The sequence below is a fragment of the Hemitrygon akajei genome, chromosome 4 (genome assembly GCF_048418815.1).
Source record: "Hemitrygon akajei chromosome 4, sHemAka1.3, whole genome shotgun sequence".
Classification (NCBI taxonomy): domain Eukaryota; kingdom Metazoa; phylum Chordata; class Chondrichthyes; order Myliobatiformes; family Dasyatidae; genus Hemitrygon; species Hemitrygon akajei.
The window spans coordinates 64,563,056-64,635,144 of record NC_133127.1 but is presented as its reverse complement, the minus strand read 5'-3'; the positions used below and the strand labels follow the sequence as shown (position 1 = coordinate 64,635,144).

General features: G+C 40.8%; 2 protein-coding genes across 2 annotated transcripts; both read left to right on the top strand.

The window, feature by feature from the left end:
* Positions 1–19,174: 19,174 nt before the first annotated feature.
* ndufc1 (NADH:ubiquinone oxidoreductase subunit C1) lies at positions 19,175–30,798 on the top strand. Its single transcript, XM_073042709.1, has 4 exons — positions 19,175–19,443; positions 23,606–23,709; positions 27,294–27,378; positions 30,558–30,798. The coding sequence occupies exons 1-3, from the start codon at positions 19,398–19,400 to the stop codon at positions 27,351–27,353; spliced, it is 210 nt and encodes a 69-aa protein (XP_072898810.1). The 5' UTR covers positions 19,175–19,397; the 3' UTR covers positions 27,354–27,378; positions 30,558–30,798.
* A 3,592-nt stretch (positions 30,799–34,390) lies between these two features.
* mgarpa (mitochondria localized glutamic acid rich protein a) lies at positions 34,391–70,375 on the top strand. The gene is made up of 7 exons (XM_073042710.1): positions 34,391–34,670; positions 45,848–45,948; positions 46,743–46,863; positions 53,218–53,232; positions 58,325–58,495; positions 66,766–66,966; positions 69,695–70,375. Exons 1-6 carry the CDS (start codon positions 34,580–34,582, stop codon positions 66,942–66,944), a joined length of 678 nt encoding a protein of 225 aa, XP_072898811.1. The 5' UTR covers positions 34,391–34,579; the 3' UTR covers positions 66,945–66,966; positions 69,695–70,375.
* Positions 70,376–72,089: the final 1,714 nt, after the last annotated feature.

The following is a 72,089-nucleotide window of genomic DNA, read 5'->3' as shown; positions in this document are numbered from 1 at the left end:
GGAAGTAGGAAACACAATCACCAAATCCTCAGCATGTTGTTTGTACCTGTGGAAAGATGGCTTGGCATATCTATGTCTTACCTTTTCAGAGATGCACATATCTATGATGGTAAAATATCAAATGAAAACAGACTTTGGCAATATGTTGACAGTCATTTTGGCTCATAAGAGGAGAATACTTTCTCAAGCTCAAACGTAATGACTGTGAGTGAAATTGAAACCCAGCAAAATGAAAATATCCTGAAGGGTAGAAACTAGCTTGAAACTAGACTACTACTTTTTTTGCCATCAATTGAGGAATAGATAGGAATTATTTTATTTCAAGGATCAGTATTGGGATTGATGTCTTACATTACAATAAGGTCCTTTTTCAAATACCCAGAATTTCATGAACAGGTTCCACCTTGTTCATGCTTTGCGATTGTCAATCAATTACTATTCCCTTCCCTTTCTTGATTTCTCTATCTCTAACTCATAGGTTATGTTAAAGACAAATAATCATTATAAGCTCTTAGACTCCCTCAACTACATTCGCTCCCCCCCCCCCAGCTTCCAGTAAGGAATCCAATCCATTCGTCAGTTTCTTCTGCTTCGTCATATCTGCTCTGAGATTTTCTGTACCAGTGCTTCTGAGAAGTCTTTCCTAACTGTATTTTAGTTTCCTATATCTATTTTAGTTGATAGGATTTTCAACCATATCTACTTCATTTGCTGTAATTTTGCTTTCACCCTCTCTCCATCTACCCACAGCAATGACAGGGTTTCCCTTCCACACCACCAGTCCTTACATTAAATGGATCATAACTTCTGTTACCTTCAGTGCAATTCCACTACTAGATGCATCTTCCTCTTTTCAATATTCCAATAGGTGTTTTTCCTTTACATCTCTCTGGTTCATATTAACATCTCCACACATACCTATTTTCCTTCTCTTTTCATTTCCCATGAAACCAAAGGAGAATACAAAACCTAAACTTAACTTTGTTTTTCCTTCCACAGATGTTACAAGAGCTCTTGGTGCTTTCAGCACCTACTGAGTTTATGCAAGGACATATAGGTGTTTCATTCACAGGATGCCTGGCCTGTAAATGTTTCAAACTATCTTTTTTTGAAATGTCATTACATTCCAGCAAAGGAGAAATTTGTCTGATGTTTTCAGGAAATGCAGGAAACTTGCATTGCTCAGCTAAAACAATGCATATAGATAGATGACAACTTCAATAGCTGTTTCAGCCAAGTGTAATAGCACCTCTCCACAATCTAGGTCATTCCATTGACAGATCATAAGAGGGTTTTCACTAAATGAATAAACAAACTCTCCATTCCAATGCTGCTTGTCTCTTTATTATCATTTTAAAATTATTTTTCCTCTTCATATGCTACTCTTGTAACTAAAACCTTTCACAAATAAAAACAATCTCATTGCCATGTGGTGTTATATTTTTTTCTCAGGAGGTTGTGAGTTTGACAGAACCCTGACAATCTGCAATGTACTTGGCTCAGGGATACTGATCTGCAGAATCTGCTTGTGGTATTAAATTGCTTCCATACCCAATACCTTCTTGGCCCATTCTAGAAGATGCTTTCTGTGCTGCCAGTTGAAGTTACTACATTGATGCAACTCAGCCAAGGTAGATTAGTGAATAATATATTATCAATTGAACCAAAGCTCTGAGTTTTGGTAGTTTTAAGGCTGTCCAGTAGCAATCAATAAAGCAATACTGTTGCTAATTAAGTAGAATCATCTCCTGATGGTTGATTTTGCAGAAATCTCTTGGATTGCCAAATTGAGCTGGGTGTTCTGCACATTTTGACACCATCTGTATTGTACAGATGCAAGTTCTACACAAGTTGCAGATTTTGGAGTCCAGTTTAACGATCTTCTCCAAAAAGGGAAGGGATGCATTAATTTTCTCCATAAGTCATCTATGCTCCCAAATCAAACTCCTTTTGACAGGAGAACTATTTGGTTTCCAAGCCTAATTACTTCTATCTGCCTTTGGAAGAATGTCATTTGACTACTTAGGGAAAAGAATCCGTGATGTTTTAAATCTGGGACCCTTCATGAAAAATAGGAGAGAAAATGGCTTATTTCATTCCTTGTTGTGCTAAGGGATTCCAGACTTAAAACATGAATGATTTTGCTTTCCACAGTTGTTGCCTGACTGCTGAGTATTCCAAGCATTTTCTGTCTTTATTTCAGATATCCAGCATCAGCAGTTATTTCAATTTTCATTTGATTATTATGCCTTTCTGGTCATCCTCCCTACTGATTCTGTATCTCCATCCAGTGATATATTCAATTTTGTTTTCATCTCATTCTCAAGATGTGTTGCCCGGGCTGAAGCATGGTTGGATAAGATGTGATGTCAGGAGTGGGTGCTGCAGATGCTTCACAGTTTTCAGCATCTCTTATGGATACAAAGATCATTCAGACTAGAAGTATGCACTTACATGTGATAAAGCAGTATTGGTTAAGTATTGTTAGGAAGAATTGTATTTAATGTCAATGCTTCAGGGCTATAACCACACAAAATGATGTAAGGGAAACATGTAATCTGACAGATCTCCTTTAACCTTTCCAATTCCTTCCTCCTCCATAATGTCTGCTAAGTGATGAATTTCAGCCTAATGCCTTAAAAGGCCTGTTATTACACCTTCCTCCACTCATGACTCTTTGTCACTGCATAGACATAGAAAACAAGCACAAAGAGAAGCCAACTAGTACTTAGGAAGATTTCACCCACGTCCACAAATACAGCTTTCAGCTGCAAAAGTATGCTGTCATCTCTGTATTTTTGACCAAATTTACCACTCTTTATCCCACAATCTGGCATAAAACTATAAACCCACAACTCAGAGTGGGCCATCACTGGGTGCATTATTGTATCTATCACAAACTGTAGTTACTTGCATTGGCCTATCTCTCACTCCTCCAGGGACTTTGCAACAGACTGCCAAGCATGACTCATTGCTGAACGTAGACTCAGCAGGTACCTAATAAAGTGGCACTGAGTGTATGTTCGTGGTCCTCTGCTTCTGTAACCCATCCACTTTGAGCTGTTGTGCGCTCAGACATGCTGTACTGCGTGTGTTGTAACATATGGTTATTTGGGTTACTGTCACCTTCCTGTCAGCTTGAACCAATCTGGCCATTCTTTTCTCGCCTCTCTCATTAACAAGGTGATTTCACCCACAGAACTGCAATGCACTGTGGATTTTTTTGTTTTTGTTTTTCACACCATTTTCTGTAAACTCTCCCAGGAGATCAGCAGTTTCTGAGATACTCAAACCACCCCCTCTGGACCATCAATTACTTTCACAGTCAAAGACACTTCTTCCCCATTCTGATGTTTGGTCTGAACAACAACTGAATCTCTTGAGCGTGTCTGTATGTTTTTATCAATTGTGGCCGCCACGTGATTGGTTGATTAGATATTAGATGTATCTAATAAATTGGCCACTGAGTGTAGATGGCAATGATAGGAGCAGCACCACATATTCCTTAAAATGTTGTGTCATGACATGACCCATGTATTTTAAATATAGTTGAATGTGAAACTGTATTAAATTGAATGTGTTTATCATTTACTGTGTACCTTAACAGCCTTCAGCAATTTCAGCTCTCAGCAAAGATATATATTCCTTTAGCTTTAGATGATTTATCAGACTGGATGCAGAGAATATTTTCCTTTGTCCACGAAGAACTGTTGCATTTACTATATATAGTCGATGATGTGGACATAAAGCATCTAAGTTACTTGGTTTTATAAATAGCACAACAGATGCAAGAACGAAGATCATGTTGAAGTTTATAAATGTCTCATTCTACCATTTGTCTGGAATTGTTAGGACTCTTTTCCTTGGAAGAGCAAAGTTGAGAGGTGTTCTATTTAACAGATGATTTGAAGATGATGAAGGGTTTTGATAGTGTAGGAAGACTGTATAAGGTTGTATAAGGCAATGGTGAGGCCGAATTTGGAGTATTGTGTGCAGTTTTGGTCACCGAATTACAGGATGGATATTAATAAGGTTGAAAGAGTGCAGAGAAAGTTTACAAGGATGTTGCCGGGACTTGAGAAACTGAGTTACAGAGAAAGGTTGAATAGGTTAGGACTTTATTCCCTGGAGCGTAGAAGAATGAGGAGAGACTTGATAGAGGTATATAAAATTATGATGGGTATGGATAGAGTGAATGCAAGCAAGCTTTTTCCACTGTGGCTAGAAAAAAACCAGAGGACATGGGTTAAGGGTGAAGGGGGAAAAGTTTAAAGGGAACATTGGGGGGGCAGGTTCTTCACACAGAGAGTGGTGGAAGTGTGGAATGAGCTGCCAGATGAAGTGGTAAATGGAGGCTCACTTTTAACATTTAAGAAAAAACTGGACAGGTACATGGATGAGAGATGTATGGAGGGATATGGGCCAGGTGCAGTTCAGTGGGACTAGGCAGAAAGATGGTTCGGCACAGCCAAGAAGGGCCAAAAGGCCTGTTTCTGTGCTGTAATGTTCTATGGTTCTATGGAAGAGAGAAAAAGAAACATTCTGTGTAACATCATCTAGCTTTTAGTCAGTACCTAGAAATCATGAATCCTTGGCAAGAGCAAATAAGAGAAAATCTGGAGATGCTGGAAATCCAAGCAACACACACAAAATGCTGAAGGAACAATGGCAGCATCCATGGAAAAGAGTATAGTTGATGTTTTGGACCAAGTCCCTTTGTTGAAAAGACTATATTCTTTTCCATAGATGCTGTTTGGCCTGCTGAGTTCCTTCAGCATTTTGTATGTGTTCCTTGGCAAGAGGTATATGAAGGAACTGTGGCGACCCACTTTCCAGCGCACTCGAACCAGCTCACAAAATGGCACGCGCCGGCAGAGAGGCCGGCCCCAAAAAGGGCGCCAGGCCTTCTTCACCAGCAAGGGGAAAAGCCCGCACATGGGAAGGGACTGTGAATATGCGCCCTCTACAGCATTCCCGCCCGGGGAGGGTGGAAACGGGAAGGCTTAAAAGCGAGGCCGCGAAGTTTGAATAAATCTTTTACGCAACTGCAACTCACCGACTACGTGTCGTTATTCCAGCGCTGTGAGTAGCACACCGCTACAATTGGTGACCCCGACGGCCCAAACGATATTTGGACTGAAAATGAATGACGCCGCATCTGTACATGCAGTTTCGTTAAAACTGCCAAGCTTCTGGATGTTGCAACCTCACCTATGGTTCGAACAAGCAGAAGCCCAATTCCACATTCGGCAGATAACCTCAGATTCCACACGTTACTACTATGTGGTGAGCTCCCTCGACCAGGAGACAGCCGCACAGGTTGAGGAGTTCATACAGTCGCCCCCGGAGGATGGCAAATACACAGAATTCAAAGCCGTGCTCATAAGGACTTTCGGACTCTCACGGCGCGAGCGAGCTGCCCGCTTACTGCACCTGGATGGTTTGGGAGACAGGCCACCGTCGGCTTTGATGAACGAGATGCTGTCCCTGGCCGAAGGACACAAGCCCTGTCTCATGTTTGAGCAGGCGTTCCTAGAGCAGCTGCCTGAGGACATACGCCTGCTGCTGTCAGACATGGATTTCAGCGACCCCCGGAAGGTGGCGGCCTAGGCAGATGTGCTGTGGAAAGCCAAGAAGGAGAGTGGGGCGTCCATCGCACAGATCACCAAGCCACATGCCCAACAGCAAACCAGACCCGGCCCGGCAGCAGAGCCCACAAAACCCAGAGGCAGGAGTATGGAGGCCAACAAACAATGGTGCTTCCACTACCAGCGGTGGGGCACAGAAGCCCGCCGCTGTCGCCCGCCCTGCAACTTCCCGGGAAACGCCAGGGCCAGCCACCGCTAATGGCTATGGCAGCTGGCCATCTGGATAGCCTCCTGTATGTCTGGGACAAGCAGCCGGGACACCGCTTTTTGGTCGACACCAGAGCCGAGATCAGCGTCTTACCTCCAACAAGTTACGACACCTGCAACAGAGAACCGGGACCCACCCTGAGGGCTGCAAATGGCAGCACAATACGGACCTACGGCACCCGTATGGTGCGGCTACAGTTCGGCTCCAGCTGGTTCACGTGGGACTTCACACTGGCTGCCGTGGCCCAACCACTCCTGGGGGCGGATTTTTTGCGAGCTCACAGCCTGCTGGTCGACCTGCAAGGGAAGAGACTCGTCCATGTCAAGTCTTTTCAAACCTTCTCCCTGGGTGAAGCCAAGTTGCCAGCCCCACACCTGGACTTCATCATGCTGTCCAACAATGAATTCACCAGAGTCCTGGCAGACTTCCCATCAGTTCTGGCACCACAGTTCATGGCAGCCATGCCCAGACACGGAGTACAGCACCACATCCCGACCCAGGGACCACCCCTCCACGCCCGTGCTCGAAGGCTTTCCCTGGACAAGCTCCGACTGGCGAAGGAGGAGTTCAAGAAGATGGAGGAATTGGGGATCATATGGCGGTCAGACAGCCCATGGGCCTCCCCCCTGCACATGGTGCCCAAAGCAACAGGGGGCTGGAGACCATGCGATGACTACCGCAGACTGAATGAGGCTACAACACCGGACCGCACATTCAGGACTTTGCAGCAAACCTGCACAGTGCAAGGATCTTTTCCAAGGTAGACCTCGTCCAGGGATACCATCAAATCCCGATGCATCCGGACGACATCCCCAAAACAGCACTCATCACTCCGTTCGGTCTTTTCGAATTCCTCCGAATGCCGTTCGGCCTAATGAATGCCGCAAAGATGTTCCAGCGGCTCATGGACACGGTGGGATGTGACCTGAACTTTGCATTCATCTATTCGGACGACATCCTCATAGCCAGCAGTAGTCGTCAGGAGCATCTGTCCCACCTCTGTTAACTCTATGCCCGACTGAGTGAATACGGCCTAACAATCAACCCGGCCAAATGCCAGTTCGGACTCGACACCATCGACTTCCTGGGCCACAGTATTACTAAAGACGGGGCAAGTCCTCTGCCCGCCAAGGTAGACGCGGTCCGCCACTTCCCCCGACCCAACACACTCAAAGGCCTGCACGAATTTATGGGTATGGTGAATTTCTACCACCACTTCCTCCCTTCAGCAGCCCGAATCATGCGCCCCCTGTTCACCCTGATGTCGGGTAAGGGCAAGGACATTACCTGGGACGAAGAGGCCGCAGATGCCTTTGTTAAAACCAAAGAAGCCTTGGCAAACACCGCGATGCTAGTGCACCCCAGAACAGACGTCCCTACCGCCCTCACAGTGGACGCATCCAACACAGCAGTCGGTAGAGTGCTGGAACAACTCATCGAGGGTTGCTGGCAACCCCTGGCGTTCTTCAGCAAACACCTACAACCACCCGAACTCAAATACAGTGCTTTTAACCGGGAGCTGTTAGCACTATACCTGGCAATCCGGCATTTCAGGTACTTCTTAGAAGGTAGGCCCTTCACTGCATTCACGGACCACAATCTGCTTACCTTTGCGTTCATGAAGGCGTCCGATCCCTGGTCGTCCCGCCAGCAGCGACATCTGTCCTACATCTCTGAATACATAACGGACATCCGGCATGTCTTGGGAAAGGACACAACGTCGTGGTGGACGCACTATCCAGACCTACCATCCAGACCCTGTCCCTGGGGGTGGACTATGTAGCACTGGCGGAGGTGCAGCAGGCAGACGATGAGATCTCTAGTTACAGAACTGCAGTCTCCTGTTTGCAGCTCCAAGACTTCCCCGTAGGCCCAGGTGAGAGGACCCTACTGTGTGACGTAGCTACTGGCCAACCTCGCCCCATCGTCCCAGCAGCCCGGTGGTGGCGAATTTTCGACTCCATTCACAACTTAGCGCACCCCTCCATCAGGACAACCATCCAGACGGTCTCCAACAGGTTCATTTGGCACGGACTCTGCAAGCAGGTCACTGAATGGGCTAAAACGTGCATGCACTGCCAAACAGCCAAGGTGCAGCGGCACACCAAAGCCCTGCCACAGCAGTTCCACCCCACCCGCTGGCGTTTCGACCACATTTATGTGGATATCGTGGGCCCCCTGCCAGTGTTGCGAGGAGCGTGGCACCTCCTGACTATCGTGGACCGGTTCACAAGATGGCCAGAGGCGGTCCCGCTCACCGACACCACCTCCGAATCCTGCGCCCGAGCACCGACTGCAACCTGGGTATCTCGCTTTGGTGTACCGGCCCACATTACCTCCAACAGAGGTCCCCAGTTCACCTCCAGCCTGTGGTCAGCTATGGCCAGCCTTTTGGGGACACAGCTGCACCACACAACTGCCTATCACCCACAATCGAACGGACTAGTGGAGCATTTCCACCGTCACCTGAAGTCGACTCTCATGGCCCACCTGAGAGGGCCTAACTGGGTGGACAAACTTCCCTGGGTCCTGCTCGGAATCTGCACGGTGCCCAAAGAGGATCTGCACACCTCGTCAGCCGAGTTGGTGTACAGCGCACCCCTGGTCGTCCCAGTAGAGTTCATACCAGCCCCAAGGGGGCAAGAGGAAGAATCTACAGCAGTCCTGGACAGACTATGTGAGAGGCTTGGTAACCTGGCCCCCATACCCACTTCACAGCATGGGCAGAGCCTGACCTGCGTACCCAAAGACCTGCAGCACTGTAAGTTTGTTTTTGTACGACGGGGCGGACATCGGGCACCGCTACAGCAACCCTACAAGGGGCTGTTTACAGTGATCAGGAACAATGGGTCAACGTTCATGCTGGACATTGGGGGGAAGAGGAGGTTTTCACAGTGGACTGACTCAAACCGGCCCATGTGGATTTGGCGCAGCCGTTCGGAGCTCAGGCACCGCGGCACAGAGGCGGACCTCCCAAACAGAGGCCGACCCAGACTGTGGACATTCGGGGGTGTAACGCCGGTTCTGGGGGGGTGGGTTATGTGGTGACCCACTTTCCAGCGCACTCGAACCAGCTCACAAAATGGCACGCGCCGGCAGAGAGGCCGGCCCCAAAAAGGGCGCCAGGCCTTCTTCACCAGCAAGGGGAAGGGACTGTGAATATGCGCCCCTTACAGCATTCCTGCCCGGGGAGGCCGGAAACGGGAAGGCTTAAAAGCAAGGCCACGAAGTTTGAATATACCTTTTACGCAACTGCAACTCACTGTCTGTGTGTCGTCATTCCAGCGCTGTGTGTAGCACACCGCTACAGAACTTTATTTACTTTATATTTGATATTGCTCATAGTCTGGAATCTTTGACCTGCAAAGGTAGTGTAAACCAATTTTGATAAGTAATTCCAGAAGAATTTTTACAACCACTTAAAAAAGAAACTATGTCTACAGTATATATATACTTCGAGGTTATTAACAAAACAGAATATCTTTTCCTGTACTATAAATTTCTGTGGATCTGACACACATATGCACACTACTTTTCTACAAGGAGGTCCCATAGCTCTCATATCAATTCAAAATTGTGTACTCCAGCCATATCCAGTGACGCACAATAAACAATTAATCGGCTCCTTGAACATCGCCATACTGAATGATAGTAGATCCTACCACTAGTGCGAATGTGAAATCATGAACATCTGCTGTTTAGCCTGTGCACTGCAAGTACAACTTTGGAATATTCCAAGTTTTTTTAATTTAGTCAATTTAGTGATGCTGCTGAGAAACATTAAGATCAAAAAATAGTTCTATTTTTTATTCTTATGAGTCTAATTAAGGGTCTCGGCCCAAAACGCTGACTGTTTGTTCATTTCTATGGATGCCGCCTGATCTGCTGAGTTCCTCCAACATTTTGTGTGATTCGATTTCTTATTGGTACTTCAAACAAGAAAAGTCTAGTCTGGGAACCTGAGAATATTAAATTTATTCCAGATTCACTTACATCCAAATATTGATGAACTGCTAATTGGTCAAGCTTAAATTTAAAATGCAGATGAAATCAGATAAACTGTGCTCTTTCCAGACTGCCCCCATTGAAATCACAATGGATGGCCCAAAACTAGTTAGAATTTTGGTCTGCGGTATTTAAGATTTTGATCCCATGTAATTTAAATCCTTCTCCTTTTGATTATTTCCAGCAAATTAGTTTTAGATTTTAGTTTTAATTGCTTGGGCTGTTCACCCTGGTAGATAATTTGCTTCAGTACCAGCATGTTTTGAATGTCTGTCTTTCAATCCTTGACAATCAAAATTCCAGATTATAAACTGTGAATTGTATAGACACTGGTCAATCAAAATCTGAGATTTAAAGAATACTCAGCATGGAATAATACACCAATGGCTGACTCAACAGGAGTGCAGAGTAAGCAAAGAAGAAGGGCAGATTTCCTGCCCAGATCTGTTCAGATCTGCTGGGAGATAAGTTGGGCTATTCACTTTCAGAGAGTCTGATGGCTCAGTGCCAACCTCTACAGATGTCCCAACATTCTGGCTTGCAATTTTGCCTGCTGAGCCCATGCCAGATCCCATTAACATGAATGGGAAAAATCAGTTGTCAGAAGAAAGGTAGGCAGAGCATTTCATATTATTTAATTAAATTAGCTTAAATGATTTTGATGATTTTAAGTGCATCTTGTTGAGTCTTCCATTTTAAAATAAGTTGTTTTAATTATTTTAACAGCATTTGATTTCAACATTGGTCCTGGTTGACACTGAATATTATTGAATCAGAGGCATTCAAAAACAATCATTTACAGCGACAGCTTTGGCAATCAGTCAGGTTCAGGGTGGAGCTTCCTCAGCTGTCAAAGCAATTCTGTCAGTGCAGCCTTTCACTAATACTAATATTGCTTCTTTTCATGTTACTATATATGTCAATGATTTGCATGACTGAATTGAAGGTCTTGTGGCCAAGTTTGCAGATGATACAAAGATAGGTGGAAGGCAGACAATGCTGAGGAAGCAGAGTCTGCAGAAGGACTTGGACAGATTGGGAGAATGGGCAAAGAAATGGTAGATGGAATATAATGTAGGGAAATGTATGGTCATGCACTTTGGTAGAAGGAATAAAGACATAGACTATTTTCTAAACAGGGAGAAAATTCAAAAGTCAGAGATATAAAGGGACTTGGGCGTCCTCGCGCAGGATTCCTTAAAGCTTAACTTGCAGATTAAGTCAGTGGTAATGAAGGCAAATGTAATGTTAGCAATCATTTCAAGAGGACTGGAATATAAGAGCAAGGATGTGATGCTGAGGCTTTATAAGACATTGGTCAGACTGCACTTGGAGTTTTGGGCCCCTTATCTAAGAAAAAATGCGCTGGTATTGGAGAGGGTCCAGAGAAGGTTCACATGAATGATTCCAGGAATGAAAGGTTAACATACAAGGAGTGTTTGATGGCTCTATGTCTGTACTCATTGGAGTTTAGAAGAATGAAGGGGGGGGAAGTCTCATTGAAACCTTTTGAATATTGAAAGACCGAGACAGAGTGAATGCAGAGAGTATGTTTCCTGTAGAGTCTAGGACCAGACAGCACAGCCTCAAAATAGAGATATGACATTTAGAACAGAGATGAGAAGGAATTTCTATAGCCAGAAGTTGGTGAACCTGTGGAATTCATTGCCATGGATGGCTCTGGAGGCCAAGTCACTGAGTATATTTAAAGCAGAGGTTGAAAGCTTCTTGGTTAGTCAGGGCATCAAAAGTGACCAGGAGAAGACAGGAGAGTGAAGTTGGGAGGGATAATAAATTAGCCATGATGTAAAAGTGGAACAGACTCAATGGGCCAAGTGGCCTAATTATGTTCCTAAGTCTTATGGTCTTATAGTTTCGAGAGGCCCTATACTGGATATAATTCATACCATCAAAAGACAGCACCCAGAACAATGCTGTCCACCAGCAATCTCAAGGTAGTTGAAAGTAAGTCTCTGTGGATCATGTAACTCACCAAAAACAAGGGTTTATGAGCAAAGGTAGAGAAATAAGATTACTGTAGTGCAGAAAAACATTGCAATCATAGAAATCAAATCAAAACTATATGTTTGTAATTTATTGAATTACAAACATTTTTTTTCAATTACTTGCATCTTTTAACATAAGAGAATTAAATAACAGTAAGTTACATAATAGTTATTAGGAGCTCTGTCTCTAAGACAATTTAATCTCCTCAGTGACCATGTTCTCATTTCCCACAATTACGTTAACTAGATGCTTATATATGACATACACCAGCACACAGTCATCACCTCAGCCATATCCTGCAACCAGGACCTCACTCCTCACACTATCTTCTAACCCACTCCAGCCATCAACAAAGTTCCATGCTACCCCAGCGTTATTTCATCCTCATCAACAGAGATTACTGTTCTGAATAACTACCTTGCACGGTTCCACCTCCTGTATTTTATGCCCTAGCAAATTACTCATGATCTTTAATTTTTTTCTCTGCTTGTCCTCTGTATTGCCTGACAGTCACCAACCTTCAAATCAGACTGATCTAGCAGGTGGGAAAGGAATTAAATTATTACTTACAGTTGAGATGTTCAAAGTTCAAAATTAATGTAATATCAAAGTACATGTATGTCACCATATACAACTCTGAGATTCACTTTCTTGAGGGCATACTCAACAAATCCAATAACCATGATGGAATGAATGAAAGACCACACCAACGGGTCAGACAATCAGTGTCCAAAAGACAACAAACTGTGTGAATACAAAAAGAAAGAAAAAAAGACATATTCATCATAAAAAAATAAATAAGCAATAAATATCATGAACATGAGATGAAGAGTCCATGTAGGAACAGTTCAGTGATGGGGCAAGTGAAGTTGAGTGAAGTTATCCCCTCCGGTTCAGGACCCTGATGGTTGAGGGGTAATAACTGTTCCTGAGGCTCCTGAACCTTCTTCCTGATGGCAGCAGCGAGAAGAGAGCATGACCTGGATGGTGGGTGTCCCTGATGATGGGTGCTGCTTTCCTGCGACAACGCTTCGTAGAGATGCGCTCAATGTTAACTAGGGCTTTAGCCGTGATGGACAGGGCCGTATCCACTACTTTTTGTAGGCTTTTCTGTTCAAGAGCATTGGTATTTCCATACCAGGCTGAGATATAATCTATCAAAATTTTCTCCACCACACATCTATAGAAGTTTGTCAAAGCTTTAGCTGCCATGCCAATTCTTTGCAAACTCCCAATGAAGTAGAGGCACCGCTGCGCCTCTGTAATCACACTTTCATGCTGGGTCCAGGACAGGTCCTCTGAAAATGATAACACCAAGAAATTTATAGCTGCTGACCCTCTCCACCTCTGATCTCCTGACGAGGACTGGCTTATGGACCTCTGGTTTCCTCCTCCTGAAGTTAATAATCAGCTCCTTGGTCTCGCTGACAATGAATAAGAGGTTGTTGTTCTGGCACTGTTCAGCCAGATTTTCAATCTCCCTCTTCTATATTGATTCATCGCCACTTTTGCTTCGGCCTATGACAGTGATGTCATCAGTAAACTTAAGTATGGCATTGGAGCCACACAGTCATAAGTGTAAAGTGAGTAGAGCAGGGGCTAAGCTCACAGCCCTGTGGTGCACCTGTGCTGACAGAGGTCATGGAGGAGACGTAGTTGCTAATCTGAACTGACTGGGGCCTACAAGTGAGGAGATCAAGAATCCAATTGCACAAGGAGGTATTGAGGCAAAGGCTTTGAAGCTTATTAAATAGCTTTGAGGGTCTAATACTATTGAATGCCGAGTTGTAGTTGATAATGAGCATCCTGATGTATGCATCTTTGCTGTCTAGTTGTTCCAGGTTCATCCATAACTCCTCCCCTATCATGTTTGAACATGTGTATCAGTAAGTATCAAAATCAATGGTTCAGCAGAGTTTTGAAATTTCTGTATTTTAACTTTACTTTTTTTTCTTTTTGCCTCAGCCTGCTATTCCTAGATTCCAGTTTAATATGGATATTATTATTACTGAAATTGAATTGAGGTAGGAGTGAAAGATGATGTTACATATCATTGGTGTCTCACTTGATAAGCTGGAAAATAATGGCACAAAATTAGCCAAAATCTCAAAAGAGCACTAAACCACTTGAGTAATCATTTCTGTTACTGCTATTGCCTGTCCAAATACTACTGAAAAATCATATGGTCTTTGGGAAAATGAGTCAGAATTTCCTTAATTATCCACATAAAAAGTCCAGTAACTTAGATTTTCTGTTTAGCATGTGGAAGATAGAGGGATTTTTCTTGAGTTCATAATTTTATTTGCATTAGGCAATTCAACCTGGTAACTGTGAACAGTTACATTTCTTAGCAGGATATTAAACACATGCAAGAGGGCTAATCTTATCTCAAAAATATAATATTGCATTATGATTGCCCAGGTGGTTTAGTTTAACCAACTTTGCACAGACCAGAAATTTAATCGGCAACCTTATTTAGCTCACCATCACAGTAAGCAGTACAAACCCCCAAGAAAACAGGGAAACAAAGCGTAATTGTTGAAGCAAAGTTCTGTTTTTTTTTCAGTTCAGTTCTAGCAAATAGGGGTTTCAACTTAGTTATTTATTATTTATGTGGCAATATTTGAAACCACAAATGCAGAAGGAATACTGTGATGCACAGATGTACTGTCTGTCAGAGAAAATTTAGAAATCATTGAATAGTACAGTCGGTATTAATGCCATCTCTCAGCAGCTGGTCAATAGACTATTTATTGTAATGAAAGTGATGCAAATATTCCATCGATTAATGCAGGCACACCAGACGAACATTCAAAGCAAAGATCAGTTAAACAGTCCATCAGTAACAATAAACATTCACAAAGATCTGTTAGTTGGATGTGGTTCAGTATGGAAATAAAAATTATCAATTATAAACACATCACCAAGGTGAGTTAAACCAAATGAAATAAACCAGAGCATTTTTTTCAAAATAATGAACAAGAATTCATTTAAGTTGTTCTTATGCAAAAGACTGAAGGAAAGCAAGGATACATGTGTTAAACTAGTTTGAAGTAGTGAACATGTTAGTTTGTTGCAATTTAGCAGAGTTCTAAAGGCAAACACAGGGTTTTCTACAGCCAGTATGTTTCACTCCCTGCTGAATTATGTTTGCTTACATGCAACCACTGCTTTCCAAGTGTATTTGGCCTAGAAACTAATGTACTGGCTACAGGCTTTGCTATATAGTTGATATGCAATTCACATATGATTATGTTCCTGGACAATGGAAAGTATTGCATCCAAAACTGAAAACAGATCTTGGGTAGACATGATTAGATGTGACAGCAATCCAGGACGTATCAGCAGTCTGCAGTGGGGGTGATGTGGGATGATCCTGTCTGAATAAAGTCCTGATTATGGATGGGAGGAGATGTGATGATGGCCTCTTGGAGATGAGAGATTATCCTTCCCAGGAAAATAATGGCTAGCACACACAAAATGCTGGATGAACTCAGCAGGCCAGGCAGCATTCATGGAAATGAATTCCTCCAGCATTTTGTGTGTTACTCTGGATTTCTAGCATCTGTACAATCTCTTGTGAAAATAATGGCTCATTCTGCACAAAGGTTTGATGCACAAAACAAGAACTTTTGAGTTATTGCATTTGGAATATCGTGTTCAGTTTTGGTCACCCTGCTATGGGAAAGATGATATTAAGCTGGAAAGAGTGCAGAATAGATTTACAAATAAGTTGCTAGGATTTGAGGGCTGAGTTATAGAGAGACGGTGGACAGGCTGATATTTCGATCCTTGGAGAGTCGGACACTGAGATGTGATCTTATAGAGGTGTATACAATCATGAGGGGGCATAGACTGGGTGAATGCATACAATATTTTCCCAGGGTTGGGTAATCAAGAAGCAGATTCAGGGTGAGAGGCGGAGATTTAATAGGGACCTGAAGGCAACTTTTTCCACCCAGAGTGATGTCCATATTTAGAAGGAGCCGTCAGAGGAAGTGGCTGAGGCAGGTACATTAGCTACATTTTAAAGGCATTTGGAAAAGAATGTGGATAGGAAAGGTTTAGAGGTTTAAGAACCAAATGCAGACAAATGGGACTGGAGTATTTGGTAATCTTGTTCGGCATGAACCAGTTGGGTCCAATGACCTGTTAGAGTGAAACATAAATCATATAAATCCTACTGTGGGATTCTGACATGAAACATTGATGTTCCTTTCCTCATGCTTCTTAACCCACTGAGTTCCTGCAGCAGACTATTTGTTGCTCGCATTCCAGCAGCTGCAATCTCTAGTATCTCCATAGATCACATGAAATGTGCAAGGTGAATTACAAACAGAAGCACACAAGTTTCAACACTGGCATAATCACACCTTGAAATTATTGCAATCACATTTATTTCTGGAAAAAATATTAATATCCGGTGTTGTAATATGGCAATTTTATATGTACTTAAGTCGATATTCTTAAATTAAAACAAGGAAGTCCTTTCCCTAATGTATTCTTTTGAAAAAACTTCATATTTAAGCTGAGAAAAATACTGCATCCAAAACTTTTTAAACAATAAATCATCTTCTTTCATTGTTTTTTAAAATACATCTTAATCCAGGTAGTCTCACTGTTCTCCTTATCAGCCGAGCCAGCAGGCAAGAAAGTGAATTTAACAAAAGTACCAGCTGTAACAATCACTGCTAGTGCAGAATACTCATTGTACAACTACCTAATATACTTACTATGACACAGGAGATCATGTACCTCATTAAGATTGTGCTGGCTCTCAACAGAACAATTCATCCTATTCCCCTACTTATTTTCCCTGAAGCATATTCTTTCTCACTTCCCATCAACTCCCTGATTGCTGTTGCTACACTAAGGGTTAATCCAGAGCAGCGAATTAATCTACCAACAAGGCTTTGAACATACCAAGAAATTAAAGTAACCAGTGGAAACCTGTATAGTTTGAGAGAATATTAAAACTCTACTCAAACAGTGCCCAAGGTTTGGACCTATTCTGCATTCTTGGATCTGTAAGGAATCCATAACTGTAGCTGCTATGCTATATATGGCTATATACAAAGTCAGTGTCACACTGGAGTTGAAACACTGTCACAATACATTTATTTTTGTTTTCCTTCTGCAGTATCTTTTTGGCCAACAAATTGGCCTTAATGTAATATTATTGATTTAATACTTATAGAAGTGGAGTTTCATGGGTGCCAATTTTAGGATGTGGAAGCTATCATGACTACATCTAAATGATGAGGCAGAGACTATCCCATTCTTGGCATCATTTTATGAACTGATAAAACGTTGATTAGGAGCAGAGGGGTTGGGGTGAACATAGAACCAAAGGTTGGAGGAACTGTGATTATAAGGAGATAAAGGCATGATTAATAAAGCAAAACTGAGATTACAGGCTATCCTTTTAAAGAGGGGCTAATTATTATTTGACCTTGCAAGTAACAGGACATTTAACCCTTTGATTTATTTTATTTTTTTCTCTCTAGATCCTTAGCTTCATTGGTAGCTGCCAGTGTTGTTTGCTTCACTTGTTGTTACTTGCTCTAGATTTAAGTAATGTTGGAGGATTCAAGATGAGCATATGATTCTCAAACAAAATAAACAAGGTTGAAAGAGCAATTCTTAAAGAGATTCTGCAAATGCTAGGAACAAACCAAAGATTCCCCTGGTCCTTACCTACCACCCATGAGTCTCCATATTCAGCACATAATTCTCCTATCTATTGCCATCTCGAATGGGATCCTACCATTAAGCACATCTTACTCTTCCCGCCCCCACCCCTGCTTTCCATAGATATCTCTATGTAATCCCCTGTGCACTTGTCCCTCCCTACTTATTTTCTGCCTGAGTTATCCCCACAAGTGTTATAAGTGATATCTTCCCCTACACCTCCTTCCTCACCACTATTCAAGGACCGAAACAGTCCTAAGTGAAGTAAAGTGACATTTCACCTGCAAGTTTATCGCGGTTATCTATTGTATCTGATGGTCCCGGTTCCGCCTCCTCCATCTCCACCTGATGCAGATTAGGGACCACTTTGTCAAGTACCTTCACTCTGTCTGCCGCAATAGACAGGATCTCCCAGTGGCTACCCATTTCAATTCAACTTCCCATTTCCATTCTGACATGTCTGTTCATGGCCTCCTCTAGTGCCATGATGAGGCCAAACTCAGGTTGGTGGAGCAACACTTCATATTCCATCTGGGTCGCCTCCAGTCTGATAGCATGAACATCAATTTCTCTAATTTCTGGTAATTTCGCCCCACCCCCTCTTTTTTCCCCCATTTCTTTTCTGGTTACCTCTCACCCCTTTCTTCTTTTCACCTGCCCATCACCTCCCTTTGGTTCCTCTCTTCCTTACTTTTCTTCATGGTCCACTGTCCTGTCCTATTAGATTCCTCCTTTTTTAGCCCTTCACCTCTTCCACCTATCCCTTCCAGCTTATTACTTTATCCCACTCTTTCCCACCCTCACCTGGTCTCACCCTTTTCCAACCCACCTACTTTCCCCCTCACCTGGTCTCCCCTATCACCTGCTATCTTGTAATCCTTTCCCTCCACCATCTTCTTTCTCTGCTTCTACCTCTTCTGTCCAGTCCTAATGATGGGTCTGGGCCTGAAAGATCGACTATTTATTCTCCACCATGGATGCTGTCAGACTTGCTGATTTTCGCCAGCATTTTGTGTCTGTTGTTAAACAAAACAATGGTGTTTTGGACAGCAGTGAGATTCCTGATGATTTTTAGTTATGGCGCAGTTACCTAGGTCCTGGGAGGGTCCATGTATTCTTCTCAGCTTTGCAATCAGCTATGCATATTACAGAAACTGACCTTGTTAGTAACACACAGGCCCAAAGCACAACTTTCCAAAATGTGTCTGGTGTTTGCTCCTGGGGAAAGGATTTGGGTTTCTTTCAATTGTTTTGTGGTGCTTGCTGTTCAAGTCTCAGAACCATACAGGAGGACAGGGATCACAGCTGCCTTTAAATCCATGGGCTATGGATCCCAATTCTGATTTTACAGCAATCCTTTGCCTTAATCCACCAAAATAGGTGGTGCATTTAACCATCCAAATCTGCCTTCTCTTATAAGTCTCCTGAGATACAGAAAATGATCCACGTTTTCTGCGATCTTAGCATGACCCTTCCTGTCGGAGATAAAATAATACGGCCAACTAATAGCATCCACTTCATCTCATGGCTGTAATTGATATTGACCATAGTATCAGTGCTCTCCACGGCTTCGGTCAATTCAGTCTTTCAGCCCCGGCATTCTGTCAAGGAAACACATCTGAATTTCCACTACCGTCGTCAAACTGGGTGCAATTTCAAACGTCCAGATAACAGCGACAGGATGAGACTTTAGCTGCTGCTCCGCAATTCTTTCCTGAAGGCGGATCGTCAGGCGGCAGAGCGGCCTGCGGAAGCACCGCCCACCGGACAACCCGGCGTCGACCGATCGATTGCTCGATTCTGTTTGCGGTGCCGGTAGCTTCGGGTCCGGTTGAGGGATGTCGGGTCCTCGCGCTATCCTGAGCTCGTCCAAGGTTTACCGGGGTGAGGAGCCCACGGCGGGAGGGCACAGCTGGCCGTGTCGCTGAGGAAACAGTAGGCCTGAGACGGGAGAGTGGAAGCGGGTGACGTCGCCCTTGGCCCGGGCCCATATCGGGGGGCGAATGTTGTCCTTGTGCTGTGACCTGGGCCGAGGGTGATGATTTTGTGGCCGGCCTCGGGACCTATAGTCTCTGAGGCGGGTAGAAGCAGGCGCTGGTGTCCAGTTTTTGCCGGAGACGCGTCGGCCTGAATTTGGCTAACAACCTACCCAGCAGCAGCAAGGGCTAAAGCTGTTGCAGGCCATCTGACTTCTTACAGCCCATGTAAAGCCCATTTTGCCATCCTCGCAAAATCGTGTAATATTACTGCGTTTTTATTGACTGCTGCCTACGTCTGCTCATGTTTAAATTTGACCTTTTGTTATTGACAACCTGTGTTCATTTTGTTGATTGTTTAAAAAAAATCGTTCGTCTTCCCATGCTAAATCCCTTTCTGTGTTCTCATATTTTGTTCTTTTCTGAAAGAGGAGGAGGCTATTGGTGCATTAATTCAGTTCTCCAAGTTCCCCCTCTTATTTCATTGTAATCTATTCTCCCACACGTGTCCATCTAATCCATTCTGATTCTTCTACCAGCCATGCAGGTTAGTGGTAATATATAATAGTCATTTGGCTATCAGTGTGCCTTTGGGATATGCGAGGAAACCAAAGATCAGGGCAAACAGGTGCACAGGGAGAATGTTCAAACCATACAGGTTGTGTCCAAAGTCAGGGTAGATTCTACGTGTTGCTCACAATGTTCCTCTTGAAATTGGTTACTCTCATTTAGAGGAAAATGAAATGAGCTGGAGTTGGGGGGTAGAGAAGAAGAGAAAGTTGCTAACAATACCACCATCATCTGTGCAGGTGCACCACAAGACTCGGCCTCCTGCTCTGCTCATTTTATACTTGGGACTGTGTGGCTAAGCACAGCTCCAATGCCATATTTAACTTTACTGATGGCACCACTGTTGTAGGCCGAGTCAAAGGCCAAATCAGCATATAGGAGGGAAATTGAAAATCTGTCTGAGAAGTGCCACAACAACTTCTCACTCAATGTCAGTAAATCCAAGGAACTGATTATTGATTTCTGGAGGAGGAAACAGAGGGTCTTATTGGAGGACTAGAGGTGGAAAGGGTCAACAACTTTAAATTCCTTGGTGTTATCATTTCAGAGGATCAGTCCTGGGTCCAGCACATAAGTGTAATTACGAAGAAAGCATGACAGCGCTTTGACTTTCTTAGAAGTTTGCGAAGATTTGGTTTGTCGTCTAAAACTTTGACAAACTTCCATAGATGTGTGTTGGAGAGCATATGGACTGATTGAATCATGGCCTGACATGGAAACACCAATGCCCTTAAATAGAAAAGCCTACAAAAAGTAGTGTATACAGCACAGTCCATCATGGTTCAAGCCCTCTATACCATCTAGCACATCTACATGGAATGCCATTGCAGGAAAGCAGTATCCATCATCAAGGACCCCCATCATCCAGGTCATACTTTCTTCTCACTGCTGCCATCAGGAAGTAGGTACAGGAATCTCAGGACCCACACCACCAGGTTCAGGGATAGTAATTACCCTTCAGCTATCAGGCTCTTGAATACAAGGGAATAACTTCACTTGCCCCATCACTGAAATGCTCCCACAACCTATGAACTCACTTTCAAGGGCTCTTCATCTCATGTTCTCCATATTTATCACTTATTTTTATTCTGTTAATTGCACAGTTTTGCACATTGGTTGTCTCCTGTTAGATGAGGTCTTTCATTGATTCTAAATGAATGTTAGGGTTATATATGGTGACATATGGACTTTGTAAATTTACTTTGGAATTCGAACAATAGTGGGAATTTGCTGGAATTCGTAACAAAGAACATGTTGGAAAGCAATATGATTGAGCAAAGTCATCCGAGCTTATGAGCAAGAAATTATGTTTAATCTATTTGATTCCTTGAGAATGTTTTTACTGGAGAAGATGAAAGGATTGAGTATTTTTGTACTGTCGTAAGCCCTTGGGAGTAATAGCATTGGAGGTTATTTGGCATTGTGGCTTGAGAGTTGGTGAACAGATAGGAAACAAAGGTTGGGAACGCTGTGCAATCTGTAACAATTTGACTGAGGGGACCAATTAGAAGATTTCCAAGTTTGCTGATGACTTGAACCTAAATGGAAATGTAGTGAAGAGAATTCAAAGAGGCTCCAAGAGGTTTTTAAAAGGATGTGAGGTTATTCAGTTGTAGGAATAATAACAACAGTGGAACGAAGAAAGATTGGAAAGTGTCAATATCCAAAAGAAACATCAGATTCTTTATGGAAAAGAACTTTGAAAGCTAATAGTGTAGCAAGCACTTAGTAAGGCCTTTATTTCAAGAGGATTTGAATGCAACAGATAAGTAACTGTCTTACTAAAATTGAACACATCTTGGTGAGACCATACGTGGATTTTATGAAGAGCTTTGGTCTTCTTGCCTAAAGTATGATTATACCTACTGTAGAGAGAGTACAGCAAAGTCACCAGACTAGATTCAGAAGAGTGAATAGGCTAAGCCTTTCTTCTGTAGAATTCAGAAGATTGCGAGTTGACTGAATTGAAATGAATAATGTTCTTACAGAATTTGATGGGATAGATTTGGGGTTGATATTTTGCCTGGCTGAAGGATCACAGTTTTGTATTGAAGCACCTTTATTAATGCTGTTCTTTATTTGCAACTAACACATATTTAGCAGGTATCATATTCAGTGCAAAATTGAAAGATGTCTAGTGTTTGATCAGTACTCGTCCTTCAGACTGCTGAATCATTCCATTTTTATAATCTTTGGTGACATTTACAGTAACTTTCCTGCACTGTGTTATCTTTATTCTGATTCTCTACAGCAGTGCATGCACCCCTTTTGTTTCTTTGCATGATAAGTTAACTATCCAAACATGTTTTATTCTCGTTCTGCATTAGTCATCTATGCTGTCTTTACAGGCCAGGTTTTTAATCTGCGTTCATGTTCTGTGAGGTTGGGAAACCTAGAAAAAATGTCTACAGAATTTATTTCTCTTGTTCTGACTGACAAACGGAAAACCTGTTTCAGTGGAAATGAGTGAAATATGAGCGATAGATTGTTTATGAGGGGAGTGTCTACCTTTAGAATCCTAAAGTTTGTTTGAGAGGGTGGAGAGTTGGAGGAGGTCTGGAACCCTTAGATAGAGGAATTGAAGTAGAAGGGAGGGAGAGGGTGTATTTTTGAAGAAAGTATGAATTTATGGTATTTTCTCATAAAGTTTCAAACAAGTACAAGCAGATCTTGTAAGCTTCCTGAATCTGCATTTAATTTGGAGCCATCACAAAATTTTGAGAGGCATGGGGTAGGGTAGTTAGGATTTTTCTCAGGGTAGAAATGTCAAATATTAGAGGGCATAGCATTAAGGTGAGAAGGAGAAGGTTAAAAGATCTGTGGAGCAAGTTTTTTTTAATATAGAGTAGTAGGTACTGGAACAGGATGCCAGGGCGGTGGTGGAAGAGTACATTAAAATGGTGTTAAGAAGTCATTTAGACAGATAATTGTACAGGTAATGAAGGAGTATAGATTATGTGCAGGCAGAAAGGTTTGCTTTAATTTAGAGTCATGGTCAGCATAGACATTGTAGTGCAAAGGTCCTGTTGCTGTGTTGTAAAGTTTTATGTTCTGTTTTCAAGTAAAATAGATCTGAAAATGAAACAAAAATTAGCATAAAGCAGAAATGTTCCATAGTGGGCAATTTCTCCAATTTCTTAATGACATATTATTATTTGTGAAATGTAAATCAGTGTGTTGTCTAGCTATGAAGTATTTAAAAATTGTGACCCTTGTGTTTTCTTTCTTGAAGATTGTGACTCATGTTGAGTTGTGAATTTATGATCCCATTCCCAAATAAATGGCTTTTATTAGTGGTCCATCAGTGTTTTCAACTTTTTAAGTAATGTAGCTTAATGTCTCCAAAAAGGTTCACTGGACAGGAGTTCAATTTGGGAGAAATGGCTAGCTTATTCTTCTTTGAACTTGGATGCATTTTTGTATTTGAAGTATGCTGTGACAATGTAAAATTAATGTTATCTCATGTAGAAGAATGATTAATGTACCATTTCTGTTTTCAGTTTTGACTCGTTCTGCTTTCACTGCAAGGAAACCTGACTACACAAATCCAAACTGGCTAAGAGTTGGCCTGGCATTTGGCAGTACAATAGCATTGTGGACTCTGGTAAGTAATACTGTAGAAGTAAAGGGAAAAGGTGCAGGGTTATTTGTTACAAATGTTAATATTTTGCCCTTGCATTATTGCCCATGTGAAAACTTAAGCTGAAAAGATTGAATTATATTTTGCAGCATTTTTTGAGGATATATTTTCCAGTTTGGAGATGAGCAAGAAATTTTAACTTGAGGAATGAGTTTTGATTCTAGTAGTACTTTAAATAAACTGTAAAGTTTAGCTCTACATTTTTAATCTGTTGTATTTCATATCATTATGGTCTCACAAACCCAATAACTTGTTTTGCACTAATCTTTAAATACTCAGCATGAGGGCTTGTATTCTGTCTAGTTATCAGACTGAAATTATCTCAGACAACTACAGTGTGTCGTCAGCTTTTATTACAGACTATGTATATACAGAGCTGTTGAGATCTTTTAAAAATAAACTGAAACAAAAATGTTTTAGATACTGGGAAACCCAAATGAAAAAAAAAATGCTGGAAGTGGTCAGCAAGTTGACTATCTGTGGAGATAAATAGTGAATAATATTTTGGGTTAATGATAGTGATTATTTTGAGAGAGAACAGATTCTAAACACCACAGGCAACAAGGTATCTGAAGGCTAGCTGTAACTGGTTGAGGCTGGCTGGTTCGTATGAGTGAAGAAGGATTGTGGATGAGAGCTGGGTTTAAATAGGCTGCAGGTGATGAGTCATAAATGAGTGGCAGGTAATTCCTGTTAGCTAGGTGGAGACTGAGGAACCTACCATACAACTATTATATAGTTGTTTTGCAGCAGTATTATAGTGCAAAGACAAAATCATTATGACTTTTAAAAAATAGTGCAAAGAAAAAGAATCTGAGGTTGTGTTCATGGACCATTGAGAAAGTAAATGATGAAGGGGAAGAAGTTGGTCCTGAATTGTGATCCCACAGGCTTTTTTTCTTCCTTCTGGATGGTGATAATGTTGTACCAATGATGGAGCTACAACCCTCTGCAGTTTCTTGCAATCCTGTGTGTTGGAGCCTCCATATTAGGCTGTGATGCAACTAGTCAGAATGCTTTTCACAGTATATCCAAAGAAATTCGCAAGAGTCTTTGGTGACATACCAAATCTCCTCAAGCTCCTAATGAAGGAGAGCTGCTGGTGTGCCTTCTTTGTGACTGCATCAATGTATTGAGCCCTGGGTAGATCATCTGAGTTTTTGACACCAGGAACTTGAAGTTACTTTCCCTTTCAACTGCAGACCCCTTAGTGAAGACTGGTGTGTGTTCTCTCAATTTTTCCCTTCTTGAAATCCACAATTAATTTCTTGGTCTTGTTATGTTGAGTTTGAAGATGTTGTAGTGACACTACACAACCAGCTGATGTATCTGACTCATGCACACCACCTCATTGCCACCTAAGATTTTACCAGCAACTGTTGTCATATGCAAATTAATAAATGGTGTTTGAGCTGAGCTTAGCCACACGATCGTGAGTATAGAGAGAGTAGAGCAGTAGGCTGAGCACACGTCCTAGAGGTGCACCAATGATGATTGTCAACAAGGGGAAGATGTTATTACTGATCTGTACTGTTAAGGCTCCCAATGAGAAAGTTGAGGATTAGTTTGTAGAGGGAGGTACACAAGCCCAGGTTTAGAAGATTGGTGATTAATACTGTGGGGACAATGGTATTGAATGCTGAGCTGTAATGGATAACTGCAGCCAGTTTCATGTTTTGCTTTTGTCTAGGTGCTCCGAAGCAGAGTTCTTCATTATGCTTATAACTTTTACAAGCATAATGAAGAACCTTCAGCTTGTACCATTCAACAGCATATTCCACTTTCTGACCTCCACTAATTTGAATAGTCCTTCTACATTTAATGTTTACTTTGAGTTTTTCACCTCTTTACACCTCCATCCCATAAGTGCCCTCTTCCCAAACACATTCTGCAAAGCTAGAATAGAGTTCTGAAAGCATCCAGTGGTTTTCCTAAATGTTTAAATATTGATGAGGGTGTCAGGTAAATAGTATGTGATATAATCTCCTTGACCTTGAGTGAATGAAAATTAAGCAGAAAGCTGTAATTTTTAAAAATTTGACCCAAAGATTTCAAAATTGAAATAATTAAAACTTACCGTAGATTCCGGACTACAGAGCGCACCTGATTAAAAGCCGCTGGCTCTAATTTTAGAAATAAAATCAATTTTTTACTTGTAAAGGCCGCACCGGATTTTAGGCCGCACTGGATTTTCGGCCGCAGGTGTCCCACGTTGTAATATGAGATATTTACACAGAAAGATATTACACGTGAGGATTTTTTAACTTTTAATTAAATCCATATGGTAACAAAAACAAATACATATTGCAAATGCTTTTTTTCGAACCGTGCCCGTAACGCGGCTACTTTTAAATATACGTTGCGTATACTTCTTTACTGAACAACATTCCAATATCTCCTAATGACTGGTAAAAAATATATATACTGCAGCCTACCAGGAAAAGTTATTGATCGCCTTTAACTTAAAAGCAGCGTTTTCGCTCCGCCGCTCCCCCCCGCCGTCCCGTTTATCGGAAACGGCATTTAAAAGCAGCGTTTTTGCTCCGCCGCTCCCCCCCTCCTTCCCGTTTATCGCAAACTGGTATCCCACAAGACGCGGCGAAACCGGGTGTGACGTCATCGCATCCCACGATGTAGTACAGAAAACAAATATAGTTAAAACTCTTCTAACTTTAACTAGAAAATGAATTATTAAGCGAAAATATTATAAACTAAATAACTGCCATAAAGGCAGCACAATGCTTTTCTTTGAGTGTTTTCCATGTTGATGAGGGTGAGTACAAATGACTGATTTACAATAATTTAATTGTGAAAGTGTGCTTGATTTATCGTACAATTTCATTGGACCTCTGTGAACTACTCATCAATTTTATTGGTCTACTGTTACGAGGCAAAATGTTTACGAGGCGGCATGAAAAAAAATCATGCATTAGCAGCTCTGGATTATAGGCCGCAGAGTTCAAAGCTGTTCAAAATGTGGGAAAAAAGTAGCGGCTTAAAATCCGGAATCTACGGTAATTCCTTTATGGTAAATGAAATAACATAGGATGCTGGACACATTGCTTATCTCGATACTTTTCGTATTTTCGGTTTCATTATGTCCTGCCATTTTGGATGTAACTACCGGTATATCTTTTGTCTGGAAATCTGCGGGATTAAAGGCTGTGCTTCCTCATGACCCACAATGTCCACCAGAGACCATATTGTTTGGAAGTGGTCATATGATTTTTCCCCAACCCTATTCCTGAATATTGAAGAATATGAAAGTGCTCTGGCTGCTGCTGTAGCAAAATTTAATAATACAAATCAGAGACTGACATTGGGAATCTTCTCCGTCTGCTTCAGTGTCACATTAATTTTGCATTTATTCATTTAGATCACAAATTCTGCAGGTGGCAAAACAAACTGTTGAAAGTGTGATTATATGTTTACAGGATGTAGAGCTTACTTATGTTACCAACAGCTAGATTATTCATTATGGATCCAGTAAATCAACTGTGCAACATGTATAATTAAATGTTTATTGTACTCATTCTGTTAAATGTCAGCTCTTCAAGCAACATAATCAGGATGTTCAAGCATACAAAGCACATCATGGAATCGAATAATTGACTATCTATCCATGTAAAACAAGTAAGGACCTTTTAATTTTATTTTGTAATTAGAATATCAAATCAAAAGATATGACAACTATTGTTTTAGATGCTGCTTTGAGCTATCTTGTTCTGAAGAAGCTATGATCAAACTGTGTATTGCAACTTCCTGTCTCTGATGTTAATTGATATTGTTTGGTGCTGTATCTACCTTTTCTTTAAAAGTGTCATTATTATTCCTGACCTTAGAATAAAATTACCTTCATGCTTTCTATTCTTCAAAAGTTACAGTTAAGTTTATTGTCATATGCACAGTTGCAATGAAAAACTTACTTGCAGCCACATCACAAGCACGTACCATCATATAAGCAGCATTCACAAGAAAATCATGAATTAAACATAAATACTCATTTTTTTGATAAATAACATTATTTGAACAAAACCAAGTGTCCATTGTAGTACACCATCTCCAAAACTTTGAATTTGGAACTCTTTTGAATATGCTTTTGGCTGATAAAGCTTTGTCATCTTTCTCAGAGCTCCCCATTAAATTCCCATTATCAGTTTATGCCAATGCATATATGACAAAAAGCTTTCTCTCCCTGTCCTTGATCAGACTGGAGCCTTTAATGTGGATTGTCTTCTCATCCATGATCTCGTGAATGAAACTGTACTTGTGTGGTTCCATAGTTTTCTAGTGATTTGAAACTGGAGAACTGCCCATGTTGGCTATTCTTGCTCCTGCACCATTTCCTTTAATGTTACTAAGGATGTTTCCTTTGGCCCTCCTTCTATTTCATTCATTATGCTGTTCTCAATGACATTATCTGAAAACAACGTATTGACAACACAGATCTTGGGATAAGCACCACTTTTCTCAACCCCTCCACTATCTTTAAATTATCAGACTGCACTTGACTTTGAGTAACGGGTGAACAGATGGTACTTGCAGTTAAATATTAGGAAGACCAAATGTCCTGTTTTCTGTTCCCAGCAAAAACTGTTCTCTTAGCCCAAATTCTGACAACAATAAAATACCCTGGAATGTTATATAGCATTAAATATGCTGCAGAAATACAAATTGTTTTTCTGGTTGCTGGGAACATGTTTGTAAAAGGGAAATGTCTTAAATTGCTGGAAGAGTTTCACCATACTGATCCCATTTGAAATTAAATGAAGCACTTATCTCAATGGTAACTTCATTAAGGGATAAAAAAGGGGGGAATTGAGATTAATACAAATGAAATTGAATGTTATGTAAGTGAACATTCCTTCAAATAAATGAAATGAAGTGAAATTGAGATCAGTCTCAGTTCTGTAGAGACAAAATTCCTACAATCACATTGCAAATTATTGGATTTAGCTTTGAGGATTCTAGGTTCATTCCCACTCTTCAAAAGAAAGTAAGTACATTTATTATCAAAGAGTCCCTAAGAGTCATTTTCTTGCAGGCAAGTAGTTCATAAGAAATATTAAGATACATCTTAACATTAATACTGGTTTATAATCCCAGCATTTTAATTGATCCTCATGGGAATCTCAACTGATATTATCATTAAAGACATCTGCACCTCTCCCTGTCTCAATCTGTCTGCTACTGAAAGCTTCATCCATTCTTTAGCTTGCTGTAAACTTGAGGTCATTGAAAGGTCCAAATTCTCAAGTCCTGTTCACACGTTACTACTGCAAGGCTTATTGAGTCAGAATCAGGTTTAATATCACCAACATAAGCTGTAGCTCTTGGGTTCCTAAATAAACCATTTTAAGATCTTCATCCCCATATTGTATAACACCAGGAGAGCTCATGCAGCCTTTAACCCTGTTTTACTATTGAATTAAATAATGACAAACCATTATTTTTCAGTCATGTGTGGATTTATTGCCTTGTACGTTTGGGGTCCATTTTTTCTTGTCTAATTTAACTCCTTTGCTGTTGAACATGTTCGATTTGAGCTGATGTGCTCAAGCTTGTCCAGTACCTTGATTAAGGGGTCATGATTCAGTCTGGTTGGTAACTGACAAGTGGATGGTATGAACATGCATCAGGATATAACATAATCCTGTCCTTGTGTGTTTCAGATTCAGTGTTACTTCTCATTGTTTTAGTGTGATATTTCAGAAATGCTGAAAGGCATTCATGTCAGGTTTGTTATCACTGACACATCACATTAATATGCTATAAATTATAATAAGAAATAGATATTAAAAGTTTTATAAGTAGTGAAAAAGAAAGCAAAAATATTGAGGTGCTCAGTGGTTGATTGTCCATTCAGAAGTTTGATGGAAGAGAGGAAGATGTTCCTAAAATGTTTGAGTGTCTGTCTTCAGACACCTATCCCTCCTCTGATGGTAGCAATAAGAAGGCGGCATATCCTAGGTGGTGGGGGTCCCTAATGATGGATGCTGCCTTTTTGAGGTATACTTTTTGAAGATGTCCTCTGGTGATGGAGTTGGCTGAGTTTACTTCAGCTTGTTCTGATCTTGTGCAATGGCCTCTCCATACCAGACAGTAATGTGATCAGTTAGATTGCTGTCCAAAGTAAATGTGTAGAGATTTACAGGGGTCTTTGGTAACATACCAAATCTCCTCAAAATCCTAATAAAACATAACTGCTGCTGTACCTTCTTTGTAATTGCATCAGTATGTTGGGCCCGGAGTAGTTCTTCAGAGATGCTAACATCCAGAAACTTGAAACTGATTACCCTTTCCACTAAAAACCATCAATAAGTACTGTGTAATTTCCCATGACTTCCTCTTCCTGAAGTTCAGAATCAATTCCTTAGACTTCATGATGTGGAGTGCACGGTTGTTGTTGTGACATTACCCAACCAGCTAATCTATCTCACTCCTGTACATCTCCTTGTCACCATCAGATATTCTTCTTACAATAACTGTGTCATTGGCAAATTTATAGATGGTGTTTGTGCTGTGCCTGGCCACACAATCATAGATGTAGAGAGAATAGAGCAGCAGGCTAAGCACGTTTGCTTGTGGTCACCCGATGAGGAAGTCAAGGATTCAGTTGAAGAGGAAGGTACAGAAGTCTTTGATTGGTTTCCAATGAGAAATAAAATGGAGATTTTATTTCAAATTCAGAATAGTAATGGTGTGTGGCCATCTGAAATAGATCACCAAGTGGTCATTTACCTATTGAGTCTTTGAGATAAATCTTCAAATAAGAAAGGGAAAATTATAAACTACATGTTTTCTTTCTGCAGTTTATCGAAGTATTTAAAGTACAACAAAGTCAGTGAAATAAATCACAGGAAGAAGATACAAGCTGCTTGACAAATAAAGGAACCTGAATGTCGATTCATTCTGGATTAAGCAAAGAAAATCTGTTTCTGCTGTACTTCACACATTATCAACTTTATAGTAGCTGTTATATTAATTGGGGATGAAGCCCTCTGGAATGAAATGAAATGTTCTTGTGGTAAATAAATGTAAAAGAAGATCTAATCCAGTATTATACCTGATTTATTTATGGATGCAGGCCATTAAGTTTATTTTACCAACTCTCTTTTCTCCAGAATCAATCACCTTGGCCTCTCCTATATAGAGTCCATTGGTACTATTTTTGTTGTTACCTTGCAGAGTGGTGATCTTAACTGGAGAGAAAAACATACTTTACTAAAAAATTCTGTAAAACAAAACAATCATCAGAACTTTGAGGATGTCAAATGCATTGGGGCAGCTTGCTAAATGCAACCATTATTCATGATCACTTGTCTGATCACAGCCAATGAGAGTGCTATGCATAAATATGTGATTCAAACAGGACCTTCATTCCTAAGAATACATTCAGTACATGTTATACAGTCAGCAGAAAAAGTGATCTCTTAGTTTTTTTTCTCCTTATTTAAATTAGTTGCGGCCATGTCATTTAATTGCAATGCAGATGGATGTAATTGTATGTATATTTGGTTCCATCACCTCCTGTACTGTTATGAGGCTCTTGGGTAGTAATTCAAAATACAAGTAAACACCATTTTTTATTTCTGATGCAAATATTTGTAACCAAGGTTCTTTCCTAATGCATTTAATGTCACCGTGGTATGATTTGACTGAGCCAGCTAATTCAAAATTAGGATCATGGCTTTGACTACAAGCTTTTATGCCTCACTATAAGCTTTAATGATTTGGAGCCATTCATTCAAGATGATTACCAGAGGATTTTGGAAGAAGTACTGGTGAACCATGTACAAATATTTATTCAATGCAAAAATAAAACTGATTCTGATTTAAGGTTTGTATTTCTCATTGAGCTCAGAAAAAAAAAACTAGGCTCAATTTACTAGACCGGCTGCTAAAATTCAAATCCCAATATGACAGCTGGGAATTTTAAATTCAAATAACTGAATTAATCTGGAAATGGAAAAAAAAAACACTCCTTAAAGGCAGTAGAACTACCAAATTGTTGTAAAGTATTTCTGGTTCACTAACATTCTTTTGGGGAAGGAAATTTGTAGTAATTTTCTAGTTTGTTCTATATGTGACTCCATCCAACAAATGTAATTGACTAACTTTTTCCTCAGTGGTCCAAACACACTGCACCTACTTTTATTTCTTCTGGAAATTAACACTTGACCATTGACTCTTTCATAAACAATATTTTAAGCTTCATGCTAGTGTCTCCCTCTGTCCCATATCCTGAGCTATTTCCGTTGTAGCCAAAATATCCCAGTCCTGTTTGATTGTTACTCCTTGAATGTTGAGATAGGGAGGTTTGAATAGGTGATCAAAAACAAAACCAAAAGCTGAAATATGTATACAAAAATAAGGAGTTGGAAATACTCAGCAGGTTCAAAGTTAATTTGTTCTCAAGATTGTATTCATATTTTAGTGGGCATACTCAATAAATCTATGGAATAATACTCATATCAGAATCAATGAAAGACTGCACCAAATTGGGTGTTCAACCAGTATGCAAAAGTCAACAAACTGTGCAAATACAAAAAAGAATATTAAATGAATAGCAACAAAATATTGAGAACATGAAATGAAGAGTCCTTGAAAGTGAGTCCATGATTGTTGGAGAATTTAAAAAGATGGGGCAAGTGAAGTTGAGTAAAGTTACCCATTTGGTTCAAGAGCCTGGTGGTTGAAGGGTAGTAACTGTTCCTGAACCTGGTGCCTCTTGTACCTTCTTCCTAATGGCAGCAGCAAGAAGAAGCATGTTCTGGATGGTGGGGGTCCCTGATGATGGATGCTGCTTTCCTGTGACAGTGTTTTATATAGATGTGCTCAATAGTTGGGAGGGCTTTGCCTGTAATGGACTGGGCCATATTTTCTACTTCATGTAGGATTTTCTGTTAAAGGGCATTGGAGTTTCCATACCAGGCCTGATGCTGCCAGTCAATATACTCACCACTACACATCTATAGAAGTTTGTCAAAGTTTTAGGTGTTATGCCAAATCTTTGCAAACTCCTAAATAAGTAGAGGCGCTGCTGTGCTTGCTTCGTAATTGCACTTGCATGCTGGGCCTAGGACCGGTCCACCAAAAAACAGCAGCAAGGAATTTAAGGTTGCTGACCTTCTTCCCCTCTGATCCTCTGATGAGGACTGGCTCATAGACCTCTGGTTTGCCTCTGAAGTTCCTTGGTCTTGCTGATGTTGACTAACACAATCATGCATACTATTTTCTCTCCCCAAGAAAGCAACCTGAACTGCTAAGTTTTTAATTAGATTGCCATTGTAATGCTGTTCACAGATATATTCAACCACCAACATTTTCTTTAATTAGTAACTTAAAAATTATATAATTTAAAGAGAAATTAGTTGAATTTGTTACAAATCATTCATGGGAAATATAAATTTAAGACTGGAATAGGAACCCATGTCTGATTAAGAAGAAATCAATCACAATAAAAGTTATGACAATTTCTATCATGTGTTTTGTGAATTTAGCTGCATAAAAGTGCCATATCTCAAATACTGGTGAAATATGAGTACATCGTCACAAAACAAGGCTGAAGAAAGTAACTCAAAATTCTGGAAACAGAAGGTCAGCAATATCTGTGGAAAGAGGAATTTAATTGACGTCTAGGGACAAGACAAAATCTGGAATTGCAGACTGAAGAAGGTCAAAGGATACAGCAGGATATAGATCAGCTGCAGTTATGGGCAAAGAAATGGCAGACAAAGTTTAATCTAGACAAGTATGAGCTGTTGTATTTTGGGAAGTCAAATATAAAGGGGAAATATACAGTTAATGATAGGACTCTTAACAGCACTGATGTACATAAGGTTCTTTGTGTCCAAGTCCATGACCCTCGAAAGTGGCAATGCAAATCGATAGAGTAACTCGGATTGATTCTCTAGAGCATTGAAGGGTGAGGTGTGGACCTAAATGGTTTACAAAGAAAGAGTTTTTTCCCCTAGGGTACAAATTGGAAGGCACAGTTAGGTTTAAGGTGAAGGTTAAGTTTAAAGGAAAAGTACTCCAAGTTTTTCCACATGGAAACTGGTAGGTGCTGCATCTCATGGCCAAAGGTGATAATTAGGCAATTAAGATAGTGGCATTCAAGAGGCTTTTAGATAGGAGTATGAATATGCAAGGTATGGAGGAATATGAATCGTGCGGACAAAAGTGATGTTTAATTCCGCACATTGTGGGCCGAAGGCGACTAATTCTGTGCTTGATTTGTTGTGTTGTTCCAGGAATTTCTGTTTTTCTATCAAATATTCTATATTTGCAGTTGTTTTTATTATAATTATTGTTGTTGAACTTGGGAACAACTCTTTAAGGTAACAATTTATTCATTATCCCTAATGGTGCAGTTAAATCGATTTCCACGTTTTACTTGCCTCTACATCGTTACCACAGCCAAATTTTATCTTTTATTTTAAGGAGAATCCTTATTGAATGACAAATCTCTTCAGTTTCAGGTCATGTCTGTTTTCTTGCTTTTGGACAATTCACCTGCCCCCCCCCCCCCCCACCGCTTCCTTAAATATCTCTCTTCATATCATTGAGGAAGGGCAGCCTCTGACTTTTGTTGTTGAATAATTATTCAGTATGGGCGGGTTAGCACTGATCCACATGGCAGGAGCGACCTCAGGGCCCTGTCTGCCTGCACATTTTATGCTTGCTGAAAACGTGACGCTGTTAGTGGTTGGGTCAGACAGCGACGAGTTAAGAGAGAGGCACAGAATCGCTACTGTGGTTTGGAGTGCCGAGCGCTGCCGGTATTGTCTACAGAAGAAGCTGTCGCTGTTCGGATTAGCAAATAGACACGATGTATCTCTGCAGGGTCGCTTTTTACAACCTGGCGCCCGCGGCGAAGATCTCATTCTCTTCGCGATTACTTCGGAACGCGTATAGGACTGGTGAGTGTTGCGCAGGTGCTGGGTCTCCACAAACGGTGGATTCGATTACTTTAGGAATGTTTGACAAAAGTCCCAGAGAGAATTCATCTCTCGTATCTGAATCACATGCAAGAATCTGGTGACAAGAATAATTGTATAATAACTCAGCCGGTTTAGTCCAGAAGCTTCAGCGACTTGGGAAGCTAAGCGTTGTTAAAGAATAAAAAGTTTATTTGTTTTTGTGAGCAGCGCGGACTTATTGACCCTGTCGCGTCAGTAATGTTATAATGAACTTTGTCCAATAAAAAAGAGGCCCCAAGGTCAATCACTCTAAAGCCTGATCTTTATTTAGTTCACGAGATGTACCTGTATTTAGGAGAAAATTTGAAAATATTCTCTACGGCATCTATGACTAAGAAGATTCAAGTGTTTTTAAAGTAGGACTAGTTACGAAAGAATTCAGCCTCAGGCTGATGATGTCCTTTGGAAGCAACGCATTAGTCCGCTTCATCTCAGCTGTAAAATCCACTCAGAGCGTTGATCCGAAGAGTGACAGCAATCATTTGATTATCTCTTAGCCTCAGATTTTCACATCTTCGCCAACCGAATGATTATTCCCGTATGTCTTTTACTTGCGCCTTGTAAATGTTCAATTAGTGGTGAAATGGAGAGCAGTACCGTAAATAGAATGATTACGCTGTCATTCAATGGTGCCCACATTTACCCTCTCTGATTTCAAGAGTCTGCTTGCCAAGAATTAAGTTATGTTCATAGCTCCAATTCAATCAAGTGCATTCTCCATAAGATCTTTCCTAAGAAGCTCCCTGTACGTGGTATTTGAAAATCTAGGTCACAGTTGGCTCATTAGCACAAGGGCCAGAAATTTCCTCCTTATGTGCCTCAGAGAGGTGAAAGTGATGTGCGATTTCTCTTACGTTGTATGCCAATCGAATATAAACCGTGTAACCCCCCCCCCCTCGATATTTCCCGTCGATGGTCTCTCCTCTTACATTATAGTCCCGCCCTCAGATTATATAACCTTGTCATGTGTTTCACATAGTTTCTTCAAATTAGCATTCGGTGCTTAAGCACAGCCTGGGAGGCAGCGGTTTCAATGGTGTTTTAACTGAAGGTATCAAAAAACAGCCTGAGCATAAATGTGCAAGTTTTCTTCCTTGCGGTTTCATCAGCGTTTGTGTCAGATGGTTATGTAGAAGAAGGAAGATGTTCTTGAGGAAGAAACGTGGTGTACCTCCAGAACTTCCAGGAAGGAAGGCTGTTTAAAGGTGTTAAAGCACCTTTTGTCCATGTTCTAACTTGCATCTCTTTGTAAGACTGACAGGAAATGTAGGGCTGACTGATGTCAGGAGATTAGAACATTTCAGGTCTAGTAAATATCCGTAAGGAATGACAAAGGTTCCCATCAATCTGCGTTTTAGGTTTGGATTTAAGATTTGATTGCAGCAGAACATCAACCAATCTTAGTTTGTGAAAATGCATAATGATGGAAGAACATTTACGAAGACCACACATTCTAATTTCTGATGTGTTAAATTATTCTGGTAAAGTTAACAATTTGCGGGAAGGATAACTGAAAGTGAAAAGATATGGTTCGACAGTCAGCTGGACAGTAAGAATCCTTTCCCTATAGCAGAAGTGTCAAACACCAGATGACATGTGTTCAGTATTGGTTGGGGGGAGGGGGTTGTGCGGGTGGGAAGTTTGAAGGTGTCATGACGAACAAGTATTTTTTTGCACACAGAAGGTAAGGTGCCTGGAATGGTTACCGGGGATTTAGGGATAGAAGTGGAAGCGGGTATTTTGGTGGTGTTTCAAAGGATGTTAGACACTTGACTATGAAAGGAATGAAGGGATATAGATAATACAGAGGAAACAGGCATTTATTGTAAATTGGCATCAAGATTGGCACAACATAGTGTGCACATTACCTGTTCCGTGCTGGACTGTTCTATGTTCTGGTTCAGTATGAAAAACAAACTAGTGTTTCCTCTGAGAGTATTGGTTGAGTCTTGTATTTGGTCAATGAAATATTGTAACCATGCTAATTTCTGATATTTATAAAAGGCACACAAGCATCTGGTCTGGAGTGTAATGAAAGAGGATTATAGAATAACTGCAGGACACTATAAGACCCATCATGTCTGTACCACCTCACTGCCAGGGTAATTGACTCTCTTTGAAGCCATGCATTAAAACAAAATCATAGACTTATGATATGCAATTTATTTTGAAACAAAGTATGGAAACTGCCTAGCAACACGCACAAAATGCTGGAGCAACTCAGCAGGCCAGGCAGCATCAATTAAAAAAAAGTACAGTAGACATTTTGGGCCATAACCCTTTGGCAGAACTGGGGGGAAAAAGATGAGAAGATTTAAAAAGTGGGGGAGGGGAGAAGAACACAAGGTGATAGGTGAAACCAGGAGGGGGAGGGTAAGTTTAGCTTACTTTTCTTGAAATTAATCTCTTTCTTTCCCTTTCAAAAATTTTAAAAACTCATAAGGCAAACATAATAAATTTCTGTTTAATAACTGGCTTAAGCTAAAATGGGATTTAATTTTTCTAAAGATAGATTTAATTTAAATAAAGTTTGTAAATTGATTTAATTAATGCTACTTACAACATGAAAAATTTATTGACAATGTTGAAGCAGGATGTTGTGACAACATCAGAATTTTGTTTTACAAGAGAAACGAAACCTCTCATGGAGCCAACCATTGATGGGGCACCATCAGTACAGATGCCAACACAGTTCCTCTAAGGCAGACCTTTTGTTTCCAGATATGAAGACAAAACATTACATATATCTTGGCCTTTGCTTCTTTTGGGCAGCTCTTTGCCACAGAAAAAGTTTTCTTGAATTTCACCATCATTTACAAATCTTACAGATGTTGCAAAATGAGATTTATTGGTGAAATCTGTTGACGCACCAACCTAAGATAGAGAAGCTGTTGTTTTTCAGTTTATCACAAAAATCTGTTCAGCATCATGTGACATGCCATCAATACGTTGACTTATCGTACTGTCTGAGAATTAAACCTTTTCAGTTTCTCAGAGTGCATCTTGTCCTAGCACTTCACCTACTACAATTTTACATGCTGGCATAATTAGGCTCTCACTGTGTGACTTTTTGTTTTCTGGGTAATAAGTTCTGCCATTAAATAACTTGCTTTGCTGAATCCTTTTACTGACCATGACTTTATTAACAAAAGCTTTACTCTGTTTGTTTTGAGATTCCAATGGCTGTTTAAAATAAACAACAATTATGGCTGTGATTTGTAATTAAGGGTCTTTTCAATTTTGCGGGAGCCATTGCTGCATTTTGAAGTTGTTTGCCACAGACTAGGCAGAATGGAATAGGACAACTTCGATCACCAGTCCATGTAAAACCCATTGATAAGTAGCTTTCATTGTAAAGATGGACATTTTTGTGCCTGTTGTTGCATAATAAGAATGGCATAACAAATAACTAAATGAGAAAAGTACAAAAAATACGACAACTCCACAATACAATTTACTTCTAACCTACACGATCCATGTTTTGCACCATTTACAACAATAACAAGCAGCAGGCCAACAGCTGAGTCATGTCGTATAAAAATTCTTTCTTTAGAATGAAAATTTCCCTCCAATTTTCTACTACACTGATAGAGTTTGTTTGCTCCCATAAGTCAATCAGTGGCATGTAAGGGGAAGTCAAAGCAGGTAATTCGGGAGGGAGAGGCTGATATCACAGCCCAATTTGGGCGAGTCCATTCAATGCCCAGAAAACGCACATCATGCTCCTCATTAGCCTACTGTCCTCCCCTCCGTGTAATACAACGGACACCAATCATCAGCCACCTATCCTCACTCACCAATTATCAATGGCATCCCCTATCTCGCATCAAAAACTGAGAATAAACATGGTCCTACTGCACGCTGCCATATTGGGCTCAGATACCTCTAATGAGATTGCTAACAAGTCTGCTCAGTCACTGCCCACCACTGGTTAGCATCATTAGCATTGTGCAATGCACAAAGTTCAAAAAACGATGTTTATGTTTTTAATCACGATTTCTTGTGGAAGCCCTAGTAACCTCTAGCTGAACCCTAGGATTCCAGGGAACCCTGGTTGAGAAACCCTGTTCTATTCTATCCACCTTCCTCATTATTTTATATATAGTACTGTGCAAGAGTCTTAGGCAACCTGGATTTTTTATATAAATTTTATTTTAGATGTTTCTTTTTTGTTTTCTGCATTAGTGTGTCAGTGAGGAACAGCAAATGGTTGATTTCCAAACATCCATTTTTGAAAAAAATAAATGTTACAGAAAAATTCTGTATTTCATTAAAGAAAGTAACATTAAGACCACTTTTCAAATAAAAACGTTGATTAGGTATATAGCTTGGTGCATGATTAATCAAAGATAAACAGTTGCTAATGATCAATGACATAATGTGTTGGATGAACTAAACTGATTAACTGAAACAGAAACGGGAGGTCTCTCCCAAGCAGAAAGTTCATAGCAGACAGGAGTTTCAAGACGTGCTGTCCAAGCTCTTCTGAAGAAGCTCAAAGAAATAGGCAAAGTTGAGGACCAGAAGCGCAGTGGTTGGCCATGGAAACTGAGTGCAGCAGAGAGAGACACATCAAACTGACATCCTTTTTAAATCAGAAGAACTCCAGCACTGCTATCTGCTCTAAACTCCCAGAAATCACTGGAACCCAAGTACAGTCCGAAGTCTTGTCAGAGGTGGTCTTCATGGAAGAGTTGCTACCAAAAAGCTATTCCTCCAAAGTGGACAGACCCAGGAGACTCACCTGCACACAAAAACATAAGGATTTAGGTGCTGAACAATGGTAGCAAGTGCTTTGGACTGACAAGTCATAATTTAAAATTTTTTGCTCAAGCAGGAAGCAATTTGTCCATAGAAAAGCTGGATGCGTGACGGCCAAGACCATAAAGAGCTATCTTCAGCGAAAAGAAGAACAAGGAATCCTGCAACAGATGGTATGGCTTCCACAGTCCCCTGATCTCGACATCATTGAGGCTTTCTGGTGTTTACCTGGAGAGCCAGAAGCAAGCAGGACAGCCAGAGTCTGCAGACGAAGTGTGGCATGTTGTCCAAAATGCTTGGACAGCCTACAAGCTGATTTTCATATGAAACTGCATGATAATGTACCTAAGAAAATTGATGCATTTTTAAAGGCAAACAGTGGTTAAACCAAATATTATTTTGATCTGGTTTTTACTGTTTACTGCTCTTTATAGTAATCTGTTTGGTATTTAGAAACTTTTCATTATTTTTGAGAGCAACTTGCTTTACAGATTTTTTAAAAAATTTGCCTGAGTTTTGCACAGTACTGTACATGCCTACAATCTCTCTTGGCTTTTGTATTAAAATAAAATTGTCCAAGGCTCTTGAATCATCTTTGTGATTCTAATCGCTCATCCATCAAACTATTTTTGTAAATATTTTTTGGATCCTCTCTGATACCTTCACAGTCCTTTTACAAAGTATCAAATTTCCAGTTGAGGATGGACCAGTATTTTATAAAGGTTTGTCTTTACTTTCCTGATTTTATTCTTGATACCTCTAATGAGAAAGTCCTTAATTGTTCATGCCTGTTAACCACTTTCTCATCCAGCCTTGCTGCATTCACACTGGAATAAAGAAATACAATAGAATTAATGAACAACTACACACAAAGGCTGACAAAGAACCGATGTGCAAAACAAGACAAACTGTTCAAATACCGAAAAAAGTAATATTGAATACATGATTTATAAAGTCCTTGAAAGTGAATCCATGGGTTGTGGAATCAGTTATCCATGCTGGTTCAGGAGTGTAATGATTGAAGGGTAATAACTTTTCCTGAACCTAATGCTATTTCTCAAATGGTATACTTTATATTGCTTTTCCGCATTCTTCCTTTCAAAGTGCTTTGCCTCACAATTCTCAGCATTAAACTTCATGTACCATGTGCCTACTCATTCAACCATCCTGTTTACATCCTGATACAATTTATCACTACTCTCTGCAGTTCACACTCTGCCAAATTTTTGAGTCATCCAAAAATTTATGGATTGCTGCTTGCATTCCCAAGCCTAAGGTGATAAAAAAAAACAGCAGACCTAACATTGACCTCTAGGGATCATCACTCTTCACTTTCTGAAAAAGAATCTTTCACTATCACACTATATTGTACATTATTGAGCAAACTGTGTATCCATGCAATCAATATCAGTCTTGTGCCATGATCTTCAATTTTGATGATAATCTTGTTACAGGATACGTATCTAATAAATTCTGGAGGGCCATGTACACCTTGACAATCGCATCTCCTGCCATCTGGTCCTCATTACATCCTCTGCCTCATCTAACCTCTCTATGAATACTTTGGGATACTATAAACTCTTTTTCACCAGTGAAGACATATTCAAAACACTCACTTACATGGTGAAAGGTAGAAAATCTATTTAGTAAAGCTGAAAACATTGAGTCAGGCTGCATGTGTTGGCAAAATTCAAACCAAAGATAATCCCTGGAAATTGGCCTTAATCCCCAATGCTCTAACTTCCTGCAAATGGAAGTGGCGCACAGTTAGTGAAGCTGCAAGATTTATTGTCGCCAAACATTTGGACTCAAACAATTCATACTTGTTTCTCAATCACACTTTATTTACTTGTGCACAAGGAGAACTGTCCTACCCCTGTCATAGAACTTCTAAAACCTCTGCTCAGAACTGTCAATTTTATACAGATATTGACCAACTGAAATTGTGCGTCCCTTCTAATCTCTTATACCTACACAGAATACCAATTATGATACATTCTTACAGGTATTAATAACCAATAAAACTATATGCTATTCAATCCTTTATTTACAAACGTACATTTAATCTGATTGAAGGCAGCCATTATACCGTAGTTTTAGTAAGAGTTATTGTGAAAAAGATGTGTGCTTTTCAATTGTTCATTATCTTTATTTTGTCTTGGACTGCTCATGTTGCTGGTGTTCTCTGCTGTACAAACAGGAGCTATATTTTGGAAGACCTTGCTCTGTACAGCTGCACAGTACTGTAGCTATCTTAACTTGCGGTGCAGCAGGTTCCACACTTCCCTCCTTTTGTTCTGAAAAGGGCAACATGAGCCTTGGCTAAGGTTCAATGGCACAGAGTCCATGGAACTCCATTGTAACCCCATCAGTGGCAGATGCTTGTTGGATCACGATGGGAAGGGCCATTCTTTGAAACTCGTTTTTGCAGTGGAGTATCCCAAAGCCTAGGTTGAAGAAGAGCGGTGGGACATTTTTCCAGCGCCCTGCATTCTTCAGGAAGTTGCAGCAGTTGCTTAACCGTGGCTGACACCCTCGTAGGTGAAGAATCATCAGTAAACCTCCACCAGACTTCGGTGTATTCCGAGCAAATTCCTTTAACAAGGCACAGACAGCTGAATATACCAAATCTGGTTCTTCACGTTCTGGTCATTTAACTATCCTCAGACTCCGGTACCAGTAGTTTCTTCAAGTTGTACTCCTTCAGAGACAGTACCAACATGCAGTCCAGCTTACAAAGGAGATTCCAACCCAATAGGTTAGCCTGGAGGTGGAGGGGGATGGTTCTGTGCTATGATGAACTGATGATCTCTTTTGTGCCCAAGAAGCTGGTATGTGACCTTCCGAGAGGCAGGTAACAAGACTGGTTGTCCTGACAGTTCCACAGTACTTACTGACACATTGCTCAATGGTGCCAGAGACCAATCAGAAGCACAAATTGTGGGGTAAGTGGCTCTGCTTTAGATTTAGACATCAAGCTGTTACATGGCTCAGTAAGCTCCAAGACAGTCAGAATTTTGGCATGGCACCTCTGTTGTGGTGTCTGGGGGCACTAATTGAATGGCTTTTTTAAAGTGAACTGTGTTTCCTGGGGTGGTGGTGGAAGTGGAGAATGATAATTGCTGAAGTTACCTTGGCACCGATGGCACTCTTGAGCTCGGTGGCCAGGTGGTCTGCAAATAAAACAGACTGCTCGGTGACCTCCCTGCCCTGACACCAGGCTTGTCAACGTGCTAATGCAAGTACTTCGTATGGATGTAGATCTCTGCCTTTGACAATCCTTGCCTTTCTATCCCACTCAAGTAGCGATAAACATCTTCATCTTAGGTTGCAACCCATTTACAAAAACATTTATCACAATTGGTGTCCCTGCCTCTGCAATCAATCCAGAATGATTTTGAAGTATGGTATGCCCATGTTCCACATTAATGTCTTCAACTGCCCTTTGCACAGTACAGGGCATTTTATCTGAATCTACAGTGCAAAGGAAACATTCCCTCAATACATTTGTTTGGTAAGTCCAGAGTGTATAGATTATTAGAGTTATTAATTTGGGATAAATCTATTATAAATTAAAACAATAATTTGGGAATATTTTATTAAAGATTTGTGGGCAGGGTTTAAGGTGAAGATATAGGGGTAAACCATTGGGACATTCCTGCCTGTTCTCCTGTTCAATAGATCATGGCTGATTTTTTGCTTTTATCTGGAGTCGCTTTCCTGTCCTGATCTTTAATAATATCTGGACTGATCTGCAATGTACTTGGTGAGATTTACCATTTTTCATATCTGCTGTATCTTTATGAAACAGAATAATATTACTACAGAGTGAAAATCACAGCGAAATTTTCTTAACCATGTACATTCCTTTGAAACAGTATGACCAGACTGTACACACAGCAGGTGTTCTCCACCCCTTTGAGCACTCAGAAGAGCAGTGATTGCCTGCTGGCTTCCCTTACCGCCTCCAGCCATCTCCTGCATACCCCACTCTCTTCCAACGCTTGCCTCCAGCAACAACTGTGCTAACTCATACACTTCTCCATCAGAAGACTGAGACCATTCATTCTACTGCTTCCCTCACTAATGCTGGCTTGTTGGGCCTTATATCTAGTGTTCACTCTTGCTGTTGTGCTGAAAAAGTAAGATTTTCTAGTTTTTCTCCACTTGGTTCATTTCTGAACACTTCCTGTCATAAGAACAAAAGAAATAGGAGCAGGAATAGGCTATCCAGCCCATTGAGCCCGCTCCACCATTCAATAAGACCATGACTGATCTGACCATGGACTCATCTCCACCTACCTGCCTTTTCCCCATAACCTTAATTCCCCTGCTATGCAAAACTCTATCCAACCCTGTCTTAAATATATTTACTGAGGTAACCTCAACTGCTTCATTGGGCAGAGAATTCCACAGATTCACCACTCTCTGGGAAAAGCAGTTCCTCCTACTCTCCGTCCTAAATTTACTTCCCCAAATTTTGAGGCTATGTCTCCTAGTCCTAGTCTCACCTACCAGTGGAAACAACTTTCTGCCTGTATCTCATCTATCCCTTTCATAATTTTATATGTTTCTATAAGATCTCCCCTCATTCTTCTGAATCCCAGCGAGTGCAGTCCCAGGTGATTCAAACTCTCCTCATAGTCTGACCCCCCTCATCTCTGGAATTAAATTGGTGAACCTCTTCTGTACTGCCTCCAAATCCAGTATATGCTGTCCATGAAGTCCAATCACTTGCTCCTTCAACCCTGTTCCTATTTAAATTGTTGACTCTCTACTTCCTTTCTGGCCTCCCAAGTTAATGGTTCTTCCTCCTCAGGATCTCTCTTCCTCTACTGTCATCACCCCTTTCCTCATAAACTAGCCTTCAGCATGGCCATCTCCCCCTCCCACTCCAATATCTTTGAATGTGCTGTAGCTTCCTGCACTTGTGGCCACCATGAAGATTGAAGATTTGTGGAAATATACAGTGAAATGCGTCGTTTAATCAAATCAAATCAGGGAGGACTGTGCTCGGGGCAGCTGGTGAGTTGTCAAGCTTCCACCACCAACATTGCACGCTCACAACTCACTAATCCTAAATGTACATTTTTGGAATGTAGGAGGAAACCAGAGCCCCCGGAGGAAACCCATATGGTGGCTGGAAAAAATAAACAAACACCTTACAGACATCGACGGGATTCCACACCTGATTGTCCGGGCTGTACTGTAAAGCGTCGTGCTGACCACAGTGCTGCGTTCTGCCACTCAGCTGCCTGACACAGCTTTGGCAGCCAAACAGCTCTGTTCAATCTTTTCGCATGACTTGAAACCATGACTCTGTTCAGTTTGAGATTAACACATCAATTTAACGTCCTTCAGGACAGGGAGTCCTTCTCAGTAAAGACACCGTCAAGTTTATGTTGCCCTGTACTCGAAGTCTGATCCAAGTGCCCCACCTTCATCCCGTGGAGCTTCCTCACCATTAACCACTGCTAAACAAAGGGCATGCTATGTCAGCACTGGAACCTGTGGCTGCCCCCAGCACACTCTCAGATGTGTCGGTTATTAACACAAACAATGCATTTCACTATATGTCCTGCTACTCATGCGATAAATAAACTTTAATCTTGTCTTTTTGTGTCAAGTGTTCACACCTGATCTGTCCCATTGATAACTGAATAACAGACACCCCTGGAGTTCTGTGTATTTTTTACAATGATGTGGCTTCACGTTCTGGCTGGAAGACAGAATCCAGTTTACCAAATGGTTCTTTATCCATCCACACAGATGATTTCATTACAACAGCAAAAGAGAAAACAGTAACAGAACACAGAATAATGTGTTACGTTCGTAGAGGAAGTGTAGTACAGGTGGACTAAATGACGAAGTATTCTGTAACGTTGAATCCATCTTATTGTACATGGGAACAATTCAATAGGCTTATAACAGCGGGATAGAATCTGGCCTTGAGCCTAGTACAAAGTGCTTTCAGGCTTTTCCATCTTCTGCCTGATGGGAGGGACGAGGAGAGAGAATGTCAAGAGGGGTTAGACTCTTTCTGATTATGTTAGCTGCTTTTCCGGGGCAGTGAGAGATGTAGAAGAGTCCATGGGAGGGTGAGGATGGTTTTTGAGATGTGTTGAGCAGTGTCCACAACTCTCTGCAGTTTGTTCTGGTCTCAGGCAAAACAGTTACCATTCCAAGTAGGATGCTTTCTGTGCTGCATCTATATAAATTAATGAGGGTCAATGAGGAATTGCAAACTTCCTTTCCAACCATGTCATCCCATTGGTGTTGAATGCTGTGATTAGATTACACTTTAGCTCTGTATGATTCTCTGCTCTCTTATATCACCACTTTGGTTTGCTTCGCAGGGATCCGCCAAATGTCTTCCGGTGGTCATTCAGGTTCCTCAGGCGAGAACGTGTTTTATGCTCTGATGATCGGTGGAGTGTTTGCAGGCGCAGGCCTTTATGTAAGATCCAGTTCAATTAACATATCAATTTCAGGCTCTGTTCTTTTACCTTGCATAATATACTGTCCCTCCCCTTCAAGCTTATGTCTGACACTTCACTCACACCAAACTCAGTGCGGTTACTGAACAGCAGTGAACTGCCCCCATGAGGAAAACTGAGTCAGATTTTAATACTCATCATGATTTAATTACTAGGACTTCCTCCTCTGACTGGGAAAGTTATGGATCATGGGTTCAGGGGTGAGCACAAGGTCTAGGCTGATACTCCAGAGGGGCATTGAGTGAGGGTATTTTTATTGTCTTTCAGATTAGCTTTTGGCCTCTCAACTGGGTGTGAAGTATCACATGGCAATATTTAAAAAATAAATAAAGAGATTATCTCTGCTGTCCTGGGCCAGTATTTGTCTATTACAAGCTTATTAATAAAATCAATAATGAGGTAATTGTGCATTGCTCTTTGTAGGAATTTTTGGTCCATATGTTTGTGAACAATAAATTTCAACTTCATTGGCTTAAAATGGCGAAAGATTCAATACTTTAGAAATGCAAATCTCTCTGCTTCCCATCTTTTAAATTTGGAAATTGCAGATTTAAGGTACCCCTTTTTCAAGCAGCACTGGAAAAGATCCAGCTGCTGATTGACTTCTGACCTGCCAGGCGGAGGCTGTACCGGAATGAAAAGACACACCGGACAGAAATCAGTGATTCTCGCTTGTATGCAGAAATTGCATAAAAATCAGTTGGCTGCAGTTTCTTTTAGAATTAGTAACTAATGTTGGATTGTGTTTCCCCAGGCATACAAAGTTCTCCAAGAGGACAAAGTCAGGTACAACGACAGAATTGCAGAGCTAATGGAGCGTCCGAAGAGCATCCAGAGTGAGTCCGAAGAGATGCCTCAGGATCTTCAACCCAAGAGTAAGTTTTACTTTTATGCATAAGTTTCAGGCATCACAGATCCTGATCTACTTGTTGTGCCAGGCTCAGCTAGAATGTTTGTCAGTGCTTGCCTGGGCATATAAATAAGCATTTGGAAAATTAAACCTTTAGCGGGGATTAAATAGTTGTGACTGATGTAGAATTAGACACAGCTGGCAACAATCTGGAATATAAGTGCTTTTTACAAATGAAAATTAGAGGGTTATAAATGAAACTTGGCCTGAAATCCCCAGGAATTGCTCTTGGCTTTAGGCACGCCGTGACTGAATTTATAAAGATCACTGCTCACACTGGGTCTCCTATGACTAGCGAGAGTGAAGTAATGCTGAGAGGTGGTGGTGAGTTTGAGCTCAGTGTTATAGGCACGTACGGAACCGGATGTGTTTTCAGATGATTTCATGAAGGTCTAAGAACTAAGGATATGTCCTAGGGAAATTTGGAGGCATTGCTATAGGTAATTATGGAATCAATCCCAGACTGGTGAACAACCGAGGAGAGATGCAGGAGGATGTTGTTGTGATCTCCTATGGGCAAACCCACAGACAAGACAAAAAGGATGAGGAGAATCAGTTTATCATGGTCACTGGCATCATATCGGGCAGTGTTTTTTTTTCTCATGGACTTCCCAATTACCATTTTCATTGTGCCAAATATGATTCAGTTTCCTTTGAGAATTAGGGGGAGCTGAAGGGTCTAGCAACCCTCCAAGTTACTTGAACACATAGTAAACACAAAGTACACTGCAGATGCTGTGGTCAAATCAAAACATACAAAAAAGCTGGATGAACTCAGCAGGTCAGGCAGCATCCGTTGAAAGAAGCAGTCAACGTTTTGGGTAAAAACCCTTCGTCAGGACGAAGGGTTTCGACCCGAAACGTTGACTGCTTCTTTCAACGGATACTTGAACACATATTTAGCTTTAATCCCACAAAGAGGCCTATGGAAACAATGCAAAGAATGAAACACATAATGCCATAAACATAAATCAGAAAAGATAATTGGGGAAAGATTGCCAAGCAAATACTTATGTTATTTATCCATTCAACTTTTTATAAATAACAGGAAGAGAGTATGAATATTATGAATCAAGTTGAGAAATAAACTTGGTCAGATTGCTCTTCAGGAAAAGTGTAAAATAAGCAGCACTGAATACACATCATCCGATTTTCTTTCAAGAATTAAAGTAGAATTAAAAATACTTCTGCCATTTTTGTTGCTTACCGCTGTTGCAAAACAACTAATTTCACATCACCTAAGTCAGTGATAATGATATTGATTTTGATTCTGTAAAGCTCTGATGACTTCTACAAGCTATGAAACTCAAAATAGCTCCTGCTATTTCTCTTTTCGATAACTCAGGAATTATAACTATGGAACAACGTCATCAATTTAACACGACTATTCCTCTCAGTGTGTTTAAGCACAAATCCTCAAGGCAACGACAGTATCCATCAACTCCAGGAAGCAATGTCATTTAAATAAGATGTGGTATAAGCTCATTCAGCAAATGTTTTATAATTATAATAGGGTGGATAACACAGTTAATGGAGAGAAAGTCATTAAAATTTCATAGGTCGTAGCCTCTATCCATCCTTAGAGTGAAAAGTAGTACAAATGTACAATTTTATTTATTTAATATAGCTGTGTTAAAGTAATTGTGCTGATAAGTAAGTTTTTTTTATTAGAACAGGAATGCTTGAGCATAAGAAAAGATATGGTGCCAACGGAGCAGACAAGAAGAATGGTTGCAGAATTTTAAAGGAAGCTCAACGTAAAGTTAAACTGACACCAGACTGTAGGATGAGAAAGCAGTGGTCTTGTCTCCAGCTGAGGAGGGAGCATTTCTTGCATTTTACTTTGTTTTATTGTTGGTAGCATGGGAGTTCGGTGAGGTCCAATGGGGTAAAATATGCTCGCAGTGAAATGGGATGGTCTTCTAATTTTGCCCCAGCAATATTTTCTGAATGAATAAAATGGGCCAAGGATTTGAAGTTGATATTGTCAGAAGGATGTTTAAATACATCCTTGCTTGGCATGGTGGCAGAAAGAATTAAAGTTCATGACATTATGAAGGGACAACATTAAATATGTGATTGATTGGATGTATACAAACTTGAGAAAGTCTGCAGATGCTGGAAATCCAAAGCAATACACACAAAATGCTGGAGGAACTCAACAAGCCAGGCAGTATCTACAGAAAAGAGTAAACAGTCGACGTTTCAGGCCAAGAGCCTTCATCAGGATTGGAAGTCAGAGCAAGAAGGTGTGGAAGAAGTACAAGGTGGTAGGTGATAGGTGAAACCAGGAGCGGGGCAGGGGTGAAGTAAAGAGCTGGAAAGTTGATATCACTAATTTTAAATAGAATGAAACACATTTTCGATATGCTAAAGCTGCAAAGGATTCCACTTCCTTTGTATCTAGATGCTGTTTTCTTTTTGTCAGTGCTTGGCATCCAAATGGTGGTCATGATTCACTGAAGTTAGCTGTGGCATTGATACAGTATTTTGGATTTTCCTGAAAGATGACCTTTGAGCAGAACTGCCTTTCTCATATTTTCAGTTTTATGATGTCATGAAAGGAACCTTCCATGGCTATTGTAAATTACAAAGCAGGAACTGGTAGTAGGAAATTAAATCCATGAATACAATATAGACTATATGACAATTAGATGATAAAACCATAAGATATAGGAGGAGAATTAGGCCATTTGGTCTCCTCTGTCCTTTCATCGTGGCTGATCCAGTTTTCCTCTCAGTTGCAATCTCCTACCTTCTCTCCATACCCCTTCATACGCTGACCAATCAAGGAACAATCAGCCTCTGACTTGGCCTCCACAGCTACCTGGGGCAACAAATTCCACAGATTCACCACTCTCTGGCTGAAGAAATTCCTCCTCATCTCTGTTCTAAAAGGACGCCCCTCTATTCTGAGGCTGTGTCTTCTGATCTTAGACTCTCCCACCACAGGAAACATCTCTTGACATCCACTCTATCAAGGCCTTTCACCATTTGATAGGTTTCAATGAGGTCATCCCTCATTCTTCTGAATTCCAGTGAATACAGGCCCAGAGCCATCAAATGTTCTTTGTATGATGAGCCATTCTGAACTGGAATCATTTTCTCCAGTTTCTGCACATCCTTATTAAGATAAGGGACCCAGAACTGTTCACAATTCTCAAAGTGAAGCCTTACAGGTACTTTATAAAGTCTCAATGTTGTATCCTTGTTTTTATATTCTAGTCCTCTTGAAATGAATGCTAACATCACATTTGCGTTCCTCATCACAGACTCAACCTGCAAATTAACCTTTAGGGAATCCTGGACAAGGATTCCCAAGTCCCTCTGTGCCTCAATTTTTTTACTACTTCCTCTCCATTTAGAAAATAATCAACCCTTTCATTTCTTCTACTAAAGTGCATGACCATACACTTCCCAACACTATATTCCATTTGCCATTTCTTCGCCCATTCTCCTAATCTGTCTAGGTCTTTCTGTAGCTTCTCTACTTCCTCAAAACGACCTACTCCTTCAGGTATCTTCGTATTATCTGCAAACTGCAACAAAGCCATCAATTCCATCATCCAAATCATTGACGTATAATATAAAAAGAATCAGTCCCAGCACAGACCTCCATGGAACACCACTACTCACCAGCAGCCAACCAGAAAAGGCTCCCTCTAATCCCACTCTTTTCGTCCTGCCAGTCAACTATTGCTTTATCCATGTTAGAGTCTTCCCAGTAATACCACGGTCGCATAGCTTGGTAAGCAGCCTCATGTCGTGCCTTGTCGAAGGCCTTCTGAAAATCCGAAATGACAACATCAACTGATTTTCCTTTGTCTATCTTTCTTGTTAATTCTTCAAAGAATACCGACAGATTAGTCAGGCAGGATTTTCACTTGAGGAAACCGTGCTGACCATGGCCTATTTTATCGTGTGCCTCCAAGTAGCCCAAAACGACATCCTTAACAATTGACTCCAACATTTTCCCGACCACTGAAGTCAGATTAACTGGTTTATAATTTCCTTTCTTCTGCCTCTCTCTCTTCCTGAGAGTGGAGTGCCATTTGCAATTTTCCAGTCTTCTGGAACCGTTCCAGAATCCAGAGATTCTTGAAAGACCATTACTATTGCCTCCCAATGTCTGGTCCAGGTGAGTTATCTACCTTCAGACCTTTCAGTTTCCTAAGAACCTTCTCCCTAGTAATCTCCCTAGACATCTGGAACTTCCACCACATTGTTAGTGTTTTCCACAGTGAAGAATAATGCAAAATGCTTATTCAACTCGTCCACCATTTCTTTGTCCCCCATCACTACCTCTCCAGCATCGTTTTCCAGTGGTTTGATATCCACCCCCTTTTACACTTTATGTAACTTTAAGAAACTTCTGCTATCCTCTTTAATATTATTGGCTAGTTTACTTTTGTATTCCATCATTACCTTCTTAGACACTTTTTTAAGTGGCCTTTTGTTGGTATTTGAAAACTTCCCACTATTTTTTGCTTCATTATATGGCCTCTCATGGGCTTTTACGTTGACTTTGACTTATCTCAGTTGTGTCATCTTGCCTTTAGAATACTTCTTCCTCTTTGGGAAATATATATCTTGTGCCTTCAGAAATGCTTCCTGAAATTCCAGCCATTGCTGCTCTGCCGTCATCCCTGCCGGTGTTCACTCCCAATCAATTCTGGCCAACTCCTCTCTCATGCTTCTAATTCCCTTTACTCCACTGTAACACTGATACATCTGACTTTAGCTTCTCCATCTCAAAATTCAGGATGAATTCAATCATGTTATGATCACTTGCCTCTAAGGGTTCTTTTAACTTAAGCTCTCTTATCAATTACAGTTTGTTGCATAACCCCCATTCAGAATAGCTGACCTCCTTGTGGGCTCAATCACGAAGTACTCTTAAAACAAGCCATCTCGAAGGCACTGTAAAAATTCCCCCTCTTGGAATCTAGCATGAACCTGATTTTCCCAGTCTACCTGCATATTGAAATCCCCCATGACTATTATAACACTGCCCTTTTGGCATGCATTTTCTCTCTCCCATTGTAATTTGTAGACCACATCTTTGCTAATGTTTGGGGTGTATGTAAATAAATCCCATTAGTGTATTTTCAGCCTTCCAGTTCCTTAGCTCTATCCACAATGATTCAACACCTTCTGACCCTCTATCACCTTTCTCTAATGATTTGACTTCATTTTTTACTAACAGAGCAAAGCCACCTCCTCCACCTTCCTGCCTGTCCTTTCGATACAATGCATATCCTTTGACATTAAGCTCCCAGCTACAATCTTCTTTCAGCCATTAGTTTCACAGTGTGATTCGGTGCAGAACAAACGAGTCTCCTCAAACTAAAGTTCCTTGATTAGTTTTTACAATAAAATCCCACTTCTTTGGGCTATCACTTTTCTGTAATTCCATATTTTCATACAAAATGGAGTTCTGAGTTATCGTGGACACCTGTAAGTCTGCATTTCTAGAACTTTGCTTTCTCCGCTGTTGGTTTTAATTTTCTGTGACTTCTTCCCTCCCTTCCAGTTCCTAATTTACAGCTTTTTCTTGGATGCTGGTTGTATCCTGTATTGTGAATACCTCTACAAAAAGAAATCTTTAATTCATCTATCCCAAATTATGGACCACATCATACTAATTAAAATCTGTTTTTGAAGGCTCCTTATTTCTCACTTTGTATCTTTGGAGACTTGATTGTCATATTGTTTGTCCCAAAATTTTCACTATTTTGTTTCCTTTCTGTTACTTGAGATAATTGTAAATTTTAGCACAACAATGCTTCATCATGGAATTTATTTGATTGTGACTCGACAGAATTAAAATTCTTACTTTAATTTCTTCTGCTTATTTCCCAGTCTTCTCCCTTCCTCTCCTGAAGATGTTGACTCATGTGAAGATGCAGGTGTTCAGGCTGTTATTCACATTAAAAAAAAATTCCAGCCAATGGTTCTCATGAGTGTGTGAGTGCAAATGTCAGCATTGCAGGAAGCAGCAGGCCTGTGTCAGATCCTGCCTGTGGCCAGGATCTGCACCAAAGAGGTTTCAGGGCAGGAGCTGTGCTAATGTTTTCTCTTCATTAGTTCAGAGATCCAAAGATCAATTGAGACACTCCTGTTGCTGCTCACATGAGCAAACTTTCACAGAGTTGGAATCCTCCTTGGGACATACAACTTTTGAGTTCTGTAGTGACTGATGTTTTTACTTACAAGGTCAAGTGAGGGAACTTGACAGCACTTTCTGTCTTTAACAAAATGATCCTGATGCTATTTGTGGTTTAACAAATTCTTTATTCTTTGTTTCTCCTACTTACAGGTACAGAGAAAGCTGGTGAGTACCCAATAATCATTTGAACTTAATATGTAATTTATAGTGAATTGCCTGGAGTAACTATAGATAGCATTCTTAAATATTCGCAGAAATGCCTACTTAAAACCATGCATGATTGAAGATGCCAACACGGTTAGTTGTTAAGGCATGATTAGTTTAAGGTTTGCTTATTAATATGCAGTTAAATGCATCTGGGTCTATATCGCACAATCCCTGGCTTATGTAGTATGTTGGAAGTTTTAGTTTGGGATGTGCTGAAAACATAAATGCTGTAGGTAACACTAACAAAATTAGCATACACATTGAGGTTTTTAAAGAAGTAGTATAATGTACTTTGCACAAGAAACATTTTTGTGAATGCATATCAAAACCGTAAGACACATTTCACTTAACCACAGGTTAAATAAAACTGATATGTATCAATGGCATCAATTCCAACATTCTTGGGATAAACATTATTTATAAAATTTGTTTCTGTGATTTGGAATGTTAGTCCTCACAATCTTTCTTTGGCCCCAAAAACCAGATATCCCCAGTGGATGTCAATGGAACAAGACTTCCTTTCTACCATCCAGAGAAAGTTCATGCAAAACCCTGTCCCCATCTCGCAGAAAACTTGGGATTCCCATATACATAAGTTCCTTAGCAACCTACTCCTTTACTTCCTACTTAACTCCCAAAGGCAGACAAAAGATCATGGATATTTTTAGGTAAAAATGTTTTAAAAACCAAGTTATAAAAAATGGCATACACTTGAGATTATGAATATACTGTAACACCAACATAAATGTGCATATACATACAAAATTGGATATAAGCATGCTTGATAAATTCTGAACTCAAGAGCTCCATTATTAATTGGGGAAGTGGGGTGTCCAACATTTTTACCTATGGTGATATAATAATAATCTTTCAGACATTGAGAAGTAATATTTTAAATCTAATGAAATAACAATGGTAAGTTTTGAAAGTGTACTTAAAAATTGGATCAAACTGTCCCTTAATATTTGAAAGAAAAAAATAGCAGTAAAGATCTTCCATTTTTACTGTGGGTGGCACAGTAGTGTAGTGGTTAGTGTAATGCTATTACTGTGTCAGTGACCCGGATTCAATTCTTCCGCTGTCTGTAAGGAGATTGTTTGTTCTCCCCATGACCGTGAGGGTTTCCTCTGGACATTCCAGTTTCCTTCCACATTCCAAAGACGTACGAGTTAGTAGGTTAATTGGTCACACATGAGTAATTGGACAGTACAGGCTCATTGGGTGGGAAGGTCCTGTCTCTATGTAAATTCTTTTTGAGTTGGAAAACTTCATTTTTGCTACTTTTATTCTTCCCAGTTTCTAAGTACGGGTGTCCCCCCCCCCCACTTTACAAAGGTAGAGCGTTCCTATGAAACCTTTCTTAAGCTGAAATGGCATAAAGCGAAGAACCATTAATTTATATGGAAAAAATTTTCTTGAAAGCAAAAATCCTCTTTGTAATGCGAAAATAGGTTATTAATGTAGGTCTTTTGTAAAAGCGAAACGGCATAAAGTGAACATTTGTAAAGCGGGGGACACCTGCTATGATAAGCTGTTAGTTCAGTGACAGGTAGATAGATAGATAGATAGATAGATATTTTATTCATCCCCATGGGGAAATTCAACTTTTTTTCCAATGTCCCATACACTTGTTGTAGCAAAACTAATTACATACAATACTTAACTCAGTAAAAAATATGATATGCATCTAAATCACTATCTCAAAAAGCATTAATAATAGCTTTTAAAAAGTTCTTAAGTCCTGGCGGTAGAATTGTAAAGCCTAATGGCATTGGGGAGTATTGACCTCTTCATCCTGTCTGAGGAGCATTGCATCGATAGTAACCTGTCGCTGAAACTGCTTCTCTGTCTCTGGATGGTGCTATGTAGAGGATGTTCAGAGTTATCCATAATTGACCGTAGCCTACTCAGCGCCCTTCGCTCAGCTACCGATGTTAAACTCTCCAGTACTTTGCCCACGACAGAGCCCGCCTTCCTTACCAACTTATTAAGACATGAGGCGTCCCTCTTCTTAATGCTTCCTCCCCAACACGCCACCACAAAGAAGAGGGCGCTCTCCACAACTGACCTATAGAACATCTTCAGCATCTCACTACAGACATTGAATGACGCCAACCTTCTTAGGAAGTACAGTCGACTCTGTGCCTTCCTGCACAAGGCATCTGTGTTGGCAGTCCAGTCTAGCTTCTCGTCTAACTGTACTCCCAGATACTTGTAGGTCTTAACCTGCTCCACACGTTCTCCATTAATGATCACTGGCTCCATATGAGGCCTAGATCTCCTAAAGTCCACCACCATCTCCTTGGTCTTGGTGATATTGAGACGCAGGTAGTTTGAGTTGCACCATATCACAAAGTCCTGTATCAGTTTCCTATACTCCTCCTCCTGTCCATTCCTGACACACCCCACTATGGCCGTGTCATCAGCGAACTTCTGCACATGGCAGGACTCCGAGTTATATTGGAAGTCTGATGTGTACAGGGTGAACAGGTATACAGGTACATGTATAGGAAAGGCTTAGAGGGATCTGGGTCAAATACAAGCAAATTGGGCCAGTTTAGATAGGCAGCTTGGTTGGTTGGCATGGATGATTTGGGCTTAAGGATCTGTTTCCATGCAGTATGACTCGACAACGGGAAGCAAATGGAAGATTATCAACCATGTACAGGCGGGTGTGCAGTTTAAATTGGCGTCATGGTAACAATGGGTATTGCAGGCCAAAGGGCTGGTTCCTGTCCTGCACTGTTCTATGTTACTAAAGGGTTAAGATCATGGGTTAATTTTGAGAATATAGCTTTCTTGTTTTCTTCTTTTTGTCTATGCAGGCAACTTGCATGTTACAGGGGATGGTGTGTTTCTAGAAAAAATGTTCTTAATGGTATCATGATTTTCTGTAAAGTGAAACCACATCATCTGAGACTGTATCAAGAAACACAAGATGAAAAATATAAATTATGTGTTTACTTATTTACTTTTTTATTTGGACTTCCTCTTCAGCACTTATTAAATGTTGTTCTTTATTGTACACTTTCCAGAATAAAATGCCAAGAATACAACAGTCTAAATGTGGATGTATAGTTGGACACCAGGGGTAGATCTCTTGTATTTTTCTCATTCCTACGGAAATTCATTTGAACTGAATGTCTGCTTACTTATTTGCCAACATTGCTTTAAGACATTTAAATTTATGTAAGATATAGAGCATCAAAATGAAAGTACCTCATTAAAGTGCATTTTTATAAATAATGCATTTATTCACTTAGTTTATTTTAAAGCTGAGCATATTTTCCATATCTGTCTTTATGTTTATCATCCTGCATTGTACTCTAATTCAGTAATCCCTTTCAAGCCAACTGATAAACCATCATGCATTGTTACTTATTTCCTCACTGATGTTAAATTTGTATAAAATGCAGGCACATTAACATTTCCCCGAACTATAACATTCTTCATGTAACTTACAAGAACACTTCATAAAGAGGGGAATTACTGTGTGTCAGTGCTGTTGCCGGCCCTTTCCTTTGACTAAGGCTAATGACTGTCAATTGCAAATTTTAAGAACAGAACTGCTTGCCTTTTGCATGCTGCACAGACTTATAAGTAATCTATTTTCTGTGCTTTTGGTTTTGAATGGACATATCACTCTGCTGTCGTCATGGGTTAGCTTAACGGGCTTCATTGCTTGGAGGTTTAGTGAGTGATGCAGTGCTGTTTGCTTTGGAGATTTCTTCTGTGGCATTCCTCAATGTATTCAACAACTGTTCCTCCAATTGCTCATTATAACCAAAATACCTTTTCTTTCCAATTTTCTCCTTGCTTATCACTTCCCAGTGTTGAATCATGTTAGGATATGGCCCTGTTCACACTTGCTTTTTTCCCTGGCTTAGCATATCAATATGGCCATTCTATGTGAGACAGTGGTGGCATCCGTTACTCTTTCGAGACCATGGATCTGCACCTGGAATGGTTTCCAGGGCGCAGGCCTGGGCAAAGTTGTATGGAAGACCGGCAGTTGCCCAAGCAGCAAGTCTCCCCTCTCCATGACACCGATGTTGTCCAAGGGAAGGGCAAGGGCCGATACAGCTTGGCACCGGTGTCGTCCCAGGAGTTTCCAGAATGAGGTTGAAGGCAACGTCAGACTGCCTTAGAGACTCCAGCTCTGGATTTGTCCTCAGGGTTTACTCCCGAAGCCTTTCCCATGAGTGGGTATGGCCGCAAGGCAGCGGAGGTTTGAAATCAGAGATTTCCCTCTCTTAGATGGACTGCCTTCCCAGGCTGATGAGCTTCATCTATGTGAAGCACTGGTTTTAAGGCACCAGGACCCATCTTCGCCCCTTCTCCTGTCAGTAGAAAACAGTTCCGCCGGGCTTAAGAGGCTAAGCCACACGAGAAGGCCAGGAGCTGAACTTGGTTGTCAGAGGCTATTTGAGTCGCATGCCATGAGGAGAACTTTTAGGTAGTGGGAGCTTGTCCCCACTACCACTCCTCGGCTTGACAACCTTGGAAAAGCTTTATATACGATTTGTTATTAAACCACTCAAACCTTAGATTCTAAATTGACATCCAAGATAAAGCAGGAACTGGACTCAGTACCAAAATGAATAAGCTGTTGTTCTGATCCCAGTTAATACCTGGTAAATTGTGCTGGGACTCAAACTGACATGTGCACTTCAGTTGAGACAGTACACAGATATTTTAATGGACAGCTAACTATTGCAGGCATCATTGCTAACTATAACTCTGGGCCAACTGATGCGCACAGGTCAGTTTGAGTCCCAGCACAATTTACCAGGATCGGAACAACAGCTTATTCATTTTGGTACTGAGTCCAGTTCCTGCTTTGTCTTGGATGTCAATTTAGGATCTAAGATTTGAGTGGTTTAATATCAGATCGTATATAAAGCTTTTCCCTTTACTTTAAAAATACTGTGTGCCTTGCAGCAAATTCTGCAAACAGCCCTGCATCAGTCTGTTTTGGATGAAGCTAACAGTTGAGTATAGCTCATATTGCATCTCTGTATAATTTCATGTGGCTCTTTTAAACCTTCAGAGGATACCAGTGAAGTACCATCTGCTGAAGTGGTAGAAGTTAGTGAAGAGGCCTCTGTGACTGTGAGTGTCGAGCAACCTGAAATTCCTGCATCAGTTGAACCCAGCGAGGAAAAGTCAACAGTGGAAGAAGAAATGATTACAGTTCTGCCAGCATCTACTTCAGCTAAAGGTTACCTAGCCTCTCCAGCCAGAAATCAAATACATAGTAGAAGTATATCACAGGCTTAACTATGTTTTGGGAGATGGACAGTCCCTTTGTTTGCTTCCGTAGGTTGATTTTACCTAAAGCCATCTTGTTTTCACAGATTTCTGATCTTTACAAAACATTATGATGTCTTTTATAAATGAGGATATATGTTTGGCCTGAGCTAAGATGATAGAGAATTCCTAAGCTAGAGTGATTTGGTAGTCAATGATCAGGATACATTGGAGTGGCTTCAAATTCAGTTATCAATACAGGTTACCTAAGATTCTGTTCCTGAGAACAGGTTGTAAGGTAGTTTTTCCATAAGTCAGAAACATCTACTTTCTATAGCCACCCATATCATATCACCCTGCAAACATTTCCTGTAATTCTTTCATTTCATAGTGAGGCACAACTATTAAACTAATACTAATATACTGCACACAGCTGTTAATGATGACCACAAAATATTTTATTATTATTGTTTTTCATTTTTTCTCAGCTCATGCTGTTAAAGCCTGAGGTATGGGCATAGCTGAGCATGCTAATTGTTATTATAATGATGATTACGAGGATGATTATTATTATCTTGAAAAATTAATCAAAACATGTGGGAGAATTTGCATAAAACAGATTTCTATGTTAGGTCTTCTGGATCCCAGGAAGGACGTGTTTTACAAAGTATACAAAACAAAATCAGCATATTTTCATAATTTAAAAAAATATTTATAATGATTTCTTTATCCATTATGTGATAAACTCTGGGGTGTAAAAGTTTTATCTTTAGTTATTTGCACAGTGGGCAGTCAATTCCAAGTCAAAACCGTTTCTGTGATTTTTCAGAGTTGGCATATGAAAAATGTTTCTATTTAACATTAGAACTACCTTGTATGCAGTTTATGATAATATGTTCCCCTTTATAGCATTTAAATACATTTAGAAATACTTGTAAAATTCTAATTTTGGTATTTAACTTGTAACAAATATAATATAGAACACTAAGTTTAGAATTAGAATCAGGTTTAATTCTAAATCTGTGCAGAAAATATTGCAAGACCTCTCAACTCATGGAAATGCTGTTTATGTAGGGTGATTGGAATGAATGCTTACCAACATGTGCCAGTATATAGTTTCATGGCCCTTGAAGATAATAGGTTTTAAATTGTTAAACTGTAACTACATAGTAAAAATAATTACGGTATGTACAAAATATTGGGAAGCCAGATATTATCTTTAAAGTACAGGTGAGAAAATTGGCCAATTTGTTCAAAGTGTAAAAATAGTAACAATAAGTTCTGAGATTAAAGGTAGAAAGGTTAATTATTTGTCACATGCACATCAGAACATAGAGCGAAATGTGTCAAATCAAATCAGCAATGATTGTGGCTTACAGCCCGCGATTAAGAGTTCATGAGGTTATTGTGTGTGTTCATCTTTTACCTTTCACAAGCTCTAGTTGTGGCTCACCATTGAAAGGCGTTGAGTGGCAGGAGGAGTGTTCTATGTGCATGATAGATGTGAGGTAGATCAGCTGCAGGAAGTCCGTTTCTCTTTCCAGTCTAAACAGCCTTTTAAATTATCAATGCAACTTCATCCTAAAGCAACACCAGATGTTGAAAATGAATCATTAGAAGAGTATGTTCCTGCAGATTTTAATTGTTGGATATTTAAAAGTTATTAAGTAATAACTTTCCAAAACAAAAACTTCTAATTTTCTACCTTTTTTATCTTGTCCCATAATCCAATCTTTTGCTCTTTCTTCCTCCTGGGCATCGTATTCATCCACTACAGATTATACTTTTTTCTCAGTCATTACACTGTTCACTTTTCTGAAGTTCAGATTGAATGGTTAAGAGATTCACAATTGATCTTTCTATATTACATGAGTCTCAGCTTGTGTCTTAGTACAGTATGTTTCCCTCAGTGTGCTATTTGTTTTCACACATTGCCATGTCATTGACAGAAGCATTAGATTCGGAGCAAGAAGGCTGCGGGTGAACCGCTAAGGAATTCCCGAGCGAAGGCAGTTTTACAACTTGGGGTAAAAAAGAGGCAAGACTGTGCAGCCATATTTACACCCGGTGTGGGAACTGGAGATGCAGCTCGATGACCTTCGTCTGGTCAGGGAGAGCGAGGAGGTGATAGAAAGGAGTTATAGGCAGGTGGTCACACTGGGGCCACAGGAGACAGACAAGTGTGTAACAGTGAGGAGAGGGAAGGGGAAGAGACAGGTACTAGAGAGTACCCCTGTGGCTGTATCCCTTGACAATAAGTACTCCTGTTTGAGTACTGTTGGGGGGGGGGGGGGGAACAGCCTACCTGGGAGAAGCAACAGTGGCCGTGTCTCCGGCACAGAGTCTGGCCCTGTGGCTCAGAAGGGTAGGGAAAGGAAGAGGATGGCAGTAGTGATAGGGGACTCTATAGTTAGGGGGTCAGACAGGCGATTCTGTGGACGCAGGAAAGAAACTCAGATGGTAGTTTGCCTCCCGGGTGCCAGGGTCTGGGATGTTTCAGATCGCGTCCAAGATATCCTGAAGTGGGAAGGAGAACAGCAAGAGGTCGTGGTACGTATTGGTACCAATGACATAAGTAGGAAAAGGGAAGAGGTCCTGAAAAAAGACTACAGGGAGTTAGAAAGGAAGTTGAGAAGCAGGACCTCAAAGGTAGTAATCTCGCGATTACTGCCTGCGCCACATGACAGTAAGAACAGGAATAGGATGAGGTGGAGGATAAATGCGTGGCTGAGGGATTGGAGCAGGGGCAGTGATTCAGATTTCTGGATCATTGGGACCTCTTTTGGGGCAATGTGATCTGTACAAAAAGGATGGGTTGCACTTGAATCCCAGGGGTCCAATATCCTGGCGCGGAGGTTTGCTAAGGCTACTGGGGAGAGAGTTTAAACTAGAATTGTTGGGGGGTGGGAACTGAACTGAAGAGATTGGGGAAGAGGAGGTTAGCTCACAAATAGAGAAAGCTTGTAGACAGTGTGAGAGGGAGGATAGGCAGGTGATGGAGAAGGGATGCACTCAGATGGACGGTTTAAGATGTGTCTATTTTAACACAAGGACTGTTGTGAACAAAGCGGATGAGCTTAGAGCGTGGATCAGTACGGAGCTATGATGTGGTGGCCATTACAGAGACTTGGTTGGCTCAGGGACAGGAATGGTTACTTCAAGTGCTGGGTTTTAGATGTTTCAGAAAGGGCAGGGAGGGAGGCAGAAGGGGTGCGGGTGTGGCACTGTAGATCAGAGATGGTGTCAGGGCTGCAGAAAAGGTGGACACCATGGAGGGATTGTCTACAGAGTCTCTGTGGGTGGAGGTTAGGAACAGGAAGGGGTCAATAACTTTACTGGGTGTTTTTATAGGCTGCCTTTTGGCTGGGTGCTTTTTACAGGGATATCGAGGAACAGATAGGGAAACAGATACTGGAAAGGTGTAATAATAACAGAGTTGTCGTGATGGGAGATTTTAATTTCCCAAATATCGATTGGCATCTCCCTAGAGCGAGGGGTTTAGATGAGGTGGAGTTTGTTAGGTGTGTTCAGGAAGGTTTCTTGACACAATATGTAGATAACCTTACAAGAGGAGAGACTGTACTTGATTTGGTGTTTGGAAATGAACCTGGTCAGGTGTCAGATCTCTCAGTGGGAGAGCATTTTTGAAATAGTGATCACAATTCTATCTCCTTTATAATAGCATTGGAGAGAGGTAGGAACAGCCAAGTTAGAAAAGCGTTTAATTGGAGTAAGGGGAATTATAAAGCTATCAGGCAGGAAATTGGAAGCTTAAATTGGGAACAGATGTTCTCAGGGAAAAGTATGGAAGAAATGTGGCAAATGTTTTGGGGATATTTGTGTGGACTTCTGCACAAGTACGTTCCACTGAGACAGGGAAGTTATGGTAGGGTACAGGAACTGTGGTGTACAAAGGCTGTAATAAATCTAGTCAAGAAGAAAAGAAAAGCTTACAAAAGGTTCAGAAGAGTTAGGTAATGTTAGGGATCTAGAAGGTTATAAGGCTAACAGGAAGGAGCTTAAAAAGGAAATTAGGAGAGCCAGAAGGGGCCATGAGAAGGTCTTGGTGGGCAGGATTAAGGAAAACCCCAAGGCATTCTACAAGTATGTGAAGAGCAAGAGGATAAGACGTGAAAGAATAAGACCTATCAAGTGTGACAGTGGGAAAGTGTGTATGGAACCGGAGGAAATAGAAGGAATACTTAATGAATACTTTACTTCAGTATTCACTATGGAAAAGGATCTTGGTGATTGTAGTGCTGACTTGCAGCAGACTGTAAAGCTCGAGCATGTAGATTTTAAGTAAGAGGATGTGCTGGAGCTTTTGGAAAGCATCAAGTTGGATAAGTCACTGGAACCGAATGAGGTGTACCCCAGGCTACTGTGGGAGGTGAGAGAGGAGATTGCTGAGCCTCTGGTGATGATCTTTGAATCATCAATGGGGATGGGAGAGGTTCCAGAGGATTGGAGGGCTGCAGATGTTCTTCCTTTTTTCAAGAAAGGGGGGTAGCGATAGCCCAGGACATTATAGACCAGTGAGTCTTACTTCAGTGGTTGGTAAGTCGATAGAGAAGATCCTGATAGGCAGGATTTATGAACATTTGGAGAGGTATAATATGATTAGGAATAGCCAGCATGGCTTTGTCAAGGGCAGGTCACGCCTTACGAGCCTGATTGAATTTTTTGAGGATGTGACTAAACACATTGATGAAGGAAGAGCAGTAGATGTAGTGTATATTGATTTCAGCAAGGCATTTGATAAGGTACCCCATGCAAGGCTTATTGAGAAAGTAAGGAGGTATGGGATCCAAGGGGACATTGCTTTGTGGATCCAGAACTGGCTTGCCCACACAAGGCAACGAGTGGTTGTAGACTGGTCATATTCTGCATGGAAGTCTTTGACGAGTGGTGTGCCTCAGGGATCTGTTCTGGGACCCTTACTCTTTGTGATTTTTATAAATGACCTGTATGAGGAAGTGGAGGGATGGGTTAATAAGTTTGCTGATGACACAAAGGTTGGGGATGCTGTGAATAGTGTGGCGGGCTGTCAGAGGTTACAGCAGGACATTGATAGGATGCAAAACTGGGCTGAGAAGTGGCAGATGGAGTTCAACCCAGATAAGTGTGAGGTGGTTCATTTTGGTAGGTCAAATATGATGACAGAATATAGTATTAATGATAAGACTCTTAGAAGTGTGGAGGATCAGAGGGATCTTGGGATCTGAGTCCATAGGACACTCAAGGCTGCTGCACAGGTTGATTCTGTGGTTAAGAAAGCATACAGTGCATTGGCCTTCATCAATCATGGGATTGAGTTTAAGAGCTGAGAGGTAATGTTACAGCTGTACAGGACCCTGGTCAGACCCCACTTGGAGTACTGTGCTCAGTTCTGGTCACCTCTTTATAGGAAGGCAAAGAGTGATTGTAGACGGGTCATATTCTGCATGGAGGTCGGTTACCAGTGGTGTGCCTCAGGGATCTGTTCTGGGACCCCTATTCTTCATGATTTTTATAAATGACCTGGATGAAGAAGTGGAGGGATGGGTTAGTAAACTTGCTGATGACACAAAGGTTGGGGATGCTGTGAATAGTGTGGCGGGCTGTCAGAGGTTACAGCGGGACATCGATAGGATGCAAAATTGGGCTGAGAAGTGGCAGATGGAGTTCAACCCTGATAAGTGTGAAGTGGTTCATTTAGGTAGGTCAAATATGATGGCAGAATATAGTATTAATGGTAAGACTCTTGGCAGTGTGGAGGATCAGAGGGATCTTGGGGTCCGAGTCCAGATTACATCTCAATTTAAACAATAAGACCTCAAATATGAGGCTTTAATAGTTCATTTGTGAGGCTTCACTTAAAACATTGTGTGCAGTCCAAAGCACTACACATTTTTAGAAATTACACCAATGAATGGGGGAGGGTCTAAAGGAGATTCATCAGAGTAGCACAAAGTTTGAAGGATTTTATTTAAGTTCTGGGGATGACAGAACTCAAGGTGTTTGGATTGAACCCTGTTAAACATATTAGTTTACCAGAGAAAAAAATAATATACTTATTAAAAATTCTGTGGGCTTTTGTACTATATATTGAGAGAAATTGTTTAAAATGGGAAAGGACTCTATAAACAGATTTAAGATAATTGGCCAATGAACCAGCGAGCAGTATTTTCTTTAGACATTCAGTTGTTCTGATTTGAAATATATCATCTGAAAGGCTGGTAGAAACACAAAAGGTTAAAAACTACAATGCTGTAGGGTGAAAGGAGCCAAGCTGGACTCGGTAGGATAGCTCTTTTGTAGCAGAGGCACAACGGGCTGAACAACCTTCTGTGCTGCAAGATTCTGTGAAATTACTGAAGGTGTTGACTTTAATCAGAATGTAGCAGAAGTCCAAAGAAGTCTTCAGCACTAGGCTGGATAAATAGTCCGTGGTCATCAGTACTGATCATTGCCAGCAATCTCTTATGGGTGTCAAATGAAGACATCCTAGGCTTGGTCCAAAATATTTGATCAAAAGATCTGTCAATGCCACAAATAAACAGAGGCAATTTCAGTAACACAATAGATTCTGCAGATGCTGGAAATCCAGACGAACACACACAAAATGCTGTAGGAACTCAGCAGTTCAGCCAGCATCTATGCAAGGGAATAAACAGTCGATATTTTGGGCTGAGGGCACCAGAGGGAAGTGAATGGAAGCTGAGAAGAAGAGAAGGAATAAGAGAGGAGGCAGAAAAAGAAGGGGGGAAAATTGGCGTAGGTTATAGAAATCGATATTCTTGCTGTAAGGTTAGAGGCTACCCAGCACAGAGAAGTGACCTGAAAGCCATCACTGCAAGTTACTCCGCCACAACTGTGGGACAATTGAGCTTTTATTGTGCTGTTATGGGCTTGATTCTTTCAAGAACACAGAACTGTTTTATATCCTTTGGCCATCTCAGAGTGCTGACTCACACCACACTCTAATCTCAGTCCAGGCGTGATCCCTGAAACTCCAATGGCTCAGACCCCATGATCAACTTGCCTCTGACCCTTTGCGGCTTCAGTAGCTCTGACCATCTCATATCCCAGTAGTTCCAATCTTTCAACATTCCTGATCAGTTGCCCCTCTAATTCCATGAAACATTGATAACTAAATGGATTCCCTGATGATCCCATTTCCTCAAAGCCTTAACCTGCTCATTTTCTGGGCTCCAAGTGACTGTCCCCCGTTTCCTTTGACTCCTTGCAAAGTGAATTTTTTTTTTTGTGTGGATTGGGCCTTGCTGATTAAGATGACTAAGTAGTGTTGACACATGCATATCTTCAATTCTCAGTAACCCTCAGGGGATAATGAGTAAGATTGAAACTATGGCTAATTTTTATCTCTTTCAGTGGTGTTAAAATGAATCTTTACTCCAACTGCTGCTTTATTCCTCTAATCTCCACTCTGACCTTCCTCTGCTTTTCACCTACCTATTACTTCTGCCTGGGTCCCCTCCTCCTTCCCTTTCTCCTATTGTCCACTCTCCTCTGCTAACAGATTCTATCTTCTCCAGCCCTTGACCTTTCCTACCCACCTGGCTTCACCTATCACCTTCCAGCTAGACGCTTTTTCCCCCTCCCACCACCTTTTTATTTGGGTATCTTCCCCCTTCCTTCTCAGTTCTTAAGAAAGTCCTCAGTCTGAAATATCAACTCTTTACTTTTTTCCAAAGATGCTGCCTCACCTGCTGAGTTTCTCCAGCATCTTGTTTGTGTTGCTTTGGATTTCCAGCATCTGCAGATTTTCTCGTGTTTGCTGCTCTAATTGAAGTTAGGTAACAGCCCAGTCTGGGATCGCTGGTTTAGTACCAGACTATGCTAGAATAGTGTTGGCATAATTTTGGAGCAATAGTGTAAAGTTGATAACAGAGAATCTGTTTCTTTGACTTAAACAGAACTAAAAAACTAATGGAAATAAAAAGGGGTATTTGTCGGCTCAGCTGAACCTTTAGTGCCTAGGTGCCACATGGGGCCTCAAAAGGGCATTAGCTGTCAATAATTCTTCATCTTTGTGTAGAATCAAAATCACAAATATATTAATTGTAGATTTTGTAAAATACAAAATTCTATACTTAATGTAAAATTAATACCTGCACTCTTGTGCCGCAGTCAAATTTGCCAGCGGCCCTGCTTTCAGAGTGATGATTCTGCTATGGCAATATTAATACAATATCTGGATATGTTTTGATGGCTCTCTTGATCTATCTTTAAAAATAGATGATTCCCAAACTCCTGAAGTACCTGAAGCTGGTGGAGAGGCCACGGAGGTAATAGCAGTGGAGGTGGAGAGCCCTGTGGTTGATGATGCTGAGCAGACGGAAAATCCTCCAGCAGTTGTAGAACCCGCGGTGTCATCAGAAGAGGAGGAAGTGACATCGGCGGCACAGGAGCAATAGCTATGACTGAAACAAATTACAGGTTTCTTAATCCATCCTGAAAATAATTACATATTTCAATCTACATATATAGTGATCCAGTATGATATTTATCAACTTCTTAACTAACCTTGCCCTCACATCTGAGGTCACCCCCGTTTTTTCCTTCATTTGCCATCCCCGTGATCTTCCACATTCTCCCATTCCCATTTTCTCAATAACAGCTACAACCATTTCTGACCACTTCTTTATATTCCTCTGTACCCCAGTTAACCCCACTTCACTTTTTCAGAAATACTCCAGACTACCGTTCTGTCCTTTGATCACCACAGTACCTCTGCCACTCTTAGTCTTTTCGAGTGCCCCTCACCCCAGTGTTGATAATAACAGTCCTCACCCTTTAGGCCTTGAGTTATCTACAGAAGATTAAATGATTATGTCCATGAATGCTACATTTTGACTCTTCCCTCCGCGTCTGATCTAAACTTGGTCTGTTATCTGCCTAGGATACGGCCAACATTCTAGTATGCAAGTTTCTCTAAGATTTTCTTCTCCTCTAATTCAATTACCTCCTCTTTTACCATGATTGTAGCAGCAATTTCTTTCTTAATAAGGGCAGATTAAGGTAGGTTCTCGCTGCTGTCTGTAAAGAGTTAGTACGTTTTCCCTGTGACCCATGGGTTTCCTCTGGGTGCTCTGGTTTCCTCCCACATTCCAAAGATGTATGGGTTTGTAGGTTAATTAGTCACATAGGTGTAATTGGGTGCTGTGGGCCTGTTGGGCCGGTTACCATGTCTCTAAATAATAAAAATAAATAAAAGATTAAATATATTCAATTTCCTCCCTTTGCATGGTTTCCCATTTTGCTGCTAACTAACCCTTCATCTCCCTACTACCTGATTATTATTTATATCTCAGGGGGTTAAGTAGTGAGGATAGATTATGTAAATAAGCTTTAGAAGCATTAGGTGTGATCTGGTTGAGGTATTTAAAATGATATCAATCGCATTGACACTGAGGTGCTATAGAGCACGAGGCTGATACATCTGACAGTAGCCCAGCTGAACAGGGAATGCAGCAGAAAGAATGGAAAGAGGGGTTGCAGGAAGAGTTGTGGATGATGGCGGAATCGTGTGGAGAGATAAAAAAAAATCCAGGGGATATTTGAAGATGGTGAGAAGACAGTCATGGGGAGAGAAAGATTGTGTGGAATGTTGGTTGAAGGTAGAGTGAAGGCAGTGTATCTCCTCAACCTAATAAAGTTTATTTTCGTGGTCTGCTGCTGCTGTACCCCATCCACTTCAAGATTTGACATATTGTACATTCAGAGATTCTCTTCTGCACACAAATGTGTGGTTATTTGAGTTACTGTCACCTTCCTGTCAGCTTGAATCAGTTTGGCCATTCTCCTCTGACCTCTCTCATTAACAAGGCGTTTTTGCCCACGGAACTGCCACTCACAAGATGTTTCTTGTTTTTCACCCCATTCTCTGTAAACTCCAGAGACTGTTGTGTGTGAAAATCCCAGGAGATCAGCATTTCCTCAAACACTCCATCTGGCACCGACAATCCGACAGTCAAAGTCACTTAGATCACATTTCTTCCCCATTCTGATGCTTGGCTGAACAACAACTGAACCCCTTGGCCATGTCTGCATGCTTTTATGCATTGAGTTCTGCCACATGCATTAACAAGCACCTGTACAGGTAAAGTTGGTGTTGCGTGTACTTGTTTATTGTATCCTAGCTTCAAATCGATTCTAAAATGTGCCTCCTCCGTGGAGTGGATTTCATGCAGTAGTTAAACTGGAAGTTGGAGTCTTCAGTATGGGCTTGGCTGTATTTCACATTTCAGTCTCAGCTCTCTCTGCACTTCATAGGACATGGGAATGGGAATAAAATTCTACTTGTGTTTTTCATTAAACTTTTTTGGGTTGCTCAGGATTTTGGTGGACAGGTATCTTGAGAAATAGTACTGCAATCTCTCGAGTTGAGTATGATATTCTCCTAAGAGGTTATCTCAGGGTCAATTCCCTTCATGGATACTGCCTGTGTATAGGAAGGCTGATGCATGGGCAGCCACCACATGGTCCTTGACAGGTCAGGGTCAGGGTCTGGTGGCATGGAATGCTAGTTGACTGGGGTCCCTTCCTCTGCCTTCACTGCCATTGTGTTGTGTCATCATCTTCCACCAGCTCCACTGTTGAAGTCCTGGTTGGAACCTCCCCGTTGACCTCACTGCCAAGGGTGACTCTACCATGAGCTAAGCACCGGATGGCATTGCTCTGGGGATCTCAGGAACTCACAAGGCTCTCCACCTTGAGAAGATCCTGAGAAATATATTAAGAATAATAATAGCCTCTAGGTCTAGAAGTATTTTTCTTCTGAAATCCATATTAATAAGTTGCCCCGATAATTAGCAAAGGTCACCAGGATGGGTTCCGAAAACAAGGAGTCCATCTGATGGCAAAATGGAGACTGATTTACACAGGTCTGTTTTAATCACTAATGCATCGCCAATCAGATTAAAATTACAAAATTAGTTTCACTGTAATTTGTTAGAAAGATAGCCTTGCAAAGTCTACCAGGTTGAAATACCTGATACCAGTAGCAAAAGGTAGGCTTGTATTAAAATGAGACATGATTGTCATTGAGGTCCTTATTCCAGGGAAACTAAAAGTACACTGGAAATAGACTGGCATTTTCTGTAGAATAATGAGAATGTGTACAAGATCAATAATGGTAAAGGTTTATTTGCTCCATCTCTTACAGACGAGCTGAATTTTCATATTGGGTAACTCGATTGTTTGGACCCTGCAAGGAGTTACAACACGCAACAATGATGATGTGCAGAAACCTGCAAGTTCTACATCTGAGGAATAGTTCTAAAAGTGGTTTATTTCTCACTTTACAATGCACGATCTAGTGCATATTTATTATTTTAGCATTAAGCCATAACATTAGCATTGTATAACTATTAATTCTACTATTATACTTACATACTCTTGGATTTCTAAATGTACATTAATATTATTGATAAATACTTAATTTCAAAGTTAAGTAAGTGTTTCTGTAACAATACTGAGGTAGGTGGAAGACAGCAATAAAGGAAGGGTACATTGCAATGAAGCAACTCTCGGAGCGGGAGGGCAGGTGTGGGAGATGCTTGAACTGGGGCGCCACAGCAGCGTAGTGGTTAGCGCACGCTATTACAGCTCTGTAAGGAGTCTGTACGTTCCCCCCATGAACCTCGTGGGTTTTCTGCAGGCGCTGTGTGTCCTCACAAAGTCCAAAGACATGCCGCTTAGTAGGGTAATTGGTCGTTGTAAATTGTCCTGTGATTAGGCTTGGGTTTAATAGGTGGGTTGCTGGGCAGTGTGCTTCGTTGGGCTGGAAGGGTCTGTTCTGCTCTGTATCTCTAAATAAAATAAAATATGTTGATTCATTCCTTCAGTTGAGGCTAATGTTTTGCTTAAGATGACATCTTATTGATACTTAGAAAAGGATGGAAAAACCAATACAAATCCAGTTTTTCTACTTTATGCCAAATTCTTATATCCTCAAGATCAAACTCAGTCGTGGAGACACAGATGCTGGGAAAAAGGAACCCAATGGGTCATGCAGCACCCTCTCTTCCTCCTGGTTCAGTCTACCCACACACTTCGCCCATCAGGTCCCCTCCGATCTGTACCACCTGACCTCCTTTCTTCATTTATGGTTCCTATTATTACCTCTTTACTTATCAGAAACCAGCATAAGTAGCCTAGCTGTGCCTGCTTATTACCCTCCAGCCGCTTGTCACCACCTCCACCCATCCCTCCCTGTGTAACACCATCTGTCTTTTTCCCCTTGTCTTTTTCGACCTATCACTCACTTGCCTCTGTCTCCAAATCCATCAATATCCCTCATACCTCCTCAGTCCACCCATTTCCTTATGGCTGCTTCTAACTGCTCCCCCTCTCCTCTTTACACTGGGTATCTTGCTTCTGCACATACAGTGCTGATTCATAGTATCCACATAAAATGACAATAATTCCTTTCCCCCCACAGATCCTGCTCAATCCATTGAGATCGTCCAGCAGTTTGCGTCAAACTCGGTAGTGGTTTATTATTTAACTAATACTTCCACTGGAAATACAAATGAAAATTTGTTTATAGAGAAATAATATATGAAGTAATTATAATTTCTAAAGCTGCTTTGGTTCAACTTGGAATTTCTGTTCAGGAATTATCTGCCTGGAAAAGACACCTGAATTTAGCAGTAGTTTTAGAAGCAAACATGAAATCAAAACTAGGTTATTCAGCATTTCCAACCTCCTCTTTGATTCAAAGAGAACATTGGCTGATCCATAACTTCATTTTCCTAAACTTTGTCTACTTCCCTTCACATCATTGATGAACAAATATGAAATGATCAACCTTTGGTTGTAGAATTGTTTTCCAACTTCACTCACAAAAGGGCCGACTCTAATTTTTCTTTTGTTCAAGAGTAGAAAATGCTGTTACACACCTGGTTAAAAAAAATGATTGCTGTCAAATTGGCTTAATGATAAAAAAAACTTTGTAATATAAAAATGATTCCAAATTTCTAACAAGCAAAGATAATTCCTACTTTTCTGCCCTATCAGATTCCCTCAATAACTTTAATATTCAGTCAACTGGCTTTTTTTTGTAATTCAAATTTTTATTATTATTTATTCTTATTTTACAAAGCAGCACAGCATATCATAGAGCAGATACAGTACAGCATATTTACACAGCCATCCCATGACAGGAAAACATATAAAACTAAGAACCAGAAAAAAACCTTCTAATTTAAGTTTAAAGTAACACACAACTAAAATTGATACCACGCGTCTTGCACTTCTCCCTCACTGTTAATTCTTCCCAACATGTGTTCATATGATGAAATCTTAACCGTTTCCTCAGTCCATTCCCTCACAGTGGGACATCTGGGAGTCAACTGGCTTTTTAAGTTTATAGTCCAACTTACTCTCTCCCTCTTCCCCACAATGGAAATAACCTGATTCTGGGGAATTAAAGATTTCTGAGTGACATTAATTTCTTCATTATTGTTATGTTAACCTGGGTGATTTAAATCCTTGATACAGTACCAGTTTCCAAGGGACATCTTGCATGCATTTCTCTTCCTTTATAGTAAATATTG

What these genes read in the sequence shown, in the direction of transcription:
- mgarpa (XM_073042710.1), top strand. Translation starts at nt 34,580, where the DNA reads ATGTATCTCTGCAGGGTCGCTTTTTACAACCTGGCGCCCGCGGCGAAG. An exon ending in TCGGAACGCGTATAGGACTG is followed by an intron (nt 34,671 to 45,847) that starts GTGAGTGTTGCG and finishes TTTGCTTCGCAG; the next exon opens with GGATCCGCCAAATGTCTTCC. An exon ending in AGCATCTACTTCAGCTAAAG is followed by an intron (nt 58,496 to 66,765) that starts GTTACCTAGCCT and finishes CTTTAAAAATAG; the next exon opens with ATGATTCCCAAACTCCTGAA.
- ndufc1 (XM_073042709.1), top strand. Translation starts at nt 19,398, where the DNA reads ATGTCGGGTCCTCGCGCTATCCTGAGCTCGTCCAAGGTTTACCGGG. An exon ending in CTCGTCCAAGGTTTACCGGG is followed by an intron (nt 19,444 to 23,605) that starts GTGAGGAGCCCA and finishes TTCTGTTTTCAG; the next exon opens with TTTTGACTCGTTCTGCTTTC. An exon ending in CAATAGCATTGTGGACTCTG is followed by an intron (nt 23,710 to 27,293) that starts GTAAGTAATACT and finishes GTTAAATGTCAG; the next exon opens with CTCTTCAAGCAACATAATCA.